This window comes from Chiroxiphia lanceolata, chromosome 4, assembly GCF_009829145.1.
Source record: "Chiroxiphia lanceolata isolate bChiLan1 chromosome 4, bChiLan1.pri, whole genome shotgun sequence".
Lineage (NCBI taxonomy): Eukaryota > Metazoa > Chordata > Aves > Passeriformes > Pipridae > Chiroxiphia > Chiroxiphia lanceolata.
This window is the reverse complement of record NC_045640.1, coordinates 10,831,729-10,903,817: the sequence shown is the minus strand read 5'-3', so window position 1 is coordinate 10,903,817 and position 72,089 is coordinate 10,831,729. Positions and strand designations below refer to the sequence as shown.

General features: G+C 39.2%; 1 protein-coding gene across 1 annotated transcript; it reads right to left on the bottom strand.

Moving 5' to 3' along the window:
* Positions 1–60,392: 60,392 nt before the first annotated feature.
* ADRA2C (adrenoceptor alpha 2C) lies at positions 60,393–64,900 on the bottom strand. Its single transcript, XM_032686482.1, has one exon. It carries the CDS (start codon positions 64,875–64,877, stop codon positions 63,540–63,542), a length of 1,338 nt encoding a protein of 445 aa, XP_032542373.1. The 5' UTR covers positions 64,878–64,900; the 3' UTR covers positions 60,393–63,539.
* Between the last annotated feature and the right edge of the window lie 7,189 nt (positions 64,901–72,089).

Below are 72,089 nucleotides of genomic sequence, written 5' to 3'. Positions count from 1 at the left end.
TCTTTAGAGCACACTGGAAAACAAGCATGTTGTCAGAGGCCCTTTTTGTAAGGTTACTAAGAAATAAAAACTGACCTAGTCCCTAGTGTACTGTGCTGTCTACAAACAGAACAAAAATACTTTTATTTTCCCCCACAAAGTTGACTGTGTAAACACAGGAGGTAATGGTTGCATTCAGACAAATAGAAAATTCACCCAAATGTCACTACTGTACATAGTAGCAGAAACAGAACAGTCTCTACCTACCAACCACCAGCCTTAGTAGCCCATGCCTGGTACAGAGCCTCAAAGGCAGTTCTGTACCACAGTGTGGCAAATGCTGCACTTGAAGAAGCTGCCTCATGTGCTGACATTACCTGCCTGGGACAGCTGCCTGCCCTTTGCCAGACCTCTTGCATTTCTGCAGTGGTTTGCATTTTACAAACACTCTTAAGGGTGTTTCATAAATGTCTCTGTCTTGAGAAGACACAGAAAGGGTGCGCGTGGGGAAACTTAAAGCGTTGCGAGCTGTTACCACGGTCTCGAATCCCATCAGGAGCCTGATTTTTCAAAATGAGGGAATGTTCTTACTCTCACTGAAACATCCACAGAAAAAGGGCATGGGGTGGAGTAGATGGAGGACTGGAGAGGGTCATGTGTTTATGTTTCTAATTTTGACCTGATTCATTTAGCATATGTAGTTATTCCATCAGTTTTGTACATTCTGAATTACTGCCCTGAACTGTTCAGTTCTTAAGTAAAAGAACTTCGTAATCTCACAGGCCTGGACCATGAGTAGAAAAAAGTTGAAGAGAATGAAAGAACTGTAACTTCTAAGCTTTATTAGACGTATATTTATTGCACTGTACGTACATAGTGCGAGAAGAACCCTGATGTTGCAGCCTCCCATCCTTGTGTTTGTTCAAGCCAGCTTTTGCCCCTTGAGAATTTACATGAGAAGTGTGCAGGGATGGGACCTGTCTATATGTACATACATGCATGTACTCAAGAAGATTAAGAGTCTCTACCACTGTGGGGGTCTCACCAGAGAGCCAAGGCTGGTGTCCCAGGAATCAGAGAGCAGAGGCTGATCTTGGCAGCAGTGGGTTGGTGAGCAGAAAAATTACACTACCATTTTCTTTTTTCCCCCTGACTCAGTTGCTTGGGTTTCATCAGCAGGTTCCTCAAAAGCAGCTGGCAATCTGTATTTCAAGTATCCAATTTATTTCCTTCTTAACACAAAATTTTTGGCTATCTTCACTACAGAATAGATTGGATTTCAAGTTCCCTCTTACCAAACCTGGGAGCAGCTGTGATGCTGAGTTTCTCTCCCATCTTAACTTCTTCACTTGGCATGGTTCACGCTCAGCACCAGTTTCCAGTAAAAGAGGGGTCCCACTCCTAGTCCCAGTAGTACTCTGAATTCCCAGTGCACTCTGATTTCCCAGTGTATTTCCATATATCATCTCAAGTTTTGACTCTCTCTTTGTCAGGCTCATTTTATCATTCTTATATCAGTTTTCTTTATCTGAACTTCTTTTTGAGGAAGCAAACATTCCTAGATTTTTTTTTTTATTATTTTTTTTACTACTTTTAGACTTTAAAAACATATTGAAAATTAAGAGTGAAATTGTATCGATTGTGGGAAGCAGAAAATCAGGTAGGGCACTTTCAAGCCCTATGGATGCTTTAAACGTTCTGACAGTGCTTAACAGGCTTTCTAGGATATCAGCACACAGCAAAGTCAGAAGTACACCTGGCACTTTAGTGATCTCAATGAGGTCTCTTTTGTTTTCAATAGTTTTTTTCTTTAGCATCAGAAGATGTGATGCCTGTGTGTTTTGGCTTTTGTTTGTTTGGTTGGTGTTTTTTTTTTTTTTTGTTTGTTTGTTTGTTTTTGTTTTTAATGGATCTGCAGTACACCCCCATCATTTTCTGCAGTTTATCTTCCTGCCTTTTGCAGCACTCTGATAATTTTAATTTCATTTGAGAATTAAATGCATAATCCAGAGCCCACAAATGCATTTACAGGTTTTCTGAATGTTCAAAACTGAGATGAGTCTGAGCCAGATGTAATTCCTTTTGATGTTAAGGTGTGCTGAATATTTCTAAACTGAAAAGAATAAACGTCAGAGTGCTCAACTTCGCATTTTCACAAATTAGCTTCATGGTGCACAATGCCAAGCTGGAATCATTGACTCCACTTGTCATATGGACTGCCCTCTGAAGGTAATGAGTTTACATCAGCAAGGATATATTTCCTAGCTAAGGCACCACCTTTAAATTATGGGTAGAAGAAAAACAGTCCCAAAGCTGAACTACCACTATGTATGTTACAGGATGATATCAGTAGTCCAGTCACATACACAGTATCTTAATCTTTAAGTGCTTGTGAGGAACTGGATTTTTTAATTGCCTTAAGACATTGCTACTACAGCGAGCCATGCAAAGAAGCCAGGAGAGTGAAGACAAAGGCTGAGGGGAGGAGGCCATAGCCCACAAACTGTTAACTTTGTAAAGGTCCGAGGCAGGGGAATGCTTCTCTAGGTGTGTGATGCCTATCTAAAGAAGAACCAACTCTCTGAGCTTCGATGCTTATCTCCAATGAGCCAGGCTGTGTCAAAAGGGGCCCTTTATGCAAACACCCATCAATAATGCCTCTCTTTTACCAAAGCATCCCCATGCCCCAAGCCTAAATGACTGTAAAAACCCGTGCCTCCAGCTTCTGCAAAAACATCCTGTCTCTGCAAAAACATCCTGTCTCTGCAAAAACAGCATCACACGCACACACGAGGAGGCACCAGGAGGGTTTCTGAGGGTATATAAACCCCTTGAACTTTATGTTTCCTGGGCATCTTTCCCCCACCACCCCCTGACAGACCAAGTTTTCTGGAGACCTTTGAGTGGGGAATATAAAACACTTTTTCACTCTCGTCCCTTCTCTCTTTTCCCTTTAACTCTTATTCTTTTCTCTCTTTTCTTATTCTTTGTCTCTTTTCCCTTACACATATTACAGCAAAAATGGCTAAATTCTTTTTCTTTGCAATAACTTTATGCTTTGTATTGTCATATTGCTATAGATAATAACAAGGAAAATGGCTACATACCTGTTTACCTCTGCAACCAAATTGTTCTAAAATAAATCGTATATATATATATCTGCAAACACTGATCATCTAGTATTGATTTACTCCAATTCAGTCCAAGGGATTTATTAATAAAACAAAAGTTATTCTTGTCTGGCAGGGTGTGTTGTAACAGTGCTTAACTAAATTTTAGCTGCTAAATGACTTTATCAAAAGATTGATTCTCATATACTGTAGGGTTTTTTTGATCCTGCTTTGGTGAAAGGAAGCGTTGAAGTGGAGGTAACGGATATCATAAGTACTTTTCAAAGTGTTTAACTATTGTAGGCTGTTGGAATATACTCATCCCTTAGCATGAGGGATCAGTAGATATATTAGGTGCCCACTGACCCCCAGATCAGCTTTCAAATGACTGTCATAATCACAAAGATGGAGAACAAGAATTTAGAAAAATATGAATAGTATGTCTTAAACTGTAGGCTTAAGGTGGGGGTTTTGTTTGTTTGTTTATGTTATTCTTTTTTTCTTCTAATCTCTCTTTTCCTCTCTCTTCCTACCTGTGTTTCAGATGCAAGGATGAGTAAAAGGGAGTGCTGGCTCTATCAGTATTAGCTATTATGGTTTTGGCTGAGGAATGTAATACAAGTTGGAAATGCTTTCATTATTTTTTCCAAGAAATCACTAGCATATTTTCTAGATCATGTTACTGATGCCAAAGTCAGCAGTGAGCAATGCCATATGCTTAAAAAAAACCCCTAATCAAATAGCACATGTTTGCAATGTACTCATTCTATGCTCTTTTGCCCAGGTAATGCTCATTAATTTTTTTTCACTCTTACTGTGCTTATCATTATCAAAGAAGTGATCTGACTTTTTACTATGCAGTGTTTTTGGGTGTCCTATAGGACTGTCTCAGTCCTTTTATTAATGCTCCCCTAGGTAAGTATTTCTTATCCCTTCTCATTTTTGTTTCTCTTCTCCCATTACATAGATTTAATAATTCACTAGTGGTGTACAGCATCAATGTAATGTGTTAAAGATATTCTCAGAGGCAAAAGTCCCAGCAGTTTTTTAATAAGCACAGATGTGTTTATTTTCCAGGGAGGTAAAACTGAAGCTTTGTCTGAGCTCTGTTGATTCTACTTCTCATCACGCTCTTTCTACACCCTAATTTGCAACTTCCAGAGGAGCACAGCATGGGTGTGAGTCAACAGCAGGCGAGGACATGGCTTGCTTAGCTCTGGCTTGTCACACAAATATTTAGGGCATGCATTTCTGTATATTTTGTGAAGCTGAAAACATTTGGTGTTTATAATTCTCAAATATATACTTCTATTCAGTGAAGTCTTGTGAATTGAAGGTTGAGAGGATGGATCACATTTTAAAGGAGTCCTTTAAATGTCCTTTTAGTCAACAGCAAATATGGATTTTCTTTCTTTTATTTTTTTTTCCTCCTGTACTCTTGGATACAAGTAAAATTAGGTTATAAAAGGAGATAAAGAAATAGCTCTAATAGTTGTACAGAGCTTAGCAGTCGAGCTGCTAGCTCCAAGGAGATCTTTGAGTTGATAATTGCTAGAATTGTTTACATGTCATCTTAAACAGCAGTCAGTGCTGAAAACAAGATGCCAACCTGGATGGTGCCATTGCGTGATACAGCACGGCTGCCTTCTCCACTTGTCACACCTCTGCTTCTCAATTGCCTGGGGATAAACCTTTCTACTCACACATGAAGAATTGCTTTTAGGGTTTTCGTGTTTTGCCTTGGGTTGTAACTGAAACATTTTAGTGCAGTTGAGTTTGGTAGGAGTGGTGCAATCTGTTACTCTGAAAGAAAAACCATCTCTTATGAGGTCAGGCTGAGAGACTTGGGCCTGTTCAGCCTTGGGAAGAGATGGCAGAGGAGACATCATTCATGCCTTTTACTATCTGAAAGGAAGGTATCCAGAGGATGGAGCCAGGCTCTTCTTGGTGGTTCCAAGTAATAGGACAAGAGGCAATGGCACAGGAAGTTCCACCTGAACATGAGGGAGAACTTTACTGTGTGGGTGACCCCAAGCACTGGCCTGAGTTACCCAGAGAGTTTGTGGAGTCTCCCTCACTACAGTAATTCAAGAGCTGTCTAGATGCAGTTCTATACAATGTACTCTAAGATGACCCTGCTTTAGCAGGGTGGTCGGACCAGATGACACACTGTGGTCCCTTCTAACCTGAACCATTCTGTGATTCTGTGAAAGGAACAGGTTTTTTTTTTTCAATTAATAGTGTTACTGAAGTTGCTATTTGTGTCTCTTTAGAAAGTCGTCAGGGGAGTAAGGACAAACACTCGAGAAAATTAAGCTTTCCCTCCCTTTTTCTTTTTTTTTTGGTGGTGCTTACAGCTTTTCCTAGAACCACTTAGTAGGCTGGACAATGAAAAGGTGGATTTGATTTTGGAAAGAGAGGATTAGTAGGAGGGCTGGTATTTAAATTGGGAAGCATGCTATCATAAGAGCACGCAATGAAATGTGAATGTACATGCAAACCCTGAGAAAGCTCACAGTCCTAGGAACAGACTGTGTGTACCCACATGGATGGTGACTTCTGCCCGTTTTTAGTTGGCCTCCAAGGAATAAAGTATTAAGCAGCAAAAAGAGAGCTGCTCTGAGAGAGCCTTCCTGTTAGTTCTTATTTCTGTTCTTCAGTAATTAGATGCTGTTCCAGCTCTCACTGAATCCCACAAGTGTCTTAGCTAACAGATCATTCTTCACATTGCAAACAGAAATGTCGTCGTAAACTAAAAGAATGAAGCCAGAGCAAAACAACCTCTCTCCCTCCTGAAAACTGGAGTCCAATAATCCTATGTTTGTTCCTAGTCACCTGTTTTCTTCAAGGGAAGGAGGGGAACATGGGCTGTCTGGGAAGAAATCCTGTGAATTAGAGTTAGTCATAAGGAGGGAGATGAGTGAAATTTCCATAAGAAAGAGGTTTGCTTAGCAGCTAGTGAGGTCTCCTTAGAAGCGGTGCCATTGAAACAGCAACATAATTATAGGTTAAGCATACTGAAATAACATTCACAACTTTTTTTCTTAGTTCAGCAAATGTGATGTGAGGATTGTGAAGAGGAGTTAAATTAAATACCTTCTGAAAACCCAAAGTGAGCTGTTTCCTTCCTAGATATTATACTTTAATAACAGCATGCCTGCCATCTAGGAGAATGATATTCAATGATGCTACTAATATAGTCATAAATGCTGCATATTTGTGTTAAAATCATATTCACCAAGGCAGAGATCTGATGTGTTTTACAATATACTATCTGAACCTGTCATTTTTGAAATGATATGTTAGACTGAGGAGACAGCGAAAGAAAATCTATTCGTGTACTTGTTTTTTGTGGAGAAACACTCTCCTAAGTTCTCCTTCTCTGAAGGAGTGGGACCATGTGGCCTCACTTTCCTGGTCATGGTGATGTCAGGGTGGCTCATTCCCCTGTACTTGAGGATGGAAATAAAATAGCATCTGACACTGTAAATTTATTCAACAAGAGAAGGATCCTCTTCAGTATCTTCAGGGAGTTGAATTCCTGTCACCAAAGAATATTTAAAGTTAATTTGTTCTCAATTCTTAAATCCCTCTACTTGCTCCTTCAAAAGAAAACTTGCAAGTAGACTTCTTTCTTTAATTTTTTTGCCATGGAGCATCAGAATGCAAGTGATGTGAATCAACATGAAGACTGTCATACTTCCATATCAGCTTAAATTCAAAATGGGTTGGAATAAGCTTTCAGGGTTTGGATGCTTATCTGGAGCTTTTTCAGATTTTCTTAGAAGTTAGGTTTTGTATCTGAAGAGAAAAGGTGCTCACAATTCTTCAGAGAGATGAATGATGCTGCAGCTTGATGTATTGGTGGAGATACCTTTTATTCTCCTACTTCAAGTTACAGTGTCCCCATCAGATCTCTATGTCTGCATGTACGCGTGTGTGGGGAATGAGCCAAATGTTTCGCAGTCTCAAAAACTAAATTTAAGATGTGCTTGTTTGTACAGCTGAACATTGGCTCCAGAAGGGATATTAAGTATGAGAAGTTGGGGGGTTACTGGTTTTCTTACTAGTAACAGCTTTCTCATCACCACCCGAAATGCTCTGCAAGGGTGGTGGGAGTAAGCTTGCACTGTGCATGGGTTGTCATACATCTGTTTTGGGAGAGAAATAAGTCATTTCAGTTATTCTGTCATTCTGGAACTATCTCTAAACATTTGATTAACTTAAAGAGAGCTTTCCCTAAACAAGTTTGTTATTTCTGTGACTTCTTGTGTCTGGATCCAGGCTGAAGCATGTGGCAGATGTAATTGCTTGGCATTAGAGTTAGCTAGGAGCTCCCACATTTATTCTCTGTCCCTAAAAAAACTCAAAAAAACCCCAACTCCAAAATCCACAAACTACCAAACACCCAAACGCCCCAAATCCTCTATTTTCTCAAATGATCTTGGATACCTCAAACCATAGAGTCATATTCATGTACTTGATATAAAGCTCAGTTTCCTTATATTCCCAGCAGTAAAAGTCGTGGTTAATTATGGCTGGTCACCTGCTCATCGTGTTTCCCATATCCAAACTAACTTACTACATGTGTTTTTCCTGTCAGTGTGAAGCTGTGCAGCACGTTGTCTTTGTGAAGCGGGATATTAAATTCCCACAGGAGAAGTTAGATACTACTTGATGAAATCTTACTTTTATATGAAGAAGATCCATTCAGCACCCTGTAATATTCTACTTGCGCATTAATTTTCACAAGTTTGGCCAAAACACTTTAGTAATTTTTAAGAACGCCTGCACCGATTTTTGTCTTTTATTTAATAACTTGTAATAATCACTTGCATATAGAGTCAAGTTGTTACCTTTTAATCTAGAAAATGCTTTTCTCTTATTTGTGATCTATTTAAGAATGCTTTCATATTTCAGTGCTGGATGACACATGAACAGAGAGGTAAGGTAAATATTTTTTTTTTCCCAAATGCATTCATTATTCATAAGTAACTCACAGAACAGTCCAAGCGAACTAATTACAGACTATGGGTACTTTGTAAATTATTGAACTAGACTATTTGTGGCATGCTATTGAAACAATAAGTGTGACTGGAACTTCTGAATTCCATAATAACAAAGTCAGAAAAATACTAAATTCTAACCAGAGGATTTATGGTTTCAAATTTTATTTATATAAATTTATGCCATGCTTTGTAGACCTTATTTGGCCAAAGAGCTAGTTAGATCTTGCAAAAACATTTTATCTGCTATACCTGTTTGTGGAAAATACTGAAAATTCCCATATTTATTTTTAATCTAATTGCAGTAAAAGTAAAACAAGGATATAAGAAACTCACTTTTATTCTTTAGGTGTGTTTTCAGAGCAATAAAAAGTATTAAGTTTGTATTGTTCATCTGTTTTGTTATAGATAGAGTGTGTCTCTGGTGTGGGTTGATGTTTTCTAGACGTTTTTTGATGTTGTTTTTCACATGAATTTGTCACACACAGGATTTCAGTGTCTGTTATCCTGTTCAACAGACAGCAACCTACTGAACTATTTTATTTTAGTACGTTGGCATTTCCCGCTGGTATGTTCTCAGTGGAAAAGTGTTGGATAAAATTGGTATGGTTTGTCAGCCATCTCGGGAGGGCGGCCAGGGTAATGCCTCGGAGGGCTTACCTGTCACTGGCTGTACTTGGATTTCATCCTTTGAAGCCAGTAGAGTTGTATGAAGTCTTGAAATTATTTTCATTTTGACTTTGAGAAAGTCAGATTGCTTTACTTTCCAGAAGAAATTATTGAAACAACTCTGGTTTTCCTTTGTTATTGGACTGATTCCTGTGGATGCTGGTAAGAAACCTTTTACTCCAGCTGCCATGCATCCCAGCTTGGTCAGAGAGCAGAAGAGCTCTGACAGGTGCCCCATTGATAGTGTATATTTGTACAGTACCTACAACCACTGCAGGGATGGTGTTGTATGTTTCTCATGGCAGGATACAGCAAGAAACAAAACCAGGGATGGCTTTCAATTCAGTAGAAGTGTTTCTGTGTGAGTTCAAGGCAGCTTTGTGGAATTCATGACTCCTTTATATAACTAATTTTCTCCCTGCAAGTGCAGAAGAGGAGACTCTCCTAGGAGGTGTTGGGGATATGGGAAGCTTGATACTGGTTTACTTCAATGTTACGAGTAAACTACGCACCCTACCCAGAAAAAAGGATGGTGAAAAGATACACAACCCCAGCCTTTGATGCAAATATTCTCTTTTGCTAGGGAACCATACTCTCTGCAGTTACTAATTCTAGTTGCTGCAATTTTTTTTAATACTGACAAAATCTCAGGTTTCAATCTCCGTTACTTAAGCAGACTGACTGCAGCCAAACTGTTCCCAACTGGACATCACCATGACACAGGGCAGAATCAAGCCTTCAGGGAGCTGAACAGAATTCCTTTTTCCACGCTGAGAAATTATTTATCTCTGCTCCCTGTGTTGTAGAGATAAAAAAGCCGGGCCCTTATTTTCTTAGTAAAGACAACATGCATTATTAAATAGAACATCCATTCGTATGCTATACTCTCTTATTTATTAATTTCAGTTTTGCAACATCCTATTCACACATATCCTTTGGGCATTTTTTTTTTTTCAGTGAGATGAGTAAAATTTGTTTTTTCACCATCTTTATCCATTATGGTAAAAGGCCAGCAAGTACATTTTGCTTTTCTGAATGTAAACTTAGAAGAAATATTTACTTGACTGATTTTATTATTTCCTCAGACTTATTTCAACTCCATTCTAAGTATGGATAAGTAATAAGATAATTGCATCAAAGTTCAAGTAATCAAATGTGTAAGAACAGTCTGGAACACATATGCTCAATCTCAGTAATGTTTGCCATTAGAACTAGCATCTTCCTTAGCTATGCTGCTTCTCTTCCTCTTCCCTCAGCCCAGATATTATTATCTTGTTTTGTATCAGAACCTTGATCTTATTTTATTTTTGTCTATCTCTTAATATTTAATCAAAAGCCATTTCAGGAAGGGAGCCTTGTAGATTACCTGAGGGATGAACAAATAAAAGTTGTGAGAAGAATATTCTCCCTACACACCTCGTGAGGATGCAGATTTGCGTGCAGCTGCTATTTTCAGTCTGGATACAGGGACATCGTTATCCCAAACTTAGAAGGGTGTTTGGCTTGAGCTCTCTCTGCAGGAAACGTGCTGCATTCCCATGTTTAGCATTGAGTCTCTGACCTTCCATGCTTCAAGTTTCCTGTTGGACTGAGCAGGCTTTCGAGCCAGCGGAGGTTGACTCTGACCCTGTGTGCAGTTCGTTGGCACGGGCTATGTTTAATGCCACTTACAGATGTTTTCTTTACAAAGAAGAACAAATGCTCCAGGCTCCCCAGGTATTCCACTTTCCCATGCATGCTCCATATGAAGCGTATCTGCTCCATGCTAGAGAAAATACTGGTTTAAGTGTTATGTTACATGGTTTAATCCTTTAGGAATGGGTGAAAAGACTTTTGATAACCCATTCCAGACCAGCTCAAGAGAGTCATGAATATGAAAAAGTTTTTTTTTTTTCCTTCTTGGTTTCTCACTGCTTTCAGAACCCTTTGGGATTAAGGACAGTATTTCCTTAAAAATCCAGGATTTATCTGCAGCTTCTCTCCTCCTCATTGTGCAGTTACATTGCCTTCTTCAGAAAGACTTGTTGAAGACTATAATCACTTAGTAGCATTTTTTAACTCCTTCATTTTCATTCTGCCAGCCTTCCCCATTCAATATGTCAGTTCTGCATGTGGTATTTCTGCAATAGCAGCTGCAGTAGCCTTGTGGGCTTTGTGCTGTGAAGCACAGATGAGAAAACAGTTTTTTGAAAACTGAGCTCCTTATTTGAGATAGTCATAACTGCTTAGGGTATGGGTGCAGCATATTTCCTCAAACGCGTAACAACTATGAAAAAAATTGCTTGTCTCTCACATATGGGACAATTTGGCTGTACAGTCAGTGCAGGGAGTCTCTGGAGATGAAAGCGAACTGACTGACAGCTTCTGCCAAATACTGATGGGGCAGCTAAGATGTTACCAATCCTGGTTCTGAATAGCTCAAGTTGGGGCAAGGTAAAGAAAGAAAGATTTTTCTGGCCAAGCCACTAAAAACTGGCCCTGGACTGTAGAGTCATGGTGCTTAAATGGCACATCCTGTGGAGACAGAAGCCTTTTCAGTTTAGCAGGAGACAGCATGTTCTCAGTAAGCGAGACTAAATGATGCCTACATTAACAGAATCACAATTTTAGCTTACTGATGAAGTTGCTTCTACCTCTGTCAGAGTAAGCAGAATAAGACTGACTTCTTTGGAAAGTAGGAAAGGTAATGAATTTTTTTCTTTCCTCTCTCCTGTACTCAATACAAAAGTGAACAGGAGACTGTCATCTTGGGGAAAAGCATGTAGCCAATGGCATTGAAGATGAGAAACAAATAAAAAAAGACAGAATTTAGAGCTACTTGGTTTGGTGCTTAGAGCACTGCTTCCTTTTATCCATGGTATGGGAAGGATGTGCATGAATGGCATGAGCATGTGATTAGATTAGACTTCTAAAAATAGTGTCCACATTTTCAGTCTGAAAATAGTTATACACTCTGTGTGTGTACATATACCTGTGAGCTATATAGCTGTGCTTTTATCTCTATTAAAGTTCACTTTTTATCCAAGATTTAACTGCAATGGAGTGACAGAGTTCTGATAGCTCTTGGCATGTGATGTTGGTTATGAGGGGGTAAAAAATGAGTGTCTTGAAAATAGTTTGAAAAGATAACCTCACACCCCTAATCAGGGACTTTACAGCTTGTGTTGTGCAGAGGCTGGCTGGCCAAGTCAGCCTGTAACCCCAGCTGAGGAAAGGGGTATGTGCACAGAGAAAACGCAGAGCTGGGGGACCTGAGAGAAGCAGAGGAAGAGATATGGAATATGTGACTATCAGGTAATCAGTAAAGATGGTGATGAGGAGGTGGAGAAAAGGTCCCAGTCCTGTGTGCCCTGAAATAAGTAGTAGTTTTGCCAATGGCAATCTGAGGGTCTATTGAATGAGGTCTTGTCAAGAGAAAGGAAAGGAACAAATTAAAAACAAAACCAAGAAGATGAAAGAAAGAAAAGGAAAAGGCAGAGGAAAAATTCATATGGCAAAATTAATGCATGAAGTGTTTAAGAGAGAGATAAACAGGAGGGAGTGGAAGAAAGAGAAAAAGAAGGCAAAATTCAAAATTTCCAGATAGCAGAACTCAGTTTTTTCATTATCCCTGTTTTGTGAACAGCCAGTGTATTGTGAATTCACTTAAATATCCAGTAGAGCAGAACTTGTGCAACTGAATGCGCTGAAGTATAACGGATTGGAAAAAAACAAGGGAAGAAAAATTGTCTTTTATCTTTATCTGTAAGGCCTGAATAGATGAGGAGATCCTCTTTGAGAAGAATAATACAGACAGATGCTATGGAGGCAAAGTAGCTGAATGACCTGTTCAAGGTCATCTCACAGGCAACAGGCAAATCTATAAAGCTTGGAGTTACATTGCACAGTGAATGAATTCACAAAGCTGACAGAAGGCTCTCATGCTTTAATCCAGTTTTGCAGGTTTGATTTATTTTTCTTCAAAAGAATTCCAAATATCAGGATATTGCTTCTCATCCCTTTAGAAACTTTAATTTAAGAACAAAATGTATGTTCTGATACTGTCTGAAGTCTTTTACTCCCTAGAATGGTCCTTCTCAGTTTATTCCTCCCATCGAAAGCCCAATGCTAACAATTAAGGGAAACCCCTCTTTTCTCTGAAGCACAGCTGGAGGGATACTGAGCAATCTAACACAGCTTCAATGACCTGATGATTCCCAGTAAAGAATCGTTGTACTCTGATACAACAGAGTAATTCCTCCTTGTGGACTTTCCTTGCAATGTCTGCTTTCTGTAGTTATACTGGTTAATATTTCTAAAGACAGCAAGTAATGTAACCATCAGGCACTGGAGGCCAAATTTCAATCTAATGCAAACCCACTAATAGAACTTGAAGTAGAATTCAGCTTTTAATTTATTAACTGGAGAGAGGGCATCTTGCAAAGAAGGGCCAGATGAACAGCTGTATGTAAGTATATAGTAAACAGTCTCTGCTTTAAACAGTATTTGTGCCTTCAGGCTAAAGCATTAGTAGTGCATATTAAATAAGCTCCTTGACAAAGTGTGCTTCCAAATTCCATTTTGTTGAGCCTTTTACTGAAACCAAAAGGTTTTTGATTATTAAGTCTTTGATCTCTTAGGGTAGTTCTCATAGTAAAATTTTAGCTTTATGTCTTCTAAGAAAGGTGATATTTGAATTTCTCTCTCTCTCCTACGTTCCAGGAACAGTTTCCTGAGTTTGCATAAAATTCCAATGGAAAACCCTATTGATTTATGAAACAAAATCAATACTTTATTACATACACCTTTTTCCCCAAAGTCACTTGATAGCAATCAAAGAAAGTCTCTGAAAAAAATTTAACATTAGCAACAAGAATAGTAAAGTGGACCAATTACTCACTCCCCATCACTTACATTATTAAACTAAAGAATCGTATATTGTTTTATGCATTTCAATACACAATTTTTTAAACTGTTGCTGTTGCACAAAATTCTGTTAGACATTGTTTCTAAGTGATTTTGTTTGTCTTATTGTAAGACATGGCAGAATGTAGATCATAAAAAAAAGTGAAGATATTATCATGTAATGCACAATAGCATAGTGGGAAGAGTGTAACACCAATGATTTGCATACAAGTCTCGTAAGTAGAAGTATTCTGAGTGATGATACTGATAATATCAGTGATAAAGCCAATAATGAAACTATAGGTACATTGCTGTGCCTATTTTAAAACCGTGTTCTGAGGTGCCACATATATACAGTTCTAATGAGGATATCAGTTTTCATGTTGCAAAAAGGGAGTAATATATAATATCAAAAAGATAATAGAAATACAACGTGATTGGTGATAATGTTATTACATCCCATGTACTAATAGTAGATGTTTTGAAGCATTATGAGGAGGATCGAGCTCCATGGGTGAAGTTTTTTCAGGAATGTAGAAACGGGCAGACACAGAATAATACACATGGGGTATCCGGAAATTTTTCAGGGCTCTGAGGAGCCATTGCAAAATCCTATGAGGTCATCAGGTAGAGAAGTAATTTTAAACAAACACTGTTAGTCAAGAAAACAATTTTTCTATTGTCCCTGGGGACCAGGTTCATCTCAAAACTGATGATTTAACTGCTATCGGCTCAGGGCTACCAGCGGTAGATCTTGAAAACAAGTATCTTGGCAAAGTACTCCTGTTTCCTTTCCATATAAGCTGAAATTGATCCCAAATATAACCACTTTAAGACTGAAATATAAAATTCACTTGACCTTTCATACTAGTAATGAAATGGAGTCATGAGAAAGAAATTTGATGTCTCCATCTACTTCAGCCTAAGAGGACCTAATAGATATTCAGTCAGAAACTGAATTTTGAACACGTTTGCTAAAGCCCACACATGGTTTTAGAAAGAAATGGAGTTTCCATTTTTCAAATTATAAGTTCCAGTCTGTATTTAAAATCACCGGCTTTGAGATTGTTTTATTTCAAGGGAGAAGGGTTTTTGATTCAATGAGTCTAATATTGGGATTGTCCCTGTAAATAAATTAAGATAGGCTTCTACAAGACTACTTCTGGTGTAGGCAGTTACATGTAAATGACAAAATAGTCTTGTCCATTTAATGCTCTCACACTTAGGAGTTCTGCATCAGATTCCCAGGATACAAAGGTGTATACTGATGGCCTCTTCATCAGGGTTGTTGGCTGCATACTTGTGACTAGTTTTTCAAAAGCTTTGGATGCCAGCCTTCTTAGGGATCCTGGGTGCTGCATACGTATTACTATAGGAGTATTATAGCACTAAGAACTATTCATTCCTGATGACATGTCATTATATTGAGACTTCGGCAATGATAGATTCCAAGACTTATTTGAAGTATGGCTATTACAGATCTGGTTATGCTTTTGGCCACATGGGGCTTCACTGGAATTATGTTGGATTTATTTAACTGTAACTGAAACCAGAATTTGTCCCCATGGCAAATCAACATTTCAGAGTTTTGAAAGGCTTGAGCTGTCATAAAGAGCTAAACTGTAAGGTGTGAACATACAAACAAACAAAAAGAAATGTGTGTGGGCAGAAGATGTATTCCCTAGTCTTGAGAATTTAAATTAGAGCAGAAAAATTCTAAGCAACTTCTTAATGGAAGTGTCAGTGTAGCTACAATCATGGCAGCAGAACCAGACACCAGTTCAAGAAATAATCAAATGAAAAAGAAATACAAGATAGAAAAAGAAAGTAAAGTAGTGACATACAGTGTGAGATGATTTCTGTTACAATCTAACTGCATGTCAACTCCACTAAAGCCACTCCTCTGATAAATCCCGTGAGCACATACACCTTAACTATTTACAGGTGCATTATTTCTATTAGTAGGTTATCTAAAGCATAAGACTGGAAGGGGTCTGGAATATTAAAAAACCCCTTCCATAATTGCAGCAGTCGTATAACAAATGTTTATCACATTCACGGAAAAAACACTTCAGATGCTGTCACCAAACCTGTCCAAACACCAAGACTGAAAGAGCAAGCTGACACTAAAGTACGTAGGGAAAGACTAAACCCTTTCATGATGCTCTGTGTTTTGCAATTACAGGAGTTTGTTAAATGCAACTCCCCAGGGAAAAACTCCCATGTGCTCAACTACTCTGACTTAGGGGAATGAAAAACAATCCTGTGGACTGCAGGTGTGGCAGTGGGGTTTTCATCCAGTGTAATAGATTTTTCACTGTGTTAATGAAATGCTGATTGCCAGCTGGTAAAATGGATGCATCTTGGTAGCGCAAGATCAATTGAACTTCCTTATTATAACAAAGGTGGTGTTAATTTTTCTCAATTAATCGGTCTCAGCATCAGCATCTTGGCTGTAGTCAACTAGTCATTACAAATTGACTCTGGTCTCTGCCTTGCAAAAGGGACATTTTAAAGCCTTTTCTCATTTTTCTGTGCTATAGTGGAAATCATGCCCATGCAGTCATAAGCAGAGAATAGACTTGATTTTCTTTGCAATTTAGCCAAGATCTGGAGCTTGTCCAACAGCAATTAAATCATACCATTTTCCATAGACTTCAACAGAGTGGGGCAATTTTTTCTTGTTGTGAAAGGGAATGTTTCTGTATAATTATTTGGTCAACAGGAAGATTAGACTCAAGTTACATATACTGATGATTTCTTATTCCAGTCCATGTATTGTACCTGCAACAATGGTATGCAAATAGTTTTCACTGGTATTGAAACATCTCTTTGTCTCTCTCTTCCTCCTCTCCTCCCTTTTTCTGTTCCTTGGTTTTAGGCGGAAGAAAACAGCTTATTTAGATTATATCCCACTTTTGTATAGAGATTGATCAAACTTTTCCCATTCCTTAGCAGCAAATGAGAGAAAATATTTACCTCCTCTTACTAAACTTTTGTGTCTTTAACATTCACATCTTTCTGTGGACTGTAGACACAATCTGTAGGATGTCTGTGTATAGGTTTGGATCACTGAACAGTGCATGGAAGGAATAAAGTGCTTTAATTCAGCTGCATGATGAGCAGGAGCACCCTATGGCAGAGGAACCTGGAAAACTGAGGACAAAAAGGGGTAGTTGATGCAACAGTGATTGTCAGACAAATTATTAACTTATGTCTCCCAGCTAATGGAAGAGCATGAAAATATGTGCCTTCTGGTCTGGGTGCAATGGGTTCACTTCACCTTTCTTACAATATACTGGATATTCAACAGCTCAGGAATTTCCAAAGTGAAGGAAGCCTTTCAGTAGCCAAAGTAGGTGTCAAAAGAATGTGTCAAGTGTCTTAAAAATAATGCTGTCAAGAAGGTGGCAAACACAGTGGCCTTCCAATGCCCAATATATTCTGAACAACTTAAACCAAACTGGGCTATCTTTCCCACAAATATTTAAATTGGCCATGAATTTACAACTTAAGATCACATTGTCTTACTATAGTTACCACTTTCTTTAACTTTTAATTTCCTTTTTTAAATTTTATTATTTATTTAGAAGTCAGCTCTAGGGAGAATTGTTACAGGTCAAGACTTGGGTAGTTTTCACATTATAAAGCCAAACCAACAGATTAAGTCAGGAGTGAATCTCAGTCCAGTTAAAACAGATTGGTATTTTTCAATCTTCCATTTAGTTACACTTTGAAGAAAAAGTTAGCTTTTGTGTGTTCATATTTCATGACTACTTGTAACAGATATGGAGATCACAGCTTAACTTCCATTGCTTGAAAATTGCATCAACAAGGTTGTTTAACTCAATCTCCACTCCCTACTGAGGGAAAGACCTCTGAATGCTTTCTGATATTTTTTTCCTTTTCTTTTATATCCTATTGCTACCAGAGTTCATTTATATTCTCCCAGCTTACTTCTCATAGCAGTCTTGACCAATTTAAGAAGCCTGCTGCCAATGTGCAGACTTCCCCAGGGTCTGTAACATCATAAAGATAAGCACTGATGTTGTTAAGAGAAACATCCCCGTCTCTTGCTTAGGCTTTTTTTTTAAAGTAGACAAAGTGAAATAATAATATTAAGCTAAATGTGATTAATATGGTAATCACATTTGTCATCTCAGAAGCATTCTATCAGCTCTTCTTCTGTTTCAGACAAGGAAAGTCTTCTCATTTTCTTCTATGCTTTATCTTTCAAAAGGAGAAATGTAGATAAATTTTGCAGGATAAGGGTGTCCTTATTCAGTTTCAACCTATTATATAGGAATATTCTACCATGTAAACTTCAAAGGACAGAACCTGTCATGCAGGCTTGGTTTTGTTGCACTTGTTTTGCGTCAAGTGCATCCATATAATCAATGTTAGACCAACCAAAAAATATCTCCATGTTAACATGATTAAGCCTGATTATAGAGAAATTTACAGGAAATACTATATATCTTAGTGCTCAGACTCTGGTTAGTCAACCCTGTATTTGTGGGGCCCTTCTCCAGCCTGATTTCAAGAATCTGTTTGTGGCCCAGATCCAGAAAAGCACTTAGGAACATGCTTATGGTTTAATGGGCATCTAATGTTGTACTGGACTAAAAAAAGTATTGGAGCCATACAATGCCATCATTTTTTGTACAGCAGTCTTTATTAATGCCAGCAGAGAGTTCTGCATCAGCAAATGGTAAATGTCAACCACTGGTACCATGTAGATTCTAACAGAGAGCTATCCTTTGTGTTTGAAAGGACAGGTTTGGAGGATATAAATTCTACAAGCTGCAGCATGTGATGGGTTTAGAGTAGTAACTGCTCTATTATGGATTACAGTAAGGAACTTCTTATTTGGTGAGTTTTTTGCTTTCTTATACCCAGATCTAATCTCACAATTACTTAATTACTTAATTACTAAGGGAATGGCTCATTTTATGTCCCTTTGTATGTGCTCAAATGCCTGGTACAAGCTCAGACAAAATCAGATGTTAAACCACCAAGACGTGAAGCAAAGAACCAGGAGTTTGCAGTGTGTCTTTACTTACTGTACCACTGTGGGGAACAGAAAAACTGGGTAAGAACCAGTAGTGAGAGCTGCCTGCAGCTGAAAGAATCTGAGGTAAAACAAACCAAGGCCAACTAGGCGCTCTAAAAACAACTCTTCAGAACTCAGGGCACAGTCATGCTGGTACTTCACAGCCACAAACTTCAGAAAAGCTTTTTATAAAACAAAGGCATACTGGGCTTTTGCCTGCAAACTTTCAGGCACTTAACTTTTGAAGAATCAAGCTCTAACCATAGCAACTCTAGGAGATGAAAAAGAATAACAGTTTTCTGGCATTCACTTAGAGTAAAGGTTCAGGCTTTTCTGCTGATGGGAAAAAGTCCTCTGACCTTCCCAATAGAAAGGTCAAATGCTGAAAGGTACTGAGCAACCATAATTTTCACTACAATCAACCTTTGAATGTTACATACATTCAAGGACTTGACAGGAAAAATTTCTACAAGAGAAGGTGTGAGAGGGTCTAGCTTTTGACATCCCAATCAGGAGAAGTAGGCATTTTGAGGTAAAAGACCAACTGATTAGAAAAAACCACTTTTAATGGTTTTCAATCTTTGATGTTAATACAGACTAGAGAACAGTATGTCCCTGATTTGTCCTGTGATGGGAAGAGAAGTGTTGTGTGTCTTTTGAATATGAACAGACTCTGAAAAGAGTTATCCCCACTTCTTCTTGGCTGGAAGGACCTTGTCTGTGTCAAGTGGCCAGGAAAAAGAAGGACTGAGAAAAAAATATGTGCAGCACAGGCAATTCCAGCATGTTGAGAGACTGGAACAAGACTAAGTCCCTTTGATCTGGCTGTATATGATATTCTGACCCCCCAGCAATGAGGCAAAGGTGCTGTAAATCTCATCAGAGAACAAAGAAAGATATTTAAAAGGCAAGTAAAAATTCAGTAGCGGCCTAACATAGTAGTACTATGATTTTGTCCTGCAAAGTGCATAAGAATTTGTAAAGCGGTTTGAGTCCTGATGGTTTTGAGATTTCTGCAAGGTGAAAGTGATAGGATTGTGGGGAGAATGACCATTCAGGTTTAAATTGGGCAAAACCATCCTCTAAAGGCTTTAAAACCAGTTTAAATGCAGCTGACTGGAAAAAAAAAAAAAGGTAAAATATGTGTGGTCTGTCAAAGTTCTGAAAAAGGAGATCATAGACAAAAGTAAAGCTTGGGGAACAAGAATAAAAAGACAAGACTTAGAAGAAAATTTCATTTGTGCCCTACTCTGTAAAGGGATATAAAAACTCCTACTTGGTGAACTAGTTGCCCTGTGCTGCTGAATTGTTTTTCAGCATGTAGTCTTCAATTAAAAACAAGTTGTAAAAGTTTCTAAGTTTCTTGAAAAAAACAATCAACATTGGTATATAATTCTCTTAATTGAATTACATTTTTTGTGGGTTTACAGTTTCAGCAGAGAATTGTATTCCTTTTAAACTGGATATAATTCTTGTGCTGAAGTCTGGGTTGCTTCAGAAAATCGAACTCATTAGGATTTTCTTAGAGAAAATCCTGTAAAGTGAAATGGAAATGTATTAATGTTACCAAAAAAAAAAGCTAGGAAAGCTTTTGGTAGCAGCCAGTGATTTTAATGAATAAGATTAAGTTGGTTGGCCAAATACAAGAAAATGTCATGTGAAAGCTATTTGGAGGCTTTTTATATTTTCGAAGAGGTACTAAACTTAACCTACCTGCACTGGTATAGATTGTCCTTCCCATGGAAATGTGCCTCTTTGACAGCAATCACCCTTCAAATACCCATTTTATGTGGCAGGAAAGGGTTAATGAATTTGTCCTGTTCTAAAGACTGATGTAAAATAAGTTCCTGTATGTTAGAAATTCCCTGCTGAAGGAAGTTGGAGGGCAGTGCTTCAGCGGTCATGCTGCCCTGACTCCTTGAGAAGAGCCAGCTGCAGACACAGAGCCACAGCCCTGTGTGTGAACCGAGGTTATTTGCAGGACTTCTAGTGGCCTTTGGTGGTCCTGGATGCTGTGTCCATGTTTTCCAAAGACAATACAGAACATAAAGTGCAAAGATGTGTCCTTTTGAATCTCTATTTCTTACAGAATGTTAATGAAAGCAAAGAACATCAGTGAGCGCAACACTTGTCATAGAAGGTGCATGTTTTATTAATGAATAAATAAAGATTAAAGATAAATAAATAAAGATAAAATAAAGAAAAGGTAAATAGCAATAAAAAGTTTTCTTTTCATATTATATGTTTTCCCTAAGAAATTATGCCAGGGGAAATGCACTGTCAGTTGATTTTCTTATCACAATATTTCCTACCCCTACCCTGTAACAAGGGCTGTGAACATGAAATGGTTACACCTGTGAGTTAAATGGAAAAGTATGCAGTAACTGATTCCAGAGACTGCATATATCTGAAAAAAGGATTTATTTATTATAAGAGACCTTTAAAAATAACTATTAAAAATCAGTTGATTTTAATTAAATCTTGTTAGGTCAGTTTGGTTGGTTTGCAAGTAGAAATTCTGAAATTTTGCACACATGCTCTTTTTTCCTGCTTGGTGTTCTTTATTAAGTGTTGAGTAATGTAAAAATGTCTTTAGACTATCAATTGCCTCAGTGGTTGATCTTTTGTGGGGTGTTTTTGCACATTTTGTATGTTTTCATTTATTTGATATTTTGTAATAGCCCTTTGGAAGATCTGTTTCATAATTAACCATTGCTGTGGTCATTTGTATTTCACATAAGATAAAAATTAAAAAAGGGAGAGCTGAAACCCTTCTGTTAACTGAGGTCCCAGGAAGCAGAGCAGGCTGTTTAGTGCTCATCTATCATCAGTTAGAGCCAACCTGTACTAGGTGGTGGGAAGAACCTGGAAGAAGTTACTCAACATGATAAAGGGATACTGGGGAGTAAAAGAAGAGGACTTGATGAGGGATCATAGGCTGGAAGTGGGGGAATTGGAAAGCTAGGCAAAGTAGTAGGAATATTGTGTGAAATGATCTTGAGATTATCAAATGGGTTTTTTCTGGCTGGAAAATTTGGGACCTGAGGAAGATCTTTGGGATGATATGTGTGTGTAGGAGCATTATGATTTTTAATGACTTCCTGAGAAATTTTTGCTCAGGATAAAAGGGATAGGTTAGATAGTTCTTAATTAAATCAAGGGATTGATGTCTTCAAGAAGTGACCCACCTTCACTCTTTTGATAATTTAAAGAGGAGACCATGCTGTGAACTGAACTACCCTCAGTTTAATGAGGTCTGTAGTATATGAGATGAACTTTGAGGCCTCTCAAGAGTTCAATTTGCCTGCAGCTTGCAGCTTGTCAGTTTGTCTCTGGAATCCAGCACCATTAATAAATGTTTCCTCTTTCCTCAAAGACAATCATCAGATTAACACAGCATAGACACGACAAGGAAGCCAGATTTTAGTAGCTTTCAGCTGACTTTCTTGAGACTTGTGCTTCCACATCTCTGCCTAATGAAATCCACCTCCATACATTAGGGATGTGAAGCTCTGTGGTACATCCCACAGTCCGTGGGCAGGGCTACAACTTGTCTGACATGTGGAACTCAAAACTGCCTATCTTCTCTTGTTGAGTACATAAATCTCAGTAGTTTGTCACAACTGGCCTGACACTTTGCAGCCTAGAGTGTAAGAAAAATTGCTGAGCTCTTCAGCTGCATTAGCACCAAAATCCACCAACAGGTCTCAAACTACATCGTTGTGCATCTTCGTGCTTTTGAAAGTGCAGTAGGCTTAATAATCCTTTGGAAATATTTTCTCTGGTTTAAAGTATCTCTAAATTGCAGTCAAGGCTGCAGTGTGCTCTAAGTAGACCTGAAATGATCTTAAAATATTGTACCCAGATATTGGTAGAATACTAGCTCTAGAAAACATGTTGTATAAAAATTAGTAGTCATCACATAATAAAGGGCTGTTGTTACATTTGTAATAAAGTACCTAAGTTAGGATGCTTGTTTTGCTAAAGTCTGTGATGAGACTGTGGAAGGGCTGATGAGAATCAAGTATGGAGCTGCTCTTTGAATGCAAGCATGGAGCATTTCCACATAAATAATTTCAAACTGTTGAGTGCTGGCAGCTGCATTAATCCCTCAACTGAAGTGGGTTCATTGAATGCCCATTTCTCTGCTTTTTGCAGAGCTCTTGAAAGTAGAGGTATTTATTCCTGGATTCTTTGACTGACCTGTCTCCAGCTATGTCTCATATTTGAGTCTTTGCTCTGTCTGCTCACCTATCCAACTATAGGCTCTGATATTAAGAAGGGGGAAAGCATAGATTTTTCTCCGGGCATTCTTTGCCTGTTCTCTGGAAGAGGTGCTATGGCTGTGTCCTGTCTCTCTAAGTTCCTTTCCTTGACACAGATATTTGTGGAGGTCACTAGCAAAGCCATTGACACCTGTTCTTATCATCGCCTGGCCTGCCTTTCTGTTTAACTTCACAACCCTGTTTATTATGCTAAAGTGGGACACTTAAATTTTTTGCACATAATTTTGTGGATTTGTAATACCTTTGGAGATATAACAAATTTCTTCTGTCCTTCCCTTTTCATAGCAGGTCAGAGGGATTTTGGGGGGGCTCTGAGTGCTTCTCTTCTTTTCTTACAGCTTGAAAAAGACATGTTTTCACCCTGGATCATGTTGTCCTTGTTTGCTGGGAGGATCTTTGCGATCAGGATTCAACCTGTGGCTTCGCAGCAGTTCCTTTGATACCCTATGCTAGTAAACTTCTCTGTTGCTATAAAAGGGAGCCAATAAAGTTCCTCTCTTCTCCCTCATCATTGCTCGTTTTTGCCTTATGAAATGACTGCCTTCTGTGGACAGGGAGGCTTTCCTTCATTGTGTTCACACAGGACCTCACATGGAATGAGAAGCCAGTAAATCAACACAATTATCCTGACAAACATAGCTGAGAATATGCTCCTGAGGTTTCTTTCACTTTGCTATTGGTGCAGTCCACTTTTTTTTTTTTTAAACCTGTGAATTTCTATAATGCTTTCTGCTCAGTGGATCTACAAAAACCAGCATTTTAACAAAGATTTATTTTACAAGAATGATTTTCTGAAGAGAAAGTCTGTATTACAGGATGGATTTCCATATTCATTTGAGACATCCAAGAACTGCAGCAGGCTATACAGGATTGCCTTTTGAAGAATTGTTGTCAGGTCAGACAGAAGTCATTGGGAGTCAATTAAAAATTCTGTGTGTTCTGGCCTCTTTTAGCAGTGACAGCTCCTGAGTCTAGGTCAGGTAAGGTTTATTTCAACCACACAGTGCTTTTTTTGTCCAAGATTCACATGAGTATTCACAGGCCATTGCATTGACCCTTGGTAGCAAAACCCTCACACAGTTTACAGCCTTTTTAAAAGTGAGAGAAACACAGTTGTCAGGACACTTTGAACTGTGCTGTGCTCATATTATTCCTATTGCAAGACTCTATCCCTTCGCTTGCTCAAACTCTGTGTGACTTAACAGCAGTTTTGCCAGAAAATATCTTTCCTGGTCTCCAAAAAGACTTCTTCTAATGGAGATCTTGATTCATGATATGTAGAAGACTTGACAAGAAAGATGCACCAGAAGAAAAAAGAAGGAAGAATGATCTAAATCTCATCAAAGAAAAATTAATTCATCCCTTCTTGTTCCCTTTTTTTCTGGTACCCCATCGCATAAGGTAGAAATATCCATGCAGTTCCTCTTAAGAACCTTGATTCTTCCCACAGGCTCTGTCTCCTGTCTGGTCCTTGATTTTTCAAGGAGGCTGTAAGTTACTTTGATATTTTTGTACCCCTACCATTAATATGTGGTTGACATAATCAGTGTTGTGTATAATTTGGGAGAAGAAGTAGTGTGTCATAATGTTTCAGTTTCTCATTACAAGCAGTGTATGTTGGTCAGGAGGAGGGCTGCCTTTTACAGCCAATCCCTATTAGTAGATTGGCTCAAGAACAGAGGTAGAACAACAAGGAGGTGGCACCATATTTCCTTCCTCTTTCACTTTTGAGGACCAGAATCAAGGCTTGGGAATCTCCAACATTGTGAGCAAGCCCAAATTTCTCTGTGCTCAGACAGGACGAGGGAGCCCAAAACTGGTGAAAAAAACCACCATTCTGATAAACACAGAATCATCAGAAAGTTGTCTTCTGTTAAAAATTTGGGAAACTATGGTGTTCTTCTTAAGAAAGAAGTCAAAATGGAGAAAACATTTATTTCCCAATGAAAGCTTTCTGATGGGCACTGAACTCAGCAAAACTTACTGTAATGTAGTCAAAAAGGCTGACCCTTCAAATGCATGTATACAGTAAAAGGAAAGGAATGTAGGTATTTACCTGCACTGGGCAAGATACCAGTGAAGGCTTGTAGATCTAGAAAACCCTTGTAGTCCTTGTCCTTTACAGAGTTTAAGTAACTCCAATAAAAATATTCAGTCAATTGCAATTAAACTTTGTGGGATCCAAGCCATAAACTTTTCAAAGGAGAACTTGTCCTTTCTCTATCTGCTTCCACAATGTCTTCTGCCAAATAACACCTAAAAACTTAATTCAGCCTGTAGGCTAGAATTAGACACTTTTATCCCTTTGCTTTTAGTTTGTGTTAAGTTTACTTGACACAAACTCATACCAAAGCCATTTGTAATCTGAGTTAATTTAATATTGTTAGGAAAAAACAAACGCCAAAACAAAGAAGTGGAGGGGACCTAGGTACTTACAAGTATCATAATTCTTCATGTTTCATATTGATACCTTTAAAACTAGATGTGAGTTTTCAAACTCATATGGCATGGTTGTATCAAAGTTGACCTAAGTTTTAACTGGAAATTGAGGACCCTTAATGAAAAAGAAAAAGAAACTTCTTCCAATTAACACAAAATTACATGTTGGCCTAGGATGAAATGACTGGCATTTTAATTACATTAATCTATTGATTGAGTCAGCTGTTAAAAATCCTCTTAATAAAAAATCTTCATTCAGTCATATGCTAGGCATTGCTATTATACAGTAATGATCATTTTATTGAGAGGAATGGTAATATATTATAATTACTAGTCATAAAAAAGGTATAAATGAAAAATATCTATAAAGGAAATTAATAGAATAATTTCTTGGCAAAATGAACTGACTTTTTCAGATTTTTCAAAAGAGATTTAGTTTTCCATCTACAGAATATAAAAGAGTGAGATGAGTTTAGGAGTATTTACTTTGTGAGCTTTCCCTTGAACTCAGAATATATTCAGAGGCAGAAATCCATATAATGGAACTGAAGCTGCAGCACAAGATTTGTAAATTATTTCACCAATAGTGTAGTAAGACATCTCTTAATATGGCAGGCTATTTTTGAAAGTATGTGTGAGATTATAAGGCTTGAAATCTCGATTGGTCACTTTGCAGCAACTTCTGCATCACTGAAGTTGCTGCTTTCTCAGCTTCCTCATGACCTTGCAGTCCCAGTCCACCCCAGCAGGATGAAGCCTGGAAGCTTTAAAGGAAGAAGGTTGAGGACTAGCCAGAGTGTGCTTCTGAGACAGTCACTGAACCAAACCCACCTCAGAAACAAAATGGGTGAGGGAGCAGAGATTCACAGTTTGCATGCAGTGTGAGTGAACCAGTATATTTTATGAAGACAGTCTGACTGATCCCACTAATCTTAGTACTACCCATATACCCATATACACTATTCATAAGTTTTGGTATTTGTTTTTCTCCAACTACCAAATTTTTTTCCTGTAGTTTTGTTTGTACACGGGGGTGTTTGTGTGTAGGCATGTGGAATGACTGTGAATTGGTGGGGATTGATAGAAGTCCTCAACAGCTTTCATGGTGATATTTTAATACTCAGTGTTTCAGAGTAACTCTTCTTCCAGTATTGCAAATTTGTTCATTCACAAGATGTTTGCATGAGAACTGAATACAAGATCTTGGTCATTGAGTTTCTCCAGTCTCAGTACTGCTTGCAATTTGTCCTAACTCATTTTCTTCTGCAGATGTCAAAAATTTGCTGTCAAATAAGTGACCTTATTTGATATTTTCACTAAAATTCTAGTCTGTGTGCACAAACAAAATATTCTGGTAAGAAAAATTGAGCTTTTTTCAATAAATACACAATTTTAGTACAGTACAGAAAAAAAAGTAGCCCACTGTGAGACCCGTAATACTGAAAAGAAAATCAAAATTCCAGGTTATACTCTAAAGAATTAATCCTACAGCAAAATCAGGAACTTTTAGATTGAAACAACAGCCATGGAATAGACCCACGTGTATTTTCAGATGTCATTTAAAGAAGAAATAAATACAAAGCTCCCGTGAATAAACAGAGAAGTTTCTTTCAATTTTTGCAGCATACTAGCAAAGTAATAATCCTTGATACTATAAAATGGAATTTGGTGTGTTTACATAAGGGATTAGATGACGTGATTCTAGCTCGAGCATGGCATGTTGTAGACATTGACTCAAGAGTATTCTCAAAATATGGAGTTGTTTGTCAGATACCTCTACCTCACTGTTCTTCAGCCTGGGCTATGGTTAGTGGTGTTTGTATATAAAAGTGAAATCAATTCATGTGAGTGAGAATTAAGAAGAGAAGGCCTTGCTTTCAGATTTTTATATATTGCTGTGTTCCAATCTGCGATTCCCAAGTAGTTAAAAAATCTTAATGCTTTGTAAGATCCAGTCCTCTGGACAAAAATAGAGATCTGCTGGCTTTTGCTTTTGTAACACTGAGATAGTTAGTCATGCACTCTCTTGTCTGACAAGGTTAAACTGTAGCAATTGCACTGTGGATTTAAAACAAATTAAAATGGGGATAGCAAACTTAGTTTGTGAACTAAAGGTCACTGTTTCAGGGAGCCACTGTATAATTTCACATTACTGACTCAGATATATTCTTTGGTATGGATTATTCATGTTTCTATTAATATGATTGGGGGTGGTTTGCAATTGAGACTGTTTGGCTGCTGTCAGCTAGGATAGAGGTGCTTATTAACATCGCTTTAAGGGTGAGTGGGTGTGTTCACATGTTTCAGAACATCTCAATCTTGGAACTGAATTTGGAGCTACATGTTTAAAGAACCTTATATTTGTTTGTTTCAGATGGATTCCTTCCAATTATCTTCTCATATTCCTGTAAACATCCATCAAAATAATCTCAGACAGTTCTAAGCAACGTATTGTAAAACACTTCAGTGTTCAAGATCAGCCCTCAAAATCATTGTGGCTTAGCATGTTATATATGTGTATCCAAAGTGCTCAAGTTACTGGTGGGAATGTAATTGGACCCTGAGCACATGGTGAAAAAAAAAATCTATCATGCTGCTAGTGAATAGTTTTAAGATACTTTGAATATGATTAATCCCTTCCTTTATTATTTCTAAAGAAAGGGTGTTTCAGAACAAAAAGCATCACAGCATATAGTACAAAGAGATTGTCAAAGAAAATTTGTCCATATCTATAAAAATTGGCATAACAAGGCTTTCATACTGAGTATTGATCAGGTATTACTTTCATTACTGGCTCTTTAACAAGTTGCCTTGGTGCACTGAAGGTGATTCTGGAGTGGGGTATTTGTAACCTCATCATGTGACTTAGTTTCTTGTGCTGAAGTCACTGCATGCTTTTGAAAAATCTATGGATTCATTCTGCAGGTGTGATGCAGGCAGGGTGACATGTAGGACTCATGGGAGCTCCTTGAAGTACAGATTTCCACTTGCATGAAAGTATGGTTCAGCCAGGGACTAACAGATGCATGAGGTCCTGGGAGATGGTGAGCAAAGTGTTAAAGCTCACGACAAGGAATGTTGTATCCTACACCAATCTGTAACATAATGATTTTGCTAAATCATTTTAAACCCACATATTGTGATTGGCTTAAATTTGCATTTAGAGTCATCAAAACCTCAAAGGAAATAATTTAAGATGCAGATGAAATATCCATATTCATGTTTTAATAATGAAGTTATAAGTAAAAAAGTTGACATGTAAATAATTGTACTGTCTTGTTCAATCCCTCATATTCTGTTCACAAAGCAGAATTGCAATCTAAAAGGTCCTTTTTTATTACAGGAAATATACTTTATTTTTTTCATTACTCTACTTCATGAAACAAAGCCAAACTAGTCTGTTTGTACAACTAATTAGTTTTGGGTTTGATACTCAGATTAAATATACCAGTTGTCCTTTATTTGGGTCTTTGAGAAATACATGAACTTCAGAAATAATTAGTCAAGAAAGAGAAAGCCAGAAATTAATGGATATTGTTTAGCTTCATACTGTTGGAGAGAATTATTAGTACAGTAATCTACTGTCCACAGAGGGCAGCTTGGAGAACCTTTTCTTGTACTCACTATACCTATAGACCCATTGTGAAAATCATACAGCCAGTGCACATCAGTGTCTGGAGGACATACAAGGAACTGCTAAACCATAACCTGGATGGAGAATTAGTCTGAAAATATTTGTGTAATGTATTTAATCTATTTTTGACGAATCGTGTTGACAGAATAGACTGTGAAATTGTATTCAAAGTGGTTTTTTTCCCCTCAAAATAAAAGCACAGAAAAATGGTACAAAACTATATTGTCCCTCATCTGCATTCACGTAGCTTTAATATGAAGGGCAAATTCTGTCCTGTTTAATGCTCCCACTTCAGTTTTTTGAACTGAGAGCAAGACTTGCTCCTTTTTCCTTATTTAGTTTTGCATTAACTTATAACCTTCTCCAAACTTGAACCATTCAGCATTATCTGAGTGGTGAAGCCTTTTCAAAATCATCAGTGTTGAGCTGCTTTCCAAGATGGTTTTAATTTCTTAATGATTATTTTGGGCTTAGTGGAGCTGCTAGAATTTGTCTTTGTCTACCTGGTGAAGACAACCCATAATTTCTTTACTCCAAAATAGATCTTGACTTCTCGTGGCATTTTGCACATGGAACATCTCCCTACTATTACTGTCTGATATTTAAATAGTACCCGCTTTCTCGCAGGAAGGGCTCACTGGGAACATTGAAACTTCCCGAACATGCACGACTTTCTCTCCTCAGTATTGAAGTCCACCCACTCACAGAGTGGGAGCCTCATAACACAGGTAATTGGAGCGTCAAGTGCTGCATAACCAGGAGGAGGAATGCTTGTGTGAAGGTACTGGGACATGGCAATGCCTTTGGAAGCCTGAAGGAAGCACTGGGATGTGCCAATGCCATAGGACCTTTATGAAGAGCAGTGGTCTCAATCTTCTTCACAGAGCTCCCATAGGGTCGAACATGTCACATATTGGTTATGTGGATTTGGACTTTATCTGAATCAGATGTTCATATTTTTGTATTTTCTTTTCTTAATAGGGGAAGGGAAGAAGTGGCTAACTGAAAGGTTCCACTTCTGTGTAATAATCTAGAATAGTTTGAGTTGGAAGGGACCTTTTAAAGGTCATTTAATGCAGCAGGGAAAAACCCCACATAAAATGACCAAGTTTCTACATGTATTTTTTGTTTTGTTTTGTTATTTTTTTTAGTTTAGTGAGATGAGCAGTTTTTTGCAGTCTCTGTTTCTCATCTCCTACACACTATGCTTGTTATCACTCAAAAACATGAAATGTAACAGGCTTTTCATCAGTTTCCCTTTTTTATATATTGAATTTATTATCTCTACAGCAAAGAAGCAGTAGAACTTCATGGTACAAATGTCACTTTGATCCTTTTATTTTTATTCAAATAATCCAAAGATATTAGTGAATAGTTGAAATACTAGACAGAGAAGGAGGTCTTTTGGATCTTGTATTTACATCAACTCCAGATCTTGCTATGCAAGCAATGCACAAATATTTCTAAATATGTTGCAGAATAATGTAATCATTAAAGCATACTTTTGAAAGGAATAAATAGAACAAGAACAGGGAGTAATTTTGCTTTTTAGTGCATCACTGTCTATTAGAGAAAAGCAGGATTATGTGCAGTTTTTAGTATTTCACTACCTTTTTCATGTTTAGGCAATTTTAAGTTCCTGGTTAACTGTGATTGAGGAAAGGTGTCCTTTATTTGGAATGTACTTGATTGGATCTGGAATAAAACACAGCTTTGTTTTATGATGGATTTTGCTTCTTATCACAAAGGTAGTGATTACTGAGCATATAGAAGATTCAGAACATTTTTGTATCTGGTGTGGTGACTCAGTTTGTGGCTTGGAATATGGCAATATCCAGAACAAGGGATTCACTCTGAGGATTGCCATGTAATAACCTGGAAGGGATACTTCTACAGTCACGTACACTTTTAGTAAAGATGTTCCCAATCTATATTGGGTTCAGAGGAACTTTTCTGTACAGTATTCTTTCATCTTTCTCTTTGAACAATACTAACACTGTCTATATTATTAATGAGTCTTTAATATTTTCTAGGCTATGCTCAGGTTACAGGTGTTGAGCTTTTGCTACAAGATCGAGTGTTGTTTGCCTCATGTACTTCTGTGGTTCATACTCCTCTGAGACCCTTTTGCAGACAAGAAATACCCCTCAAAGTATCCAGGCACAGTAACCTATTGTCTTCTCAAAATTTTGCATAGACCTGAAAAGGGGCAATGAGTAAAGTCTCTTTTTACCCTGTGGCCAGTTCTGTCCTCCCTTTGACAGCGTCCTGCTAATGCAGTTTGTTCTCTGGATGAAATGACAGCTGTCTCTGCTGACATCTTTCTGAGGTAAAAAAACCAAAAAACAAAACAAACAACAAAACCCCAAAAACCTGAAAAAGCAATTTTATTATGTTTTCTCCTTTAAAAGAAGGCCTAGAAAATGATAATAAAACAGAAAGAATAAAGTTTCTCTTGCCATTCTGAACTACGGATACACTGTGGTACTGGGTGGAGTTGCATGATTGTGTATTTTCTCCATGCAGCCTTGATCCCATCTGGAACATGACAGAGGCACAGAACAGAAAACAATTATAGCAGTGGGATCACTGCAACTGCTTTGACAGATATGATTACTTGCTGTACACTATTTAATGTTTTTGAAAGCCTTTACTCGAGGGAGAGACCTTACAGAGCATACTTTAAAGTCAGAGTGAGAGCTGCTACTGATTGTAACCAAGGTAGACTGACTTAAGCTGAGTGATTATCAACTACATATCATCTGTACAGGTATATGGTCAAGCTGGACTCAAGGAACAACTTCTGATTAGATCTGAACAGTGATTTTTTTTTATATATACAGCTTCCTGTACTGATAGATATACTGAGTGATAAAAGAAGACTGTTTTTCAAGTGTGCTGTATTTGCTGAATACAGAAAGACAGAAATGATAAAAATTTTAATCTTAGATGTTGATTTACTGATTTCTGTTGGTTGTAATGCTCTGCCTTATATTTATGGAAAGAAAGACTAAAGAAGCACTCAGCTAAGAGGGGTCTGTAAATTCTGGTTGTACCGTCAGGCTGTTGAGAAGTACTGTTTTTCACCTGACCAACCTAATCCATTTTATGGTATAAGTAGTTTTGCAGATAAACATCTGCACTCACACTGTTGTGAGTGGAAATATTCTACGTGCAGCACTGTGTGACAGTGTGCCCACCTATTAACCACTACACCAGGAATCTCCGAAGCAGAGCCTGTAACAACAGTGTTTCTGTGAAAGTAACTTTTCATTACTGTGTGCTCTGCATACTATCCCATGTACCAGCAAGAAATAATTGCATAGGCTTAGCACGGTATAATTAGAAGCTTTATTATGCCAGTTGGAGGAATATTTTATATTAACATTGACAAGTTTCCTGAGAGTTTTCTGTGAAAAACAAAATGAGAACATGAATGTGATGCTGAATCTGTCAGGTAAATGTTTTCCAATCTAAAGTCACCTTTCTAACATCTTATTTGCATTAACATATCAGTTGTGGCTCCAGAAACTTCCTAGCAGTACTGCTTGCCTCAACAACGAAACACTGCAGTGAAAACAAATTAATACAATAATTTGGGGATTTAAGGGTTTACAATAATCTGTGAAGATGTAACTAATTATTTAATACACTAACTTCAAGACTGACAAATTTGTCAAAGTACTGGCTGAATTTAATTACATATTTCTGTTATGGTTATGTTTCTTAAAAAAATAGAAATAGAATATCATCCATCATTGCTTAGTGCTCAGGTAAATGTAATGAATTTATTATTTACCCAGAGATGACCTCTTAATGTTTAACATGGATATTTTACTGGTTAGAAATTCTTTTTTTAGTAGACCTCTATGCTGTAGCCATCCATCACACTCTTTGAGTGATATCTTGTCACCAGAGGCAACATTAGCATGGAAAGAAAGGTGTTCTGCCTGCATAACATTCATCTGGAGTGGCATTACTCAACACCTTGCATGAGGTGTGGGATGACGAGGAATTTGAAAAGATGTTCTCACAGCACCTTGCAGTAATGGAGTAGAAAGGAGTGAAATGATTTTGTTGAAACCTATATTTGCAAATGTGGGTGGAATTCTCTGAATAATTTTGGCTGAAATGAAGCCTTTGCTCAATTTCCTCCCCTGCCTGGGGGCAAACCCACACCCCCACTGGGAATACTTCAGTCAGAAGGCTACAACTTCATCTGGAGTAGTGTTCCCGCATGCTCTGGTTTGCACAAAATAATAAAATTATTTCAGTAATCAACAATTAATTTGGCTGGGGAAAAACAGAATGGGAGTGAATCCACAGCCCAGAGATTAGGACACTTATCTGGGAAACATTTAGGCAATTTTTCTCTAAAATAGGAAGAGAATGGAGTTGAACCAAGGGCTGCCACTTAGTCACCTGGCTCTGGAACTGAAGCACATCAGGTGACATCTAGTCTTGTACTTGGAGGTTACCATGAAAGAATAACAGCACACAACAGACAGCGCAAAATAGGTTTGGCATGGCTTTTAAAATTATTTAGCCAATTCTTTCACAGAAGTGTCTGACTTCCTGTTTGATGGGAAATAATGTTATCTGAAAAAAAACCCCACAAGACTCTTGCTATACCAAAGTTTGCTTCAAATACGTTATTATTAATAATTTTAGCATAGATTTCTGGAAAAGATCATGATGTTGAACCGTGTCAGACGTAAGTCCAACTGTTACAGGTGTAACAGTCATGCAATTAATCTGAGACCCATATTTTCTATAGTGAATAATATGCAAAAGAAACAATGCCATATTAAAACTACATGGGCCAACGTATAATGGCTAAAAGGAATCCTGAAAATTTTGTGCTTTATTACACAGAACATCATAAAAATAAATTAGCTGTCCAGATGCTCAGATCAGGCTTATTTGAAAAGAAGCAATATTATCTTGATTTCCGTATTGCATAGATTTGAAACCAAACTTGAATTTTATGGGTTATGATGTAATATTAGATAAATATCTGGGATGAATGATTTTTTTTTCCCTTAAAAATGTAATTGAATAACAGTAATGTCTCTTGCAAAATCTTCCTTCAAAAAGTATTTTTATGTACAATTTACCAGACAAATGCTGCAGTTATCTCTTCAGTTTTTTACAGTGGCTTTCATAGTGTTGCAGACTCCACAAACTCAAACATAATGAGTCATATCCTAGTCTCCCTTACAAAGAGTCACAATTGTGCCATTGGCTTGAAAATCACAAGGTGTAATTATCTATTTGGATGGGTGGAAATTGCCTCCTGATTTTTTTAAGCTTTCTAGGGAAGTAGCTGAACTCTAAAATATGTGCAAGAGAACTGAAGGATTAAATGCAAGCAGGTGTGCATGAGCTGCCCTGTCTTGGCTCATTAGAGGAGATATTCTGTAAGAGGACTAGAGCATGGGGGATCAGACCTTTGGCATCTGTCTGTCACTTCCATCAATGCTGCCTGTGCTCGCATTTGGTTGTATTCTTCTTCAGATGTATGCTCTGTTGGAAAAGTGGTGAACTGAACACCACTAAGGATTCCCCCCAGCCATTCTCAGAAATAATTTGATGCTATCAACTCAGCTTACTAAGCAGCAGACAGGCTGCAAAAGACTTCATTTCTCACTTCTGTGATCTCCTTTGTTTGGGTGTTTTTAAGAATAAAGTAATTCTTTCAAGATTCAAATTTGGCTACTGTGAAATGGAATGATAAAGCTCAAACTGTTTTTACTGAGCTAAGGGCTTTCAGACAGACTTTTTAACGTGTTGCACCTAGTCTGTTCACACCACTGAACTGTAGGCTTCTTGGAGTTTCTAAATACCCACTAAAATTTGTAGCTGTGGTACAGTTACATGAATAACAAATTAAATTTAAGTTGTTCTTTCAGAATGTTATAGACCATAAATTGAAAATTAGTTGTCCACGTTATTTTCCAAGCCTGTTGTGTTCTAGTCTGCAAGAGTCAAATGATGCAATTTGAAAAAGAGAGGCAAAACATAATGGGAAGATGGTTTCCAGTCATAAGAAAAGTAATCTTTAAAACATTTTATGCTGTTTACTCTGCTCTGATATTGAAGTGGAAGTTTATTTTCCCTTACTTCAACTGTGGTGAAATGCTAAATGCTCTTGATGAATGAAAAGTAGAAAAAAAAAATATTTGGCTGTAAAAGCAGAGAATAAAATTACATAAAGACGATAAAAGAAATGCAAATCCAGAGCCTCCTGTTAGCTAATTATGAAAATTAAAATAATAATTATGTCTAATCATAGTGATGCAGCAATATATTAATAAGTTAACATTGTTATTCATTATTATTAACTTATTATATTAGTAAGTTAATATTGAGCCCAAATGTAGGCATTTGGACCATAAATCTTAGTTCTAGCTATAGTAAAATAAACATTTGAGTGATGGTGGTTTGCTTCATGACTTCAGAGCCACTCATAAAAAAAAGTAGCAGCTTTGTAATTTTTAGCCATGCGTCCAGATGAGAAGTCAATGCCAAATTTATAAACAAAGACTTAATATGTTTTTTTTCTGGAGGTATTCTAGGGATACCTTTCCCAACAGGAGACTATTGAATGGAAATTCAATACAGATACTAAAACCTCAAATTTAGAAAGGCAACAAGAAACATGTTGAAAGGTTTGGTTGTGAAGCTGATGCAGGTAACCCATTCCTGAAGAGGTCTGAAATAAAAAGAAGGGTACAATAGGTTGGAATAAAGCCAGAGATATGTAATAATGGAAAGATTTCAATGCAGAAGGTCTGGAAAGGGAAAACTACAACCTTCTAATTTACTAAATTACAAGGAAAACTGCTTATCTAGAGCAGCTGAAACAGTTTAAAAGCTCTGCCCCTTCCAGTTTGTGAATTTGTGGGTCACCTGATGTTTTATTGCTTCTCAGGTTCTGTTTCCCTCTGAACAGTGGAAGATCCCTTTGTAACACCAGTCATTCAGTTCAGTGTGACAAGAAATTTCTCCATTTCTACCTTCAACAGACTTAATTCAAATTTTCACCAATCATAACAGGAAAAAGGATCAGGCCCCAAGTCTTGCACAAATATCCTCATTCTGATTGTTCAGTGCAATGAGATGGTGGAAGAGTTGATGTTAGGCTCTTTTTTAACTTGGCTGTCTACCTTCCTTCCCTTCACTTCCTCCCTCCAAATTACAAAGCCTGTAAGTAAAATAAAGCAAACTTTTAAACTCCCATCTTCCACACAGTGAGTCTAATACAAAATGAATAGCAGGAATCACAAAAGCATGTTCTTATACCAGAAAACTTTAATTAAATTTGGTTACCTAAGGACTAAAAGCTTTCTCTGAATGCTTCATGCAACTTAAAGATTCAATTAACCACTTCCATCATGATGTTTTTGTACCACTAAAGTGAAACTGACCCCACAAAAAGAAAGTCACAATCGATACAGAAGTGCAATCTCTTAGAATTTGGTTAAGTAATGTCAACAAGTTGGTGGAAATAATTACAAAATGACGTCCCTAAATTCTGTGAAAGCAATGCCAGAATTCTCCAGTGAGGATTGAAAGCTTCACTTGATTCCATTAGGACATAAACATGAGCAGCATTATTCTTCCTAGGGGTGCTTTCAGGGCCTTTTTATGATTGACCATACAGTGAAGCACTATTTAAACTAAGGTGCCCTTAGTATTTTCTGTCTCCTGAAGTCCCATGATCCAACTGTATCATCTTATTTAGGTTTTAAAGGTAACATTGTTACTAGAGCTGTAAATTGCTTGATATCTTCCTGACTCTCCCCAAAACACCAAGTATTTTGAATTATTTGAAGATTTCAATGGTATCTGAAGCAAATCATCTCACTGTTATACATTGCTATAGCCATGGGATGAAAAGAATGAGATTGTAATGGAACCCTAAAAGATGATAGGAAGGGAACTTTAATTTTGAATTACACTCTGACTTTCCTAAGATTTTGGTCTTTCCGAAATGTTTAATGCATCACACAGACTTTTACCTTGTGCTTTTAAACACTGTGGGAACCTTATTAATCATCCTGGGTAGATTAGACACAACCTCTTGCTGACCAGTCACATTTCTTTTCCCTTATGATTCACCAAAGCCTATAATCTGCTATCTGATTTCAGGCTCTTTTATGAAGGAGCCTGCCAGGTTCTCAGCCCTGCTCTGTAAAGTTTCCCAGTTTCAATCTCAAATATGCTTAAGATAATTCAACTAGTTTTCCAAGCCTTGGATGTCAGAATGACTTTCTCAGAGTTGCAGTAGTGTGGATGAGATTATGGTTTAATGGGCTATTATTAGGGGTCTAAACCTTGGCTGTGTAGCAGTAAGAGAAGTCTGTAGAAAGAAAATTGCCCCTTTACATAATCAAGGTAATACCTAAACCAGAAAGCAGATCTTTCCTAGTAGATGAGACCATTATAGGGGAGGTAAAAGGGAGATGAGAAGACATACGAAAGAATATTCCACAGGTACTTTGTGATCAAACCACTGCTCTCTTTCACCCCTGCTGCTCATGTCTAGCAGCAGCTCCTGGTAATGCTTGATGAAATCTTTTCTCGCAGAGAAAAGATGGTCTTTATGCACTGTCCCTTTCTCTCTTTTCACCCTGGAACCCTGAGCAGCAGTGCAAGTTTGGATTTCTCCTCTTCATACATGCTTCCTCAGTCTCTAATAGAATGTGTTTAGTGCCATTTTATCATACAGAAGCCACTGCTTGTTTATCTTTTTTCCTTCAAGCTGTCATCTCGAGGAATGACTGTGAAGGCTTAAGTAAAACTAGATCTTAGCAGCCTCCTGCAGTTGTATGTTTGACATAAAAGGTCACAAGAAAGACATGATAGAAAACATTTATATCTCTGTTTCCAAAAGCAATTGATTCAATTTCTAGCCTTTTATCTAAGCAATGTGCACAGATAGTCTTTTACATACACAGTTCGATATGGTCATGTCCTTCTACTCAGAAACTTCAACCCTTTCACTTCTTTGGAAAGCTTCATCAATACTGGAAAAGTTTACCCCAAAGCCAGATATATTTGTCAAACTTTTCCTTTTCCCCCTTCCAGTGTATTGAGATGTGTAACAGAAAGTGAACTCTGAGAATTTTCCTATCAAGTTAAGAGGACAGATAAACCAGAACCTAAATTTTACAGATGGTCATGGGGTCAACCATTACAAATCTCCACAGAAGATCAAAAGAAAACTCTTTCATTATATTTCTTTTTGTCTCCATCTTCTTTATGTGTATGTGCCATTACCTTGGTTTCATTGTTATTTAAATGGTTTAGTGTAATTAGTACTGGAAACAGAATTTCTTTTATCAGATTACTAATGGCTTAAAAAAATAATTAAGTCCACTGAAAAGGCCATCTTTTAGGAAAAAAAAGATGTAAAAACCCCCAATTTATTATATGTTTTGAACATTGCAATAAACGGGAATCTCCCTCAGTAAAGCATTTAGATAAGGTTTTTAGTTCAAGATGGTTCATAATGATTTTTCCTTAAGGCTGAGGAATGTAGTGAGTGTGTTCTTTAAGTTCCCTTCTTCACCTTAGATGACTTAAATGATTGCTCCTCAGATAAATTATAGAAAGCTGTAGCTGAACTGTGATCGAGGAACATACTGAAGCCTCCCTGAGGACAGACTGTTTAATTTCTGTGCACTCAGCAGTGCTAACTAATTTAAACAGTTTCGATTTTTTATATTTTTAACTTCTTTTATGAAATGTTCCAAGACATTTATGAAAGGGAGTTTTTATGATTGCTTTGTTTCCTCTTAAATCTATAATGTGAAGAACACCATTCCCACTACTCCCATGGGAGGTAAGGGAGAAGCAGGGAAAAATCTCTGACACAAAGGCTCTAAAGAAGGAGTTACTTGCTTATGCCACCCACTTCTACCCTTAGCTATGGTGAAATCTTAAACAGGTAGATTACTATGGACAGTAGAGGCCTTTATGATAATCGAGTCTGACTGCACGACGCAGACCAAAGACCTTCACCAATCATTTCTTTATCAAGACTGTAACACTAAGCTGTAATCTTTCTTTTAAAAAGGCACTCTAACTTGATTAGAGGAGTTATAACATCCCTTAATAGCTTATTCTAACACTTAGTTATCCTCTTTCAAAATTTGTGTATTCAAGTACATCAAGATTCAACCTCTAAAATTTGAAGCTCTATTATGCATTGAAGAGTCACAGTTCTTCCACAATTAGGTACTATTTAATCATGATCTTAATCAGTTTAACAACACAACGAGAGATTGAAAGATATCCCTACTGTATCAGATCCCACAGTATTACAGGGGAAGAAGAGAGATAAACCTGTGCTAGTGCTAGCTGCCACTTCATGTCACCTGCATGAATTTCCTGATGTAACTCATATAAACTCCAGTGCACTTCCTTTCGTATTACTCTCTTCTGCTATACAGACTCCACAGGTCTTGATCAGTTTTCCAGATTATATTTTTATGACAGTCTGAAAAAATTATCAATTTAAAGCACAGTGCTAATGGGATAAACATTCCAAAAACACACAGATGGTGTTCCAGCCCTGACACATGTATAATCGGCAGGTCAGATAAAAGATAGGGAAAAGGAAATAAGTGTTTTAAAATAAATGCAGGGAATGGAGATACAGTTATCATTTAAAAAGATAATGGTTCTGATGAAGTGACAAGAAATGAACAGAGAGCTCTTGCTTTCCATTCAATCCTAAGAAAATATTACTTCACTTAGAAGTTGGATATGAGGTCGCAGAATGAGTGCATCAACAAGGAAGAGTGGCTTGGGGTTGTGACAAAGCCTGTTTTGTTCATTAGTAAAGCATTTTCAGGACTCTTGCTCCAGAATAGTTCCATTTTTTTGTGATGGAAAAAAAATATTGCATTAATTAACTTTCAGAAATTATTAAAATACATTGCTTTGTATTTTCTAAAAAATATTTCAGCATAAAAGTGCTAGAGAAAACATGTATTCCAAAAGCTGAAGGTTAGCAAGCTCATAAGCAGCTGAAACCAGGAATTTGTAGTCCAAGGTGTTGGGAAACCTCAAAAAATGGTGCTTCCAACCCTACCTGTAATATGATCAAAGGGGAAAAAATCTACCAGAGCTCAGAAGAGGAGTGTGTGTTCTTCAGAGACAAAACGCCTTGAAATTCAGAAGCTGGTTGTAAAAGTGATGGTAAGTTAAAAAAAAACAACAAACTAAAATGCAATAAGATGCACAAATGCTGGAAAAAAGTCTTGAGAATCAAAAAGGCATAGTGACTCCTGTAGTTCATTTCAGCTTACAAAATACTTTAAACAAAGTCTTTTATAAGCACTTAGCCCAATGATTTGGTGGTGGGTTTGCCTTGGACATCTACCAGACATCCACCCAGCCACTCTCTCATTCCCCATCCTGAAGAGAGGGAGAGCAGAGAGATCACTCACCAATTACCACCATGGGAAAAAAGAGACTTTATTTGAGAAAAAAAAATTATTTAAATAGATTTGGATAGTGAGAAACAAGACAAAATAAAACCAACTTTCTCCCCATCCCTTCTTCCTCCCAGAGTCAGGTTCACTCCTTCATTCCTGAGTCCTCTAATACCTCCACTCAGAGAAGTATGGGCAAACAAGGAATGAAGATTTATGATCAGTCCATAACAATTTCTCTCTATCACTCCCTCCTACTCACAGTTTTCCCTTTCTCCAAGTGCAGGTTTTCCATAGACACCAGCTTCCTTCAGGGCTTATTCCTTCCCTATCCTTGTTGTGGGGTCCTCCATGGGCTGCAGGGGAGTCTCTGCTCCAGCTTCTGGAGCACCTCCTCTCCCTCCTTCTCCATTGACCTGGGTGCTTGCAGAACTGTTTCTCACATTTCTTTCCTCACTCCTTTCTCTCTCCACTGTGCGGCATCTTTCCCTTTCTTGCCCTTTTCCCAGAGGCACCAGCAACTTGGCTGATGAGCTCAGGAGTGTCCTGCAGTGGATCCATCAGATCTGGCTGGAGCTGGCTGTGTTCAGCATGTGGCAGCCTCTGCCTCTTCTCACAGAGGCCAGTGCAGCACATCCCCACTGCCAACACCTTGCCACAGACGCCCAATACAGATCTGGTATATCTCCAGGTTTTTAGCAGCTTTGCAAATAAATGAATGGGTCCTCATCAAGAAATAAAGGATTTTTGCTATGTATACGGTGCTTGAATTAAAAAAAAAATAAAAAAAAAATGGAAAGAATTAGTTACTGCTTCATCTTGAGCTATTGAACATCCTGGAGCATCTTAAACAGGATGCGTGTGCTCTCCCTTGGCATAGATGTGCTCTGCCTGTCTTCCACCAGCTATAGAGCTGGATGCAGAAGCAGCCATTCACACACTGCGTGGGATCTGTAGTCTTGGAAGAAAGAGCAGACTTATGTTAGTGGAACGATTTGCATGAAAATCCAGAGAGTCCTCCGTTCTATGTACATCAGGCCCTTCATGCTCTGATGTATAAGGCTGAACACATGGAGTGATTTGATAATTCCAGAACCTAGCCACTAAAGAAGCATGTAATAATTTGAAGGTGAAGGTTAGATTGTGAGAATTACAAGGCAATGCAAGCATCTCTGTGTGGTTGTTGGAATTTTGTAATCAAATTCCATTTCAGTGTGAATCACTTTTACTCACAGATCATCTGCCTCAGTGCACATATTCCAAAGGCTCAACAAAAGGAATAAGAACACCTACCAGATGCCTCCAAACATTTGTTCAGTCCTCCCTGTGAGGTGGCTTGAACAAACCACTGTATCCCAACTCACTCACTTCTGCTCTTTTTCTTTCACATGGTGGCATTTACCTTCACCCTGAGATGACCTGATGAACAGGGTTAAAGAGATACAGGGGATACTGCAGAGAGATGCAAGGTTGCATCATACAGGCTTTGCACAACAAATGTGCAGAATGGGGCATATTCTGGGGTGAAATAGCAGGTTGTGAAATAGCGGGATGCAGAAGGGCAGGTCCCTGATGTGTGATACCCACACTGGGTCCTGGTTTTTCTGTTTGTTTGTTTTGGTGTTGTATTTTTCTAACTTTGAAATCTTATTTACATATTAGACTAGATTGCAACTCTTGCAAGGTATCCAAATCATCGGGCCAGCTTCCCACTGAAAAGAGAAACAATGAATCAGAGAGATTTCTTAGATGAGCCTATGTTTATATGAAATGTTTACCAGTCCTTGTTGTTTGAACAGAACAGAGATCATTGCTTTGCATGCCTGCTGGGAGGAACAAAGACAAATTGGTTTAATTTTGAAGAAAGAAGATTCTGCCTGGATGTTAGCAAAAACTTTGTAACTGATAGGGAGACAAGAGCCCGAGTCAGGATAATGTGTCATTGAGAGCTTTCCAGAAGAGACTGGGCAGCAGCTGCGAGGGCTTCTGCACCAGAACAGGAATGTGCCCTAAATAATCTTTTGAAGTTTTTGTCTTTGATTTTATGGTTTTCTCTGTGCAAACCATAAATAACTAGTGTTTAATCTTAAAGTACACAGAAAGACTTTCTTTTTTAATATATATCTATTTCAGGGAAAAAAACCCAAACCAAACCAATAAAATTAACACTCCAAACCAAAGCCTGTTCAATGAAAGAATAGCACTGATTTTGACAAGCCATTCAGTTATGGACTCTCATATATTGGACTGGCTCTGTAACTTTTGAGCTGAGAAAGGTTATTCTTTACATGGCTCTAAAGCAGGAACTTCTCTACAGTGTGTCAGACTTCAAAGGCTGCTTGTTAGACAGAAGTCCTTGTGATAGTGCCTGCTGCTGTTGTACCAGGTTGCAGATGGAGTTGTGAATCCCTCTTTTTCTCTTCTCCTCTGCAATATCCTCATTTTTTTCAGCCCTTCTTGCAGCACTTCTGTACCTACCTCCAAGATCTGAATTTCAATGTTACAATTCCCCCAAATCATTGGAACATTAAGAATTTCCATCTCGGTACCTCTACTGTGGCAATGCACCCTACATTTCTCTGTAATAGAATTTTCTTTCAGATGACTGCAGAACATCTATTTAACCAGTTGATAAAACGAGTAAGACAATTCAGTGGCAAAGCTAACTGATGTGTATAATCAAGGAAACCTGAGAACTTTTTCTTCCAAGCAGATCTGGCAATTTTCAAACCAATTTTGTTAATCAAACAAAACCAGGTGCGGGAGCTAAAAATAGAGCTGTAACCTCAAACGTACTTTGTTCTGATAAAAATTTTGTCTCACTCTTTTTTCTTCCAGAGGAATTTTAAGCAGACTGTAAGAGACGATGAACTAGAGAAGGCTGCACAGTTCTGCATGAAGGTGAATTACAGAAGGCTGCAAGGCTCTCCACAACTGTGAATTAGAAACTTTCTGTGTAACAAGGATGTTTTGAAACTAGCAAAAAATGTTTGCCACTTCTGAAAGTAGTAAAAAAATGTACACTTTGAAAACCATTAAAATCTACGTTATGATAACCAAAAATGTTGGTTGAAGTGGATTGCTTTATGTTTAGAGCTGTGTGAACTAAACATAGAAAAGAGTCTACTTTCATTGCTATTTATATTTAATGTGATAGAAACAAGAGGCTTCCATATAACTGGGATCTCATTGTTACACATAATACAAGTAGAAAACAATTCTTTGCTGAGGAAAAAAAGGATAGAAAGAGATTTAAAAGCATGTATTCACGCACATAAGGATAGAGTAAGGTGATTATAGTAACTGCTTGAAATATTTCAACACAAAGAGGCTCTAATGTTATTAAAAAAGACATTTCAGGCATCTGAGTGTGTCTCTCCATGTGGACTGTAAAAGTGCAGCCTCTAAAAACCAGAATTATAGAATGACATGAGAAATACTTTCCTCTCTGCTAGCAAATAACTGATGACCTTTGCTGAGGCCTGATCCACACGCCTCTTAACAAGGGGCAGCTTCTTAGACTTCTGCAAAATAATGCTTCAGGAAAGGTGCAATGGGGAATAAATGTCCTTGGCTTGTAATACCTGAGTTTGTCAGTGTTTCACTCCATTGATCCTCAAATACAGCGAATAAACAAGATCCACACTCTGAGAAGTCTGATTTTTCTGAGAATGCACCTGCTCTATCAGAGGAAGTTGAGTATCAGTACCACTAGTGACTGAATTTGGTTTGTATGTTAATATATTTTCATTAATTTTGGTTTAGAACAAGAAAGATTAAGCCACTTTGCAATATTTGCTTTTGTATGCTACAGTATGAATGCAAGAGATCTGACTTTCTCCTGACTGCTTACACAGAGGTACACACAAGGTAAGGTTTTACTTCTCAAAGTGTAAGTGGTTATAAGAGGGGGAGGAGAACAGAAGGCTTAGAACAATAAGAGTGATAATGAGCAATCTGGATGCCAACTGCTTTTATGAGCATTATCAAATCAAAGGGAAAATGTGCTAAAGGGAATAAGGATGAATCAATGCATGGAAAACTGAGGGCAGCATAACACGCATTTTGATCCTATAGCAACTGAATTATTTATATTTAAGATTGGAAAATGATCTGTCTGCATAATTTCCAGCAATTTCAAAACCAAAGAGCATTTAATTTCCTTACTTCCTTACCTCAGTCGATTGATGGACTATAAAGAATGAATTTTTTTTTGTTATTTAATAAAGTTTCTTTTAATGTACACAGCTAAGCCTGTTCTGGAGGGGGGAAGAGGAAAATACAGGGATGGAATTGGTATTAGAGGTTAATACTCCCTGTGAGGGAGTATTTATTAAAGCAGTAGTGGAACAAATCCTTCATAAAGAGCCTCTTGGACATGCCATTAGATACTGGTGAAATCCTGTGTGTGCACAGACTGTTTGGAGAAACAAACTTTGCATGTGAGGGCTCTGCCATAAGCATTTGCAGATGTCAGGTTCCATCTCCTCTGCCTGTAAGACCTGAAAGCAGCGTGAGGCTGAGGCCCCTCAGCAGACGTGCCCTTGTGTGATCTCAGCTAATATATGCAGGACTTAATATATTGTGAGATTTTTTGCTTATCCTCCTTGCAAGACTTTCACATGAAAGTTCCCCAAGCAACTGTGCTTCTTTTTATTCTCTGCTACAACCTGGCCTGAGATGCAGGGGTGGTTTGCTGGGACTCACAAAGTGGCCAGTCCTCATTCTGGCTTTGTAGCAAATTTGATTTGGCCAAAACTGTGGCCTCAGCTATCACTCACACAGAAGCATATGGGAATAGGCTAATATGTCCCTTCTCCCGTCTGCTCTTCGGGGCTGTGGAAGATTTCCCTTCCAGTCCTCACTGCGAGTTGTTGCCTGGCCAGCCATGCCATGAGCTCTGTGGCTGTGTGTGCCTGGAGGCCTCTAACTCGGTTTAATCAAAACTGTTGCTCACCAAATATAATTACTTGCTGGGCCACTGAAACTGTGATTTCCTTCCTGCTTCAGACTGAGCGTTAGAGAATTCATCGCTGAAGCTCAGGTCTTCCCTTTCTTTCAATGAATGCTGTAAGTCTTAAGTTCCTGGCTTACAGTTTACTCTGGGCAAAATGATACTTAGATTATTCTCTGTATAGAGGAAGAGTTTCCACCTGTGAATGTGAATGGCTTTCCCCTGTCAGACTATCCTGCAGGCTGTGCTTAGAGGAAAGCCATGAAAAATATTTTTCAAATTTCTTCTGTTGAGAACTTGAGTGACGGAGAAAGAAAGTACAAATTCTACCCCAAATTTATCTTTCCTGCAAATACAAAGGAAGCATAGATACCCTCTTGAAACTCAGTTAGCTGCCCAACACCTGGAGACTCCTACCCCATCCATCCCACTGAGATTTTTCCAGCAGCATTGTGGTTAGCATATATTTTGTTGCAGATGCTCATTCCTATTCTCCCTCTCATATTGCTTGAACTTTCTGCCCTCATAAAATGTATAGGGTAGAAAATGGCTTAATTTGAGAGTTTCTGAATCACTAGAGTTCAACACAGGGAACAAGTCTGAGCACGGCAATAGTCAAGTCTGTTCAGAGAGGCAGCTGTAAATGAGTGAGTCCACCTGGCTATATCTGTGAATGTTGCCACTGTATCATATAAAAGTTTCTTGTTTTAAAGTTTAAATCCATACATTTGTCCATAGGATTATTTTGCTTACAGCCTTACATCTAGAGTGTGATTGAACCATTTACTGGGATGACATACATGTCAGCATAAAAACAAATATTATTACAGGACCATATACGTAAACATACCAGAAGTGTATCCTTAACTGAGTCTTGCTTAGTGACCTGGGAATACATCTTATGTAGGATTGATTATACACTCCTGAGCTAGCAGGCAACATGCATGCAAGGGTACATGATATAAATAAAGCTCTGATGCAAAAAGGTTCAGTGTGGAGCTCTTAACAGAGATGTTTCCTACAGGCAGCTTTTGGCATTGGCTTTGTTCACAAAGGTCTCATGATCTTACAGAAAAAGAATTTAGCTTCTAAGTACTTGGTGTGTTTAGAAATGCAAATATCTTTGTCCCTGGCACTTCTGATGGCTTGTCAGATTTAGGTTGCTGTAAGCGTGTGAAAAAAATATTCAGAAAAATGACCTCCTTTTGCTTTTGTTAATATGATATCCCAAAATTATCTCTCCTGTTCTAGTTTCTACTTGCTTTTGAGTCAAGCCCAATTATTCCTGCAGCTTTCCAGTTGAATGAACAATATTTCAGGGGACTGCTCACCTATGTATGCTGAAGCACAAACACACATACTGCTCATCTGTCAATCAACAAGTCTTTAATAACTACAGTACACAAAGAAATTTTGTAATCATTATACAGGCTATGTCTAAACCTACCCTGAACCCTTTACATGTCCTCTTGACCCTCACAAAACTAAAGCAGATTTTGATCCACTAGTTGGGAAGGGGGCAATTTCAGTAAGTCCGTGTGCTATTCATTAAATTTTAAAAAATTATCTACAGAACCTTTCTGAGTAGGAAAGCAGGTAGGATTACAAACTGTCTCTTCTTTCATTGCCAACAGCTACTGAAATAATGTTTTTTACAATAACAGAGTTGACACCAAACCTATTCATACCAACATAAGTACAACATGTCCCAGTATAAGGAGAAATGTCCTCAGAGCAGTCCAGCCTGTGAACTACGATTAAGACCATGTTTGCCCCATGCTGTGGAACATGGTATGGAGATTCCTGAGGGACCGCTGACATCCAGTGTCCCAGGTCACCATTTTTCTGTGATTTTATCCCTTTTCACACACCAACAGACCTGCTGAGCAGGAATCTCTTAACACAATTGTTGTGGCTGTTAAACTGAAGGCAGCTGCAAGGTCCCTCCCAGTGCCCGCCTCTTACTGTGCTCAGCAATGGCATAAGGAGATGCAAAGCAACTTGTCCTTCTTCAGTCAGGTTAGGGAGCCTGTCTCCTTCTAAAGTCTTTGCTTTGTGACCCCAGGCCACAAGCCTGGTTCAAGTAACTCTCCTCAGCAACTTAGGGGAGAGTTGATGGATGCTGTGGCTTGCGTGGTTCTTATTGGGGTTTGGCCAGGGCATTGATGCTGGTTATTCTCATAAAGCAACATAAGCTATCAGAGAAAAAGAAATCGAAGATACTGCAGAAAGAGTGGAAATTCTTAGGTGAAATTTGTTACTAGTATAGCTCCATAGAAATATATCAGCAGGGAATTTGCCCCACAGACTTTTTTAAATACAAGAGTTTGCAGAAGCTTTTGGTGACAGAGACAGTTAAAGGAGCCAATTAAATAATAGCTGCCCTAAAACCAACTGGAAATTGCCTTTAATATCGGAATCCATCTGTGCCAATAAGTGAAGCCTACTGGGGAGAAGATGAAACAAAAAGAAATAAAAGTGTCATGGCTACTGGCAGACAAGTAGATAAAATTCAATTAGCTTAGCTTGAAACATGCATTCACTGTTGTGAATGAAGTTTAACTTTTCCCCCTCAGTTCTGGAGTGGATACTGTTTTATACATCCTGCCCTGAGAAGAAAACTTCTTTGTTTTTCCTTTTGGACTTTCCCCCCATATCTAATATGTTATTATTACAGCCTGAAATCTCTTTTTTATACTGAGAAACAGCTTCCGTATCTATCAGAGCAAGATAGAAATATTTTCATCATATACTAAATGTATACTTTATCTGAGCAAGACCACTCACTATTATTCACTAAAAAGAACACAGGAAATCTATAATGCTAATTCTGTAGATGTTTCTAAACAAAATTTCTGAGTCTGTGCCCTCTTGAATGTTTTCTGTTCATCATCTAGCTCTGAATTTTGTGCCCTGAAACAATTGCTGTAGTATTATGTAACAGGCATTCCCTCTTGAAGCTAATAAAAAAATGCCTCACTAGCTGTTACTGCCACAAGTTCTTTTGAAAAATGACATTCTCTTCTTAATAATGATATTCTCAGCTGCATTTTAGAAGATAAAAATACAAAGCAATCTGTGCTTCAGTAATAATGATCTACTTATTTTTTATGTCTCCTTTTTAGTAAAATACTTTCACTCATGCATATGATTAAAAAGCCATCTTCCTGATCAGTTGGCTTTAGAGCTGTCACAAATTTTTCATCAAGCAATGTACAGTAGATGAGCCTGAACAGTTTACACTGATTGAATGATAGAAAATGTTTTATTGATAGAACATATTATGAAAACACAAAGTATTGATGGCAGGGACTGAATAAAAAAAGGTATTGTTTTATGACAACAAAAGATTCCCTGAAATGATTTTCAAAAGCTGCTACACCATAGCAATAGAAATTGGTTATAATCCAGGCAAAGAGATTTAACATAGGGCTTTTTGCTTGGGATCAGATGAAAGATTTTCAAAACCTAAGGTTATACCTTTAGTGTCTAATAATTTCTACAGTTATTTTAGTCCAGACTGAGGTTACCTGAATTCCAAGCTTAAGTTTTTGCCATGCTGATGGAACAGCTCTTTCTGAAAACAACCATTGTTTGAGCCAGCAAGTGCTATGTTGTAGCCATGTGTGTGGGTAGTCTTCCCCTTCAGTGGTTTGTTTAGTTAACTTTGGTGAAATCCAGATTCCGACAAAAGCATTACAAAAGAGTCGAGAATAAAACAAAAGACAGAAATACGCCTGTCAGGTACTCACATTATCACCTCTGATCTTAGATGGAAAACTAGAACTAGGCTAGGTTTCTAGACTAGAAACCCTGGTACCTCATACAAAAGTCTCTGAAAACAAGTGACTTATTAGTCATCAGAAATTTTCATTCCAATCTTCCTACTGTTTCCCTTATTTGGATGTCAGGAATTTTTCAAGAAAAAAGATCCTGAAATTCTTAATTTTTTGCAGTTATGGATTTTTGTTTTCTCTATACTTCTGTAGCAAAACAGGAAAAAAATGTACAAGTAGGAAGGCAGGTGCAGAGGAATAAAAATATAGAGAAAAGAGCTTTAAATCATATGGTTTGGGAGAGTTTTTCTCAAAATTGATTTTTTTTTTCCATTAAAAAAAAAAAAAGGAAATAGAAAAACTCTGGGAAACACTGTCAAAATGGGAGAATAATGTTGAAAACTAACTCCAGTTCTCTTGCTAGGTAGCCAGCAGTACAAAAAGGGATTCCATTTTTGTTAATTAGTTTTTTTTCATTAAAATGCCTCTGAAAATTGACTCTAATCTGTGTGGTGGCATAGAGGAAAATCTTCCCCATTTGCTAGATACAGATATATGCAAGTGAACCGTTGCTATGAGAGTAAAAATATCATAACCTGGTGAGAAACAGCATAAGGATCCCTCTGGAAACAGGATTGAAAGACTCCCCTTCTCAGTGACTTCAGTGATAGTTTGTTTTCTTCCTTGCCATCCACTGATCAGATGATCCTTCTAGTAACACCTCCACCCACCTCTCAAAGCTGCTCACAATATTCAGGGTTTCAGCAGAAGTCTGTCTCCCATCCCAAGAGATTTTCTTGCTTGGTCTTGCCAGACATATCACCAGCTGACCTGGCTCAGAGGTGCAGTTGGATTCAACTTGGCAGCCCACTGAGTTCAGTTCCTGACATTTGCAACATCTTCCACTGTTCTTGAAAACTGCTGCTAGTTATCACAAAAGTCTGTGTGCTCTCTCCCAGCAAAACCCTCTGTCAGCTCTGTCATACAGTTCTCATGCAGAGGAGGCATCAGCTATTGAGGCAGCTGAACACAGTAGCTGTGTAAAAATATACTCTACCTTTATAAGGTAAGAGCTCATTCCCTTTCCCCCCCTCTGAGCCTCAGAATTCAACTACAATGATGGATCATTTCTAGAGGAATCATGAATAGTTGGCCCATGCAAGATGAATGCTCTTTGACAGCGTATTTCCATTTCATGAATGAATGATGCTTTCTGCTCTACAGTCTCTTCACAGGATTTGCTAATCAATATTCTAAGGCTACATAAGACTGAAGCTATAAATTCTTCAGTATTTCTCTACCTGATTTTGCAAGAACAAGCAATATAAGAATTGTATTTTACTGTTATATATGCTGAATCTATTGGTTTATAGTAGGCTATTGCAATCATAGCTTCAGCAAAACCATAGTTGGTGTTTTAAGAGCCCAGTTGACCTAAGCACTAATTGTCTCAAATATTTTGGAGGTCGAAATGTCACATACTGCTTTTCTGAGCAGAAATGAAGCTTTTCAAAAAACTGGAGGAAAACCTGAGTAATCTGCACCAGAACATTTAATCACTGATTAAGTGATTCCTATTTCATGAGGTGGTTTCTCCTAGGCCCCACTTGGAAGCTGAGGTTGATGGACTAATAGTCATTCGTAGCTCGTGCACACTGCAGAACTGGTATCCTCCGTGTTCTTTCTTACGTGTTTCTCAAATTTATCCCCAGATATACCTACTGAAATAAAGAATTGTTTTACAGTATTGCAGAACTCTGGATCTAAAAGATTACAAGAAGGCAGCAGCATCTCTGTTACTTTGTGCAGGTGCAGTTGTGAATGATAGGAGTGAACCTGCTTGTGTTTCTGAGCTCTAATATCAGTTAATTCAATTGCAGTGCAGGACTCATCTATCTGAAATGAACAGGAGTCTGTAAATGCCAGCTTACAGTCATTTTGCTACTTTATTTCCCTGCACTTGCTGCACTTTTGCAGGGGATTTGTGGAACAGGGGGGAAACGTGAGGGAACTAAAAAGAGAAAGGGACATTCATTAAAAAAAGTAAAATGATAATTAATGGGTATTAAAGAGAAGCAGTCAGGGGCCTATAAAAACAATATCCTATCATTAAGGAAGGCAATTCAGTTATAGAATCAGTGCACAGGCAATTACATTCTTGTCGAGGGACCCTGAGGCTATTCATGGAAATATTTACCTGACTCTCTGTGTGTGTTTGCTCCTTAAAAAAAGAATAAAAAGTAGAACTTGAGCACAAAATCAAACTTTTAAAAGGACATGACAAATTTACATATACACATTATCAATTTAAGGGAAAAATTTACATTTTTAACAATACCAAATAAAAACATACTGTTATCCTGAACTGTACTTTATTTTTCCACAGTGTAACTTTTAAGTGCTTGAGTCGAATATTCAGCTAGCATATAAAGAAAGCACTCATCACTTGTTTTGAGCTTCAGATGTTTAAAAATGTCTTATTTCTGATATTTTAATCTTGGGACATATGTAGTTGTCATTGTAGGATGTGCAATTGCTTGGGAAATAGTTATAAAAATAACTTCAAAGAATAGAAACAGAGCACACTGATTTAGAAGTCTCATGAGTGCAGTGTTCTGAGTATACGTAGACAAAACGTTGATATTTATCATTCCAAGTTTTTTCCACATTCAGATAATTTGTCATTATTTGTATCCTGAGGAGGAGTCAGGCTTCCAGACATCCAACTTGCCCATAAGAAACCCCCAAACAGTAACTGTTCTAGACTCATCAAAGTCTCAATTCACTGTTCCCAGAACCACAGCTCCCATAGAGCTCCTTCCCAACACTGTACCACAGACAGTGAGAGGTTTCCACACTGAATATTTACAAATAACAGGAACTTTAACTAAGCAGAAAAATATAAGGCAAAAGTTTTCTTCTAAAAATTGTTCTGGCCTTTAGCTGTAATTATAGAAACATTTAGGCTGGAAAAGACTTAAGATTGAGTCCAACCACTACCCCAGCACTGCCAAGTCCACCACTAAACCATGTCCCAAAGTGCCACATCTACATGTCTTGTAAAATTACCTCCAGAGATAGTGACTCAAATACTTCCTTGGGCAGCCTGTTCCTTTTGGGCACCTCGATAACCCTTTTGGTGAAGAACTTTTTTACTAATATCCAGTCTAAACTTCCCCTGGTGCAACTTGAAGCCATTTTCTCTTGTCCTTTCACTTGTTCCTTGGGAAAAGAGACTGAGGTATCCACCGACAAATGGTCAGTTCTGTGGTATCTTTGGTAGATATTCAAATTAGCAAACTCAAAGTTTTTAGAGATACTTCAGTGAAGCTGGACATAAAATAGACATTGATGATACATATTGCAACCCTCAGCAATTCAAGTCATTTAAAGCAAAGCCAGAAGACAAATGAACAAATGAACTCCTTAATGTGTAGTACCTCAGTACTCCTCAACTTTTTATTATTTCTTTTTCTAAAAATAATGATCTAGGACTCCTGTAGTGCTTTTTTTTGCTCATAACTTTCAAAAGTATTTATGAATTAAGTAATATTGTGCACATACTGTAATGAAACAAAGAGGCAAATGATTGAAAGTTTCAAAGCATATAGCACACTGGGCAAGAGGCCAGCAATGGAACTAGATACAAATCCTTGTCCAAGGCTCAATAATTTCTCTATTTGCTGTTAACTTCTTATAAAACAGAGTGTTAAAATTTTTGGGCTCAGAACTAACACTTTTACCTTTATCAAAGGTTAAATAAAACTGCTGGCATTTATAAGTATTTTTGGAGTCACCATCATGACAGAATTGGGTCTCAAAGGGTTTTCTGAACTTTCTCAAGACAAGTGGGAGCGCAAACGGTACCAGGTGCTTTTAAGACACACTGGAACTTCTTAAAAGCAGTGGAGGTGGGCAGAAAGAAATGGGTTTGATAACTAAACAGAACAGTGCATTTACCATCTGTAGCAATGGGACCTGTGCTCTGTTGATCCCATGAACAAGACTGGGGAAGAACAAAAGGATTCACCACTCCCTCACTCAGGTGGGCTTCAGCTGCCTCAGTGGTGTCCACAGACCAGAGACCCCAGCAAGCTCATACCTTGCTGCAGATTTGGCCCCAGGCATCTTGTTTCTTGGGTGGACACAGAGAGGAATTAGATACTTTATATTGTACTTGTGCAAGCTGCATCAAGGATTATATCTGTATATTAAGAGCATTTCTGGCCTTGTGATATATTTAATGGCAACCTTATGATTTAGATTGCCGTGCCTCACAAGAGCATCTGCATTGTAATCACAGAGAAACATTACTGGCATTTTGAAAGGAAAAAAAGGATTTTCAGTTCCAGATATGACATTATATTCATAAATTCTTCAGTTAGCACCTGATCCTCTGAAATGCCACTTCTACAGAGAGTCAGGCACCTTCTATGCAAAAATGAATGGGGAATGAAGCAACATGTCGTGGGCAGGGATTTCCCATTGCTCAGGCTTTAACTAAAGTCTTCAGCTGTGTATGGAAATAAACTTATTTCCTTGTTATTTTTATTCCACTCACAGCAACTGTGGTGAGACTCCGTGCTTTAGAAACTATATTCTTCACTACTTCAGAGTCAGTAGATCAGGAAGATACATTTGACCTACTGGACATAAACATAGTTTGTTTTATTTGGGAAAAAACAAACAAACCAACCAAAAGCAATATTTTGGCTGGAGTTCTAAAGAAAATGTCTGTAAAATATTTGTATGTGACTGTGTCTCTACTGTGTTATGGGCTGTGAGGGAATGGGACTTTGCAAGGGAAGGCAACATGTTGTAGGGCTCTCTAGTTACTAAATTAATTCTAAACAAAGAAAAGGTTTGTGTACTGGATCCAGCCAAATGTGTGTTAGACAGAATTCGTACACAGATGACATAAAAGTGCTAGAGATTTAAAAGGGCTAAGGGTTTGCTCATGTATAGCAATATATGTGCATCTTTCCATAGAATATTACTTTGATGCTATCCAGACACTAGGACTTTTATTTATTATTAGGAGGAAACAGGTCTTAGAGTGATAGTCTAATTCAGGTTGGAAGGGACCTCCATATGCCTCTAGCCCAGTCTCCTGCTCAAAAATAGGGTCAGTTGTAAGGCCAAACCAGGTTACTCAGGGCATTATCCAGTTGTGTCTGAAAAACCTCTAAAAACAGAGAGTACAGCCTTTCTGGGCAACCAAGGTATTTTATTACATACCACAAAAAACCCTCAGGGATAAGTAAACGCATTGAGTTAATTGAGTTGTGCTTGATTAATCAGAGAACAAAATGGTTAATTTGCATCCAAAAGTCCTAATGACTCTTTAATATGTTTATTCCCAACATTTAAGGTTTTTGGTTTTGTTGTTTGGTTTTTGGTTTGTTTGGTTTTTCTTTTTTTTTTTTTTTTTTTTTTGCATTACCAAAATAGAAAAGGAACAGCTATTCTTGTAGTCCTGTTAAATATCTTTTCTGTTTGTTTCTTCTCTGAAAGAAGGGGGGCTGGGGGAAGCAATTTCTGTGATTAATTAGTAGTAACTTTTACCACAACAGAAATCTATTTAACACACAAAATGTTATGGCACTTTTTGAAAACATTGTAACCTGAGGGAAGCCTCAACCTATGTGTTTATCAGTTATGTCAAGCTGGAGATGGCAGAATTAGGTAAGAATGAACTGCTGCTGAACTCTTCAACAGACAGGTTCCTTTTCCTTTGATATTTACTATGCATGACTACTTTTTAAAATTACTTTTAAATCCTTTTTTTCCCTTTAAGACTATAATTGGGGATAATCCCATTCCTTATTATGAAAAGTATGATTTTGATAGACATTGACTGACACTTCTGAAGGAGGTAAACACTGTCAGCAACCCACCTCTGTACAAAACATTCACCTGGCACTCAAATTCCCTCTATAGTCATAACTTTACCTGTAAAATATACAGAGTAGCCCCAAATGTTTGTTCCCAACAGTATTGCCAGTTAGGGTTTCCATCATGCCTAATGTTGGAAACATATGTGTTATTTCTTGACCCTTCAACCTTTACTTTTCATTGAGTTTCCAGGTAATTTCTGGATTAGGAAGGCATAGGTTCAGTAATCTCAAGGGAGATCACCTTCAAGTCTGAGAAAATGATGATCCAGCGATCCAAACTGTATCCCGAGAGACTTGCACTAAAAGAAATGGGAAATATGAAAGATCTCTGGGCTTATAATTTTTTTTTTTTAATTTTTCCTGAATTTGGGCCTTGACCCATAAATAAGGTTGGTTATTTCAGTGACTAGTTTTGGAAGATCTTGGGTAGATTTTTTTTTTAAGTAGTATTTGTGATTTCTGTACTTTGCCACGAGTACAGAAAAAGTCCACCCCTTCAGGGTATAAATCACAGGTCAGAGTTATTCCCTGAGGGTACTTGTTCAGCACACAGGAAAAACAGGCATCTAGAAATGGTAGTGTGAATCCAGCACTGGTGACTAAAACCACAAACACAGCCCTTAAAAAAACGGTAGCAATGTTAGTGCTTCCCTACAAACTGGAGGCAGTGCCTTCCTTCTTCCTTATTCTGCAAAATTCAAACTGCATGAGCTACCTACCAGATGGAGACAAGCAAAGGAGAGAAACATTCAGTTTGTGTATCCTGAGAGGATTCACGTGCAAGTTCTGCAGACCTGTGACATTCAAAGGGGCAGAAACAGAACTCTCAAGCACAGGCAGAACTTTATACACTGGAGCTTAGCAGGCATCTGAGAATCAATAGGTGGGTTTGCAATTGGAGGGATCCACATAAAGTAGAAGCTTGTTAAGATTTACCTACTTAAATGCCTTAATCTTTTGGTTTCTCATCAGAAAAAAGGGCATGACAATCCCTCCTTAATGCATAAAGGCATTGACAGACTAAGTATAACAAAGGTTATGAAGCTTTTAGATAATGGAGCTCAGAGCTGAGTGCCCATAAACCCAGGGGCCTGAGCTACCCAAGATCCAGGAGCCTGGAAGTCTCGGCTTCCTGGCACCTTATCCAGCAGTCTGCCCAGGAGCCAGCCAGCCAAGCCAGTAGGCAGTCAGGCCCACAAAAGCTGATTAAAGGTCTCCTGGTTTCCATTATATATGGGGTAAACCAGACACATTCTTTAAAGAAGGATCATATTTCATCAAACTGGCTTTTTTTTTTTTGTTTACAGAAAAACATGCCATCAGGAATATTTAATCACTTTTATTGCAAATTGTGTTGTTAAAACAACACATCCTGTTTCTCTGATGTGCCATGTGACAAATCCAAAGTAGTGTCTGATGGATTGACTAAAAGTCTCCCCTTAATTACCTACAGAAATTGCTGTCGATGTAAACAAATCAGTGCCAACCTTAGGGAATGCACGTTTATAGACACTTTGAAACTCTGTACACAAGCATTTATTGGTGATAAAACTGTGTGGCTTGGAGTCAGTCAAGAATTTGTAGGAACTCCTGTTATTCCACTACAGGTACATAGCACAGCATGGAAGCACCTCACAGGTAGTCTTCTGGAGAACCCTCCCAGCAGAGCTGAGAGGAGGAGAGTGTCATTTGCCCTTTGTAGATCAGACACTGAGGCACACAATGTAAAGTACAGCAAGCATGGCTGCGTATGGTAGTCAGATTGAAAGCAAGGACTGGTTTAAAGAGTGCAAAAAGGGAGCAGAAAGACAAGGTGAGTGTGTCTGCTCCAGTGGAAAGTGATTCAATAGGCACGTATTTTCGTTCTCTAATCTTTGCTGGACACTTGAAATTGTTCCTCTCAGTAGAGCTGCAAGGGCCCCAACAGAAAAGCTCCACACACTGTTAGCAACCAAATCTGATGAGAAACACATCAGAATAGGCGGTCTCAGATAGGGCATCCCCACCAGAGACAAGATTAAGCCTTAGTTTCCTTAGTTCAGCTGTGCTGCTTTCTTTTAGAATTTACCTGGAGTGGCTGGGGTTTTTCAGGATTTCTAATATTCCTCCAAGTATTTGACATGTGTTTGCTTTCCAGATAGAGAATGTCCTTGTGGAATGAGAGTGTTAGTCTACTGAGAGATAAAAAGCTAGATCAAATAAAACATTTATGTGCCAAAAGGAAAGGCATTTTAGCTGCATCACCTTTATAAATAGTCTATCGGTGAAAGCACTCAGTGAGGAAGTGGGAGACCTCAGTATTAATTTCTTACTCGAGCAGACTAGGTTGAAAGGGATGCTGTGCTGAGTGTTCCGCTACAGAGCAAATAATTTGCAATGTTGGGTCAAAGGCACAGAGAACTAAAACACGAGAAGCATGTCCCCACAGTCTAGGGTTAGCCCCTCGATTAAGTGTGCTGTACATCTTGGAACCGGTCAGGTTATTAATTCTCTGATTCATGTCACTTACCACCAAAAGACCTACTTCTAGCGGCCTGCTTTCTAATGTATTAGAGGAGACTTAACAGGATGGAGGCAAATATGAATCCTCATCTTATTCTTGCTGTCAACAGGGTGAACAGCTTTCTCTGTCAGCAGACAGCTATCAGGAAAGAGCATCATGCAAAATGAATGACTGCTGTTCAGAAAAATGCTGAAACACAACTAATTGATTTTGATGTAGCAGGCAGCTACATTTGATTTGTGCCGTTTACATTCAGGACCTATAATAAACCATTTTTGTTAAGAGAGGTACATATAAACAAATTGAATTAAATGTTGGTCTACTTTTCATTAGATTTTTCAGACAAGTGTAGTAAAGAAAATTGCTTTACAGCAGAATGCTATTTATTAAGAGAAAAGCTCTCTTTTTTTCTAGTGTAAACAGTATCATCAGTGTAGTCTGTTAAAAATAAGCTTCTGCAATTTTAAATTGATTTCTGTTTTCCAAAAGAGAAAAATGTGGTGGTGGAAGAAAGACTGGTATTGCAGTAAGATGTTAGGTCAGGACTAAGACACCAGGTTTCCATACCTACTATTTTCCATGCCTCTCTGTCTTTTTTTTCTGTAAGATACTGACAATCTTTACCTTATAAACCATTGTGCAGTTGAATTAAAAAATGTTTGGAATAGTGTAGTGAAGGATATGTGCCAGCGAGAGAAAAACTACTTAAAATGTCTTCTGTCATATTCTAAGGGCTGCCTCTTCAAACAAAGTCAATGTACCAACTGTAGGTATTACCTTAATTCAGATCAAGCATGGTAGTCACTGTGAGTTGAAGACACCTCACAGTAACAATTATTCACCCACTGGAGGACAGGGCATCTGGTACAAACATCTGAACAAGACTCTCTGAGCAATTTGCCACTTTTTGCTTCCTTAAAAAGCAGTATTTCTACTGTTTCCATGGTTTTTACCTCTCTAAGACTTTCTTAGGAGTTCAAAGTGGTTGGGACCCACAAAATTAAAGCCAGTTCAGTTATCAGAATAGGATCTAGGGAAATTTCACAATACACCTGTGACTCTTCAAACTCCTGATTACTCCTTTTTCACATGCTTTAAGTGTCAGACTCTCCTATTTCTGCCCTGAAACAGAGATATGCAGAGTGTATAATATGAACTGATGCTTTTTGCTAAAACTAGACTATATTCAGTGTAGCATTATTGATGCTACATAGCCTTTGGGTCCAAGTGCCAAACTGTATTTTTGGCTTAATTTCAAGGACAAAGGACAAATTTAAGCTTGGCGTTGAACACTGAAGTGAACAATCCTTTATCTGCCCTCTCCTGTGTCATCTTTTGTATGGTCTAGCTGACCCACACATCTGAAAGACAAATCATTTGCTATTGTGCAACATAAAAAAGACAAATTCCTTTCCTGTACTTGACTGCAGTGCAAAGAAGGTATGTAAATACTAATTCCCCCAGTGTTGTGGGTTGCCACTTCCTCGTGCACTGTTCCCCCTCCAAATTAGAGCTTATTGCCTGAAGCATATATTTGCTTTCTGCTCACCAACCAGGTCACAATAAGCAACCACGAAAACAAACTCACAGATAGCATCTGGCCTTCCTCTTGCACAGCTTGTAGGTGTTCTCTCCTTCTTGAGAGTAGTCATAGTTTAAGGTCAGAACATTCTTCTGAAATGCATGTTGTTACTCACATTTCCTGCAAAATCCTTACACTTCTCAGCTGCTGTTCTAACCAATGCCAACTTCCACAGACCAACAGTTTTCTTCTCTGAAAGACAGATGCAAGCAGGTAATGCTCTTCACACAGCTTATACTAAAAATATACAGTAGGGTTTGTTCCTCTGGTTATATAGTCAGAAAAACCTTAATCCACATCTTCTGTGGGCTTGAACAATAGAAAAAGTTAAGCAGAGAGGATTGTATTCCTTCTGTTCTCCTACATTTACGCACAAATGTTTGCTTAAATTCCTCAGGCACAGTTACTAAAAAAGAGGCAGTGTCTACGGAAGCTCCTAAAGTCCTTGCCCACACTGAGTAGTTTCTTCATTCACAAGTAAACTGAAGTTTCCTGGGATTACTCACAAAGGATAATACAGGCCAATCTCGGCAAAGCTGCATTTAGTCTTTTACTTCAGATCGGCTTCTCAGAAATCTCAAGTCCTCTTGCAGCAACATAATTCTTATGAGCAGAGATCACACAGAACAACAAGGGCCTGCTTCTTAATTCAGACGCTGATTTAAAACTGTGATCCTGTCAAATCTCCTATATATGAGGCCCCTTCCATCTGCCTCAAGCCTTGAAGAGGCTAATTCTGCGTTTCTCACTCATGCAAAACTCCCACAGAGGCAGCTGAAGGACAGCAGCACTGAGTTCCCATCCCAGCTAAGTGACACTGTTCGATATTTCAATACCCAACCAACAATGGCACTGTTCAGAAAATTGTTTTTGAAAATGAAACATTAACTTCTCACTTAAGACTGACAGAAAATTTTCTTCATGGTGAAATGAGCAAATGAAGAGTTAAGGATGAGGTACTTGTTAAAATCGATATGGCTTCACAGCAACAGTTTGTTCTTCCACAACAGTAGAGAGTGTTTCAGCCAGCTCATCAGATGTGATCAAAGAAACAACTTGACGCATTTAAAACATAAAGTATCTTCTCCCTTTTTTTTTTGAGCAAAAGCTGCATAGACTATTTTTTCCCATATATGCTATTAGTCAACTTACAGTTGAAGCACAACCACAGTGTAGCAGAGCTGACAACTTTTTATGAAAAGTCAACACCACACAATATGTTACAAACAAATTCCAGTCTTCAGCTATTACAAGTAATTTGAGAACACTGTAATTAAAAAAAATAAATCAGCCCCATTTTACTTGAAGCATATTCAGTCGTTATATTAAAAACAATTTTTATAGAAATCCTCTGTATTCACTAATTTAGGGGGAAATGCACTTAAAAGGGGTGTAAACTGCACATCTTTATTGATGAATATCACTTTTAATCTAGCTCAAAAGAAATAAGATCCTTTTGAAGCACTGAATCAGATTAGAAAGATTGAAATTGTGTTGAGAAATAGATTAAAACCACAGAAAATGCCCTGTTTTTAAATATGCTGCTGCACATAGATATTCATTATTTGCATCAACCCCTTTTAAACTTTTGGAAGTGCAAAACAAAAACAGAAGTATCATTTCCTTTATGTTTATAATGACCACAGAATATTTTTATCGCAGAGAACTTACTTTTAAGGCACATCAGTCATTCCATTTATACTTTATGTCAATTAAAATCTGACTGTCAATTAAATTTCACCTCCAGATTCCCTAAAATCTACAAGGGAAAAAAAAAAAAAGAAGGACTCTGTTTACAGGTCACGATCTCATTTCAAAAGCAGTGCAACAGTGAAACCACTGTGAGTCTGCAGGCTGGGAAAACCCTCTAAACCAGCAGTAAGTGACAAAAGCAGACCTTCATCTTGGCAGAAACGGGCATCTCTAATGAAGCCATCCAGGAGCTCAGAGGTAGTAGCCAGGTACCATATGTTGCTTTGGTGATTATATAGTTTCTTCAGATTAAACAAACCTGAACTTTTTAGCTACATCGTTACCTACAAATAATAGGAGCTTGTTTCAGCTCTTCTTGATGTAACTTTAAAAAGAATTCTCCATTTTGTAAAAGAGAAAATGGCTTGTAATTTCCTCCTCTCTGTTGTTATTTTTTCCTCTCATTTCTCTGCCTCAGGTACATATTTGTACCAAACCATTTGTTATTTAAACTATGCTCAAATCTTTTCATACTCTGAGCATTATTTCAAGAAAGTATCCAGGCAGTTATGTACTTAGGACTTTGAAAATGTCTCAGCTGTTTCTTTAGTGAAATCAAGCAAACTTCTAATGCATTTGGTGCAATCATCTAATACCTACTTCAGCAGAACTCTCACTTGAACATGAGTCTGTTGAATGAACACCAGAACTTCAGCCACTGACAATCTCCTTTTCCAGAGTTAAGTGAACCAAATGCTTATTATGAAAAACTGATGAAACAAAGTGACTGCTCTATCATTTCTCCTTATGACACAGAGATTTCAAGAGAAGAGAGGCTACAGACAGAGAGAACGGAGGGAGTAAGGAAAGGGATATCTAATGATTCTCAGGTACAGATTCAATTTAGCTGTTTTAAGAAGCCTGTTGTATGTGATTAGATTTCATTCTTTCAAAGAGCTGTTTGCTATGGAAAGGTTCATTTGAGGCAGATGCCAAATCCTGCTGCCAATGGAAGGAGTGATACACATAGAATGGAGCAGTATTTACCCCATAAACAGAATACACACCTTGCAGCAGCACAGCTGGAGAAGGGATGTAAATGCCCAGCTGAGTCTTACACTTGATATGCATCCAGTGATGAATGTACAGACACCAGTCCCTGCCTCTCATTCTCTTCACTGCAGTTTATGACATTTTATAAACCCATGGGAAATATGGTTTGGTTTAATAACTATTCAAACTATACTCCCCTCTTCCTCCCTCCTCCCAACAATATCCTCTGAAATCATAAACTAGAAATGCAAACAAGAGAAGAGAAAGCAAGCAACACTAATACTAAAGGTTTGGAACAGCTGCATCTTCTTTTGAGATTTGTTCACATACGACACTGACAACCTGCAATGTATGCTTCTTATTAAAAAATAAATATAAAGGATTTAGTTGTCCTAAGACTGTAAATATGAAGGATTTAAAGACCTTAGTGGTGTGGTGATTGCTCTTCCTCTGAAAATCTGCATAGCAGACTGCCTTCAACTGCCTGTCTGAGAGCAGCACAAATCCAGCCCTGAGATTAGCCTTTTGAGGGGCACTGAAAAAGAGGGAGAGGACAGGGGGGAAGTTCCCCAGGGCACATGCAAGTGAAAACTTGGGTTTTTTTCTTTTATCTCAGAAAATGTTAGGCAAAGTCGCCAAAATCACTCTTTTTTCACTATCTGCTCCAGGACAACAAGGTCCCTAGGACACTGATCTGAGAGGGATGGAGCAGGAATTTACTGCCTGGCGATCCATCAGAGGCAAATGAGGCTATGTGGTGTATGTGCTCTTTTTCATATTTCATGAAAAAATGCAAGACTCCTAGGTTTGTCCCACTGACTAATCAAAAACTACGGGAAGAGAGGAAAAATGTTTCCCATCCAGCTCTATAGGCAAGACCTCTCCAAAGGAAAAGAAAACCCCATGCTTTCTGTTTGACTTGTGCAAAATCATGATTCAGAAGGTTTTAACAGTACAAAGGTTTATTTAGAAAAGAGTTTGGATTGTTCTTTAGGGTTTTTTGGCAAACATTTAAATCCTTTCATAACTCAAAACACTGTCAGTGCTTGGTACTTTGCACTTTCCTTCCCCACACAAGCAGTAAAAGCCAATTTCTTACTGGGACAAATCCACCATAGGCCCCAACTGCTCTATTTATAAATACTGAAATCTCCACTATCACTGCCACTGAACCCTTTCCTCTTGAAGTCTGTTTTTGTTTTTCCACAAAACTCCAGAGCCCATAAAAGCTCACTGCCTCCCAGACTCAGTGTCTTAGCCTATTTTCCTCTGCAGGCTCCCCACACCCTCCATCAGGGCTCAAAGACAATCACTCCCCTCCCCATTTACCCATCCAAACTCCAGCACTGCTCCTCCAGCACCATGCTGCCCTTCTGTACCACAGTGAATGCCCTCAGCCTCCCCAACACCATCCCTGTAACCCACAGCATCACCCTGCTCCACCAAGGGGGCCAGCCCTCTTCCCTCTCTCTAAGCCCAAACCCCATGTTCTCTTCCCTCCCTTCTTCTCCAGCATAGAGCCTTCTCCTTCTCTTTTAACTCTATTCCTTCTCGAGGCAAATCCATCCCTCCAGCTCAGTGCCGGAAGTTCTTCTTCTTCTTCTTAAAAAGAATGTGTTTAAAGGACCTGCGGAAGTCCTGATTGAAGATGGTGTAGATGACTGGGTTGAGGGAGCTATTGCAATACCCAATCCAGAAGAAGAACTTGAAGAGAGTTTCAGGGACCTCGCATGCCTCCCGGCAAATACCATAGAGGCTGTAGCTGAAGAAGAAAGGGAACCAGCAAACTACAAAGACCCCCATGACCACAGCCAGCACAAAAGTGAAGCGCTTCTCCCGGGCCTGGGCAACTTTCTTACGGCAGATGCTGCTACGCTTCCGGCGACGGCGATATGAGAAGAACTGCATGGAGCGATTGCTGGCGCGGGACAGGCGGCTACTGGAGTGCTTGGAGGAGTATGAGTAGGAGAAGGACTGGCTCTTGCTGCTCTTGCGGGGATGCTCCTCCCGGCTCCGCCTCCGCCTGCTTTCTGAGGTGCTGCTCTCCTCCAGCTCAATGTCCTCCAGCTCAGAGGCTTTGCGCCAGTGGTGAACTGAATAATGTCCATTCTCTCCCAGCTGCATCCTCATGGACGTGCAGCCACCAGCAGCGCGGCTCAAGCCATTCTCAGTCTGGGAGGACCCCTCTGGCATCGTACGCTTCTCAGAGAGGGTCCTGGTCCTTAGCTTGGCCACGCGGTAGATGCGGATATAGACCAACACCATGATGAGGCAGGGGGCAAAGAAAGAGCCTATGCAAGAAGAAAGGATGTACCATGTCTCGTCATTGAGCTTGCACTGGGGAAAGACATCTCCTTCAGGGTCCCGGTACACGGAGATCAATGGCGGGAAGGAGATGATGGCTGAAATGAGCCAGACCGTGAGGATGATGGCCTTGATCCGCCGGGGTGTCCGTTTGAGGTTGTACTCCACCGCCTGTGTGACCGACCAGTACCTGTCGAGGCTGATGGCACACAGGTGGACGATGGACGAGGTACAGAAGAGCACATCCAGCGCCAGGTAAATGTTACACCAAGCCTTGCCGAAGTACCAGTAATTCATCAGCTCGTTGGCTAGGGAGAAAGGCATGACCAAGGTAGCCACCAGGATGTCCGCGCTGGCCAGGGACACCAGGAAGAGGTTCTGGGGGGCTCTCAGAGCCCGGCTGGTGAGCACAGCTATCACCACCAGCACATTGCCCACGATGGTGAAGACGATGAGAAAGCCCACCACCGCCGCCAGGCTGGCCACGGCCGCCGGCGAGTAGGGGGAGGGCGGCCGAAGGAGGGCCGAAGAGGACGGCGAGGCGGGGGGCAGCGCCAGGGACTCGTTGGGGGAGCCCAGGCTCGTGTTCACCAGCAGCAGCAGATCCATGGTGGGTGTGAGGGGCGCCGGCGTCCTAGAGAGCCCGGCGGAGCCCCCGCCCCGCCCCGCCGCCCCGCCGCCGCCGCCCCGCCGCCCTCATCGCGCCCCGCCGCCGGTCCCGCGGCCGCTCTGCTGCCGCCGCCGAGCCGCCCGCGTCCCCCGCCGCCGCCGCTCAGGGCACGGCCGGGCGCCGCCCGCCCGGTGCGGGAAGGAGCGCGGCGGCACCGCCTCCGCCCGGCCCCCGCCGAGGGGGCAGCGGGGCACGGCTGGCCCCCGCCGCCCGCCCGGTCATGCCCGGCTCCGGGCAGCCCGCGGCTCCGCTGAGGACACCGCGCGGCCGGCGGGAGTCCCCGGCGGGAGCTGGATCCTCGCAGGGCGCGGGGTCCGAGGCGGCGGCAGCGGCGGCATCAACTCCCATGGAGCGGCTCCCAGCGGCTCCGTCCCACTCTGGCTCCGCGCTCCCAATCGCGGCGTGCCCGGCGCCGCGCGCATGCTCAGTGCCCTCAGGTGCGGCCGCCGCGCCCGCCCCGGCGGAACACCCCGGGCGGGAGGGGGAGCGCCCCGGGAACCGCCGCTGCCGCCGCCGCCCGTCCCGCGCCCGGAGCGCCGAGCCCCGCGGGCGGGCTGCGCTCTGCTCCCCGCGGCGGCCTCCGGGAAGAGCGGCGGGCGCGGTGTCCGCCCGGCAGCCGGACAGGTGTTTCTGCCGGGCGCGGCTCGGCGGGGGCGCGGCGGCCACCCTGGCGGTGCGAGGTGCCGGTGCCGGTGCCGTGAGCGGCGGGTTCGCCCCGGAGCGCCCCGGCGGGGCGGTCACCGCCTGCGGCGCCGGCCACACGCGCTGGGGGGCGCCCTTGGCCGCCCCGTCACCGCCTGAGGTGCCGCGGGGGAGCCGCGGCTGGTTTGGGATCTCTCGGAGGTGTGTGGGGACCGGTTCGGTGCAGCTGCTTTTGGAGCTGCCTAAACCCCGTCATCCTCATCCTGCTGCCTGCTAATGGTGTTTAGATGCGTACTTCTACCTGATGTTTTCTCTGCGGGCATTCCCTGCCTGACCTCCCTCCTGTGCCCCACCGGGATCCAAAAGCAGTGTCCCGAGGTCTTGAGAGTTGCACTCTGATACACACCTTCTGCTTACCACTGCCAGGGTCATATTCCTTGTAGTGCAAACCTGTGAGTGGTGAAGGCACATACACCCAAGAGAACTTCTCTTTCACTGGAAAAACTTTAAAATAATTAAATAAATAATTAATAAAATATGTGTAATGATCCACAAGTTGGAACAGAATAGCCTAGGTCTTTGGGGAGTGATAAAGCATACTCTGATTCTAGTTACCTTTGTGGTGCAACCAGCACTGGCTCCTCTGTTCTCTGTGTAGCTTCACGAGCTGGATTATGAAGTATTGGAAATGAATATGCTTAGCTCTGACAGGAAGGAAAATTCTTCTGGAGATTATGATCCTATTAATCTATTTTTTAAGCAATTTGCTCTGAAGGCTTTGTTGTTGTTGTTGTTGTTGTTGTTGTTTTGTTTTGAAAACTAATTAACAAACGTTGTTACTGCATCTAAAAGAGAAAGGACATAGTGCTGAAACTAAACTCGGTCAGGTAACAAACTCTTATTAAAGACTGAAATGCAGAAACAGTAATCCACCTAAACAAAGTGTAAGAGATAGAACAAAATGAAATAGAAATCAGATGCCCCCTCAAGTCTTCCAAAATAGACAAGCAACCTAATAAAAAGGGCTCTTAAAAAAGCTTGTAAAGCTCTAGGAAGATTAAATGAATGGAGGCTGAGGTTTTTAAAGTTCAAACTGGAAGTAAATGGCATGTTTTTAACATGAAACCTGAATAACCACTGAAGCAGCTTCCTAATATTTGTGGTGAGTTCTTCATGTTTGGAAGTTTCATGATGGTATCTAGGATCTGAGAGGGCAAGGTGCAGGAATTTGAACTCTACACTTTGATGTGACTGGCATTAGGCAGAAGGGTAGAATGTATGATCTAACAGGTCCCATCTGGCTTTAAAATTTAGTAAATACAAACTACAAAATGACATGAACATTTAGGATTCAGGAACTAACTGTCAAAAAAGAGGTATATAAAGATTCACAATATTTAGTGCCATTACTAAGGTAATGGAATTATGAAGTAATAACTATGTATGTCTTGGAGCTGTATGGACTGGAACTCTAAACTTTCAGCTCGTGATTTGGAGCTTCAAATAAGAAGAGTTGAAGTTTTTCAAGACTTATCTTTGCTCAGAATAAGTCAATACAAATTTTCATAACGAAAGAATGCAAGTAAATGTATGAGCAATTGATTGGCATTTCTAATGAGAAAATGCCAACTAGATATAGAAAAAAGAATAAATTGGGAGCAAAGTATGCCTGCGTTGATGTGATTTCTTTAGCACTAAAGCTGTACTGTGAAGCTGAAATAATTTGGTGTGTAAGTCCACTGAAGCCAGGGAAATAATATTTGGGTTTTGTGTGTGTAACTGATATCCAGTTTGCCTAAAGAGCCATATGTCACCCTGGCTCCTGTGTATAGAGGTGAATGAAACACGGGCATAGATACAAGAGATCCAGCCTCGTGAATATCTGCTCAGTCTACTGAGAGGCAAAGGTAGGAGCAAGGTGAGCAACAGCGGATAAATGAGATGTAGTTGTACTTTTGAAATAAAGTTAATGTCTTCTTTACAGAAATTTGGCAAGTTATGGAGGCACCTAACTGATTTTTTTTTCCCTTCCAAACCCCTACATTTATGTTACGTTCATTCTCAAATCTGGCCTCCCTATAGTTGTCAACTTTGGCCTTCATTTGAGCTTATGCTTGGTAGGTGCTAACAGGCTGCCATGAAAAGAATATGCAGTTTAGGTGCTGGATAAGGCACTTCTAGGCAATAAACTAGACTTAAACTGATCCAAACCCAGTCTTCCTGAAGTAATGCAGTAGATATTGTGCTATACCCATCCACCTGTACACTGTCACTGCTGCTCTGGTCCAGCATCCAACTGCAAACCTCTTATCACAGCAGGCTCAGAAGATCCCACAGGAGCAGAACTATTTCTTATTACTTGTTGTCTCTAATTCTTATTGACTTGTACTTGGATTCTGAAGCTCATTGGCAGAGGAGACCCATCTCTGAGTTTAAGTCTTGGGCCCAGTTCTGTTTAATATCTTTATTGATGATTTAGATGAGGGGATTGAGTCCATCATTAGCAAATTCACAGACGACACCAAGTTGGGAGGGAGTGTCGACCTGCTGGAAGGCAGGAGGGCTCTGCAGAGGGACCTGGATAGGCTGGAGAGTTGGGCTGGTTCCAACGGGATGAGGTTCAGCAAGGCCAAGTGCCGGGTCCTGCACTTTGGCCACAACAACCCCCTGCATCGCTACAGGCTGGGGACAGAGTGGCTGGAGAGCAGCCAGGCAGAAAGGGACCTGGGAGTGCTGATTGACAGGCGGCTGAACATGAGCCAGCAGTGTGCCCAGGTGGCCAAGAAGGCCAATGGCATCCTGGCCTGTATCAGGAACAGTGTGGCCAGCAGGACCAAGGAAGTGATTCTGCCCCTGTACTCAGTGCTGGTGAGGCCTCACCTGGAGTGCTGTGTCCAGTTCTGGGCCTCTCGGTTCAGGAAAGATGTTGAGGTGCTGGAGCAGGTCCAGAGAAGGGCAACGAGGCTGGTGAAGGGACTGGAGCACACGTCCTATGAGGAGAGGCTGAGGGAGCTGGGATTGTTTAGTCTCGAGAAGAGAAGGCTCAGGGGAGACCTCATCACTCTCTACAACTACCTGAGAGGAGGTTGTAGGCAGGTGGGGGTTGGTCTCTTCTCCCGGGCAACCATCAGTAGGACAAGAGGGCATGGTCTTAAGCTGCACCAGGGGAGGTTTAGGTTAGACATTAGAAAGAAATTCTTTACAGAGAGGGTAATCAGCCATTGGAATGGGCTGCCCAGGGAAGTGGTGGATTCTCCATCCCTGGAGGTTTTTAAGATGAGGCTGGACGTGGCACTTAGTGCCATGGTCTAACAGCTGTGGTGGTAGTGGATCAAGGGTTGGACTTGATGATCTCAGAGGTCCTTTCCAACCCGTCTGATTCTATGATTCTATGAAATCATAAATCTGTCACTGGGAGACTTAAAACTGGCCAGTGGTGGCCTTAAGAACTCAAGTCCAAACACAGGGACCAAGGTGACATCAACCCAGGCACCACAGTTGGTGGAAGGATTCTTGCTGAGACCCAAAGCTATGGGCTTCTCTTAGGTTGTATAAGAATATTTGATCTTAATAGTGCTGTCACAAGGACACAATGTGCTTGCACACACATAGATTTAGGACAAAAAGTTGTCAGAGGTGGTTTGCACTCACAAATTTGTTTTGCCTCTTCTGTTCAAGATCAGAAGAAACTCTCATGTGCCTGAAAGCTTGTTAATTTTTTTCCTCCCAATGTATCAGATGAGCTAGTGGAAAATACTATCTCCTCCTACAAACTTCTCTTGTTATATTTTATATCTTTAAGACATCACAATTGTAAATGTGTTATTAAATGCTCTTCCATTCATTTTTTTTCAATAATCCCTCCCTCCACAGAAGAACGTTATAATTTGTGAAGGAAATATGTCAGCTTTTGTAATAAGGGGGGTGATATTTGATTTTCAGTGGGAGCTGGGTTCCTTACTTCCCCCTTGTGACTCTGAAAATGTGTCTCAGATAAACAAAAATGTTTATGGGACATCCTGATTTACTAAACATCTGGAAGTGCTCTTTAATCTCTCAAACTAAGCTTTACATCAATAGGCAAAATTATACAGTCTTATCAATTTTACAAGAAACTGCTGACAAAACATTCTGTACACCTGTATACTTTCTGAGACACAATTTGCATTATAAATCTGCTCAGGATGCCAGGATCAAATAGAATGGGTTAGCTGAAATCTCTGTGTGTAGTTAAAGAGATGACCTGCAGTACAAACAATGCAACAGAAAAATCGGTTAAGAGTTAAAGAATAAGTAGCCTGTCCTGGATTTTAAAAGAAAGGAACTAAATATAAGGAAACCAAAAGTTACTTTGGAGTGGGGTTCAGGGCCTTCACACCTTGAATATTGTTATCAAGGGAAAGATTGTGAAATTCTTTAGTGTTAAATGGACATTAACCTGTAATTCCTCAAAGTCAGAGTAAAATTCTAGTATCCACAGATGGAGCCACATTTTCAAAATAGCTAAGATTCAACCTGCTTCCATATGATGCTTGTGACATCTGATAATTTTTCCTTTTACATGTTCAAGTTGAACTCTTTTGTACATTTAGGTATGAGCTGACCTTTTCTTTGAAAATGTAATTTGGACCAGTTACTTTCTTTCTTTTTTAACTGCCTTCCCCCAAAAATTAATCACAAACTAATTTTAAATTAATTTATTTAAAGCCTTCCATAAAATAAGAATTAAATTTTTGGAAAATAATACTACAGGAATTTTTATTTATTTGTGAATACTAGAAATATTTAATGAGAAATATGGGAATCTAACTAGTTTTTTGAATCAACTTTTTTTTCTTTTTTTAAAGCAGTCTTTGGACATGACTATCTTTTTAAGATTTTATTTTTGTAGTACAATGTTCAGAGAGGGAGAAAATTTTAATTGAAATGAGTCTGTTTGAAACTCATTCTTCTGTATGAAAGAATATTTCACTGACAATTAAGGGATCAAGACCATATAAAAATCAGTTTATTTGTTATTTTTTTGCCTGATCTGGAACTAATGCTTAATTGGCACGTTTAAGTAACTATTTTACTTGAGCTAAAATTAAATGAAGAAAGTTCTTGGTTCAGCTTCCTCCTGCAATTTTTCTCTTCTCCTATATTTGTAACCCTTTTTCATGCTGCCCACTAAACATTATCATTGTGTTGGTAAGGTCATAAAATGGAAATCAAATAATGTGCGTCAACCACATCCTATCTGGTTCATTTCTGTAAGAGGATCCCGTCAACCATAACTGTGTCATAGATTCAGCCCTTTGGAGCCAAACCTGGGGCGACTGCAGATGTTTTTGTTTGATGCTCCCTGTTACTAGAGAATCATGAAAAATAGATCTATGGCCCCTCTCTTTCTCCATCCAATTTGCACTGTTTCCATTATCTGCACTTATTTTAAGGCTTCTTCATTTCTAATTCATTAAGTCAATACTTTAAATAGCCTTCACAGACACCTGTACTGCTAGCTGTGCCATTTGCACAGGATGAGTGCATTATTTTTCTAGGACTCTGCATGGTATTTGAGAGCTCTTGCCCTTGATTTCAGTGATTTTTTAACCATGCAATTCTGCACATTAATATTTGTAGGAAATACTGAGTTTATTGGTCTTAACTTATATGAAGCATGCATTTATTTTGCATTTTAAATGCAGTTATGCAAGTTTGTAAAACTTCAATTTCTAAATAGAGAAAATTCTGTGTAGATAATGTATCATCTGTGGCATTGCCTATCTCTAATTTATTAATTGTAGAGCCTGTTTGGCATAAGTGTAAGACAGCCCTTTCATGATATATTTTCAACTGATTTAGTTAGGAGACAGATTTTGGCAGCAAACCCTTACATCTCTGCTGTCTGCATTTGTATTGAAATAACCATTTCCCCAGTAAAGATCAAGTAACAGAATCCGCTCCAGTGGACTTTAGTGAAGGTGGTGGTGAAGAAGATGCAGTATTTGTCACCAAGGTTCATCCCCTCCCAGCTGCATCTACTTCATGGTGTACTTCTGCTTAGTATTTTGAAGCACTATCCAAGAGATTTCGAAGGGTGGTGCTACTTGGCACGATAATCCATCATTAAATCAATCCCCATGCAGTATAAGAGAAGACACATCTACCATCTTGTACTTTGTTCTATGATGCTTTGCAGTAGGAAGATCTCGTCTGCCCAAGATCAATTAGAGCAAATGTTGCCATGTTTCCTGTATCTGGTATGAATGACAACTTCAAAACAATAAGTTGACTACACTGAAAGCTTTCCATGGAAACAAGAGCAAATTGTATTATTTCTGCTTCCCATTAAACCATAGGGACATCTCTAAATATCCTATTGTCCATTTCATTTCCTCATATCTGTGCTATAGTGACTTGAACTGTGTGTGTTAATTTAACAGTCTTTGTCTTTCAGCGGCTGCTTTAAGGTCATGAATATTTGATTACTTCAAGACAGGCATCAAGTTCTGCTGTCTTTCACTGGA

What these genes read in the sequence shown, in the direction of transcription:
- ADRA2C (XM_032686482.1), bottom strand. Translation starts at nt 64,877, where the DNA reads ATGGATCTGCTGCTGCTGGTGAACACGAGCCTGGGCTCCCCCAACGAG.